At 46.3% G+C, this 66,161-nt stretch overlaps 2 protein-coding genes across 4 annotated transcripts in view; one reads left to right on the plus strand and one right to left on the minus strand.

The window, feature by feature from the left end:
- The window catches only part of DMBX1 (diencephalon/mesencephalon homeobox 1), a 52,385-nt gene extending 47,563 nt beyond the window's left edge, over positions 1-4,822 (plus strand). For 2 of the 3 annotated variants that reach the window (XM_072127933.1, XM_072127935.1), the window contains exons 2-5: positions 887-1,051; positions 2,289-2,483; positions 3,479-3,833; positions 4,095-4,822. In XM_072127933.1, coding sequence (XP_071984034.1) covers positions 887-1,051; positions 2,289-2,483; positions 3,479-3,833; positions 4,095-4,495 — 1,116 coding nt within the window. In that variant the 3' untranslated portion in view covers positions 4,496-4,822. Of the gene's footprint in view, positions 1-886; positions 1,053-2,288; positions 2,484-3,478; positions 3,834-4,094 lie in introns of all 3 variants that reach the window. The other variant, XM_072127934.1, reaches the window with a different exon arrangement.
- A 17,113-nt stretch (positions 4,823-21,935) lies between these two features.
- LOC140103551 (vitamin D3 hydroxylase-associated protein-like) lies at positions 21,936-44,959 on the minus strand. Its single transcript, XM_072126654.1, has 15 exons — positions 44,728-44,959; positions 38,704-38,817; positions 37,351-37,494; positions 37,089-37,222; positions 36,420-36,626; positions 35,893-35,933; positions 35,402-35,526; positions 35,116-35,241; positions 34,795-34,889; positions 34,537-34,636; positions 34,200-34,243; positions 23,142-23,181; positions 22,727-22,835; positions 22,367-22,512; positions 21,936-22,189 (listed from the first exon to the last, which is right to left on the minus strand). The coding sequence occupies exons 1-15, from the start codon at positions 44,935-44,937 to the stop codon at positions 22,064-22,066; spliced, it is 1,761 nt and encodes a 586-aa protein (XP_071982755.1). The 5' UTR covers positions 44,938-44,959; the 3' UTR covers positions 21,936-22,063.
- Between the last annotated feature and the right edge of the window lie 21,202 nt (positions 44,960-66,161).

The following is a 66,161-nucleotide window of genomic DNA, read 5'->3' on the forward strand; positions in this document are numbered from 1 at the left end:
CAGTATCCTATAATCTGACATCAGTACTATGGGGAGTATCCATCGGTACCCTATAAAATGACATCAGTACTATGGGGAGTATCCATCAGTACCCTATAATCTGACATCAGTACTATGGGGAGTATCCATCAGTACCCTATAATCTGACATCAGTACTATGGGGAGTATCCATCGGTACCCTATAATCTGACATCAGTACTATGGGGAGTATCCATCAGTACCCTATAAAATGACATCAGTACTATGGGGAGTATCCATCAGTACCCTACAATCTGACATCAGTACTATAGGGAGTATCCATCAGTACCCTATAAGCTGACATCCAGTACTATGGGGAGTATCCATCAGTATCCTCTAATCTGACATCAGTACTATGGGGAGTATCCATCAGTACCCTATAATCTGACATCAGTACTATGGGGAGTATCCATCAGTACCCTATAATCTGACATCAGTACTATGGGGAGTATCCATCGGTACCCTATAATCTGACATCAGTACTATGGGGAGTATCCATCAGTACCCTATAAAATGACATCAGTACTATGGGGAGTATCCATCAGTACCCTACAATCTGACATCAGTACTATAGGGAGTATCCATCAGTACCCTATAAGCTGACATCCAGTACTATGGGGAGTATCCATCAGTATCCTCTAATCTGACATCAGTACTATGGGGAGTATCCATCAGTACCCTATAATCTGACATCAGTACTATGGGGAGTATCCATCAGTACCCTATAATCTGACATCAGTACTATGGGGAGTATCCATCAGTACCCTATAAGCTGACATCAGTACTACCAGGACATGTGACAGACCATTAAGGACCAATGACTATTTGTCTTCTTCTTCCCGTGACTGTGTTGCTTTCCTCTCCGCAGGAGCCGCCAGACATGCAGCATTATGGGGTAAATGGATATTCCCTCCACGCCATGAACTCTCTCAGCGCCATGTACAACCTGCATCAACAGGCCGCCCAGCAGGCACAGCACACCCCCGACTACCGGCCCTCGGTGCACGCCCTGACCCTGGCAGAGAGACTGGCTGGTAAGATTATGGGATATACGATGTGGAGGGCGTTATATGGTCCCCCAATGTGTGTGTGGGGTTATGTGGGATTGTATGGCCTCCCAATGTGTGTGTGGGGTTATGTGGGATTGTATGGCCTCCCAATGTGTGTGTGGGGTTAGATGAGATTGTATGGCCTCCCAATGTGTGTGTGGGGTTAGGTGGGATTGCATGGCCTCCCGATGTGTGTCTTTGGATAGGTGGGGTTGTTTAGCCCCCCTGATGTTTGTGTGGGGTTAGGTGGGATGTATGCGCAACACAAGGGTTAACAGTTGTTGCGAAACTCCAAATCCTCCTCAATACTAAAGGGTTAATCTGTGAGAGTGATTACCTCAGGGCATCCAGTGTGGAATCATGGTAATGCAGCTCTAAGTCTCTGCCTGTGAAGAACTAATAGAATGATCTGTCTCATTTTAATGGGGAAAGCAAGCTGTTTGGAAAAAGGAGCTGCCAGCTCACAAGTGGAGGTTATAAAGCCCCTAGTGGATGGAAAGTTCCATGTCTTAATTCAGGGTTTTCCCAGAAGGTCAGCCCAAGAAGCAGAGGTGTCTGTGGCATGCTGCCCTGACACCTTTGCCAGGAGACAAGGCCCCAAAGCAGGGGTCCACCACCAGGACTCTGCCCCAACTCTGCTGCTAAAGCAGTCTACTCTCCTACCCCAGCGTGTAGCTGTTTACCCAGGCTGTGTACATCTTCCTGAGGACCTAAGATCCATAGACTGGATAGTAAGATTATGTGATATCCGATGTGGAGAGGGTTATATGGTCTCCCAATGTGTGTGTGGGCATAGGTGAGGATTTTATGGCTCCCTGGTGTGTGTGTGGGGGGTTAATTGTGTGTTGTATGGCGAGGGTAGTATAGCCCCAAAGATGTTTGTGTGTGGTGTGATGTGAGGGTTGTATGGCCCAATGTGTGTGGTCGTTGGTGGTGGGGGTTGGATGGCCCCTCGGTGTGTGCGTTTGGTCACTGGTGGGTGTTGTATGGCCTCCAAATGTGTGTGGGGTTAGGTGAGGGTTGTATGGCCCCAAAGATGTGTGTGTGGGGGGGGTTGTTAGGTGAGGGTTATATAGTAGAGGTTGTATGGTCTCTTAATGTGTGTGGTCATTGGTGGAAGTAGTATGGTCCCTCGGTGGGTGTTGGGGATTTGTATGGTCTTCCACTGTCTCTTCGCTTCCCTCTTCCTGTAATTAAATTGGCCATATTTTATCTTCCAACGGCTGTACATTTCAAGACATCATCCTGGAAGCCCGATATGGGTCCCAGCACCGCAAACAGAGAAGGAGCCGCACGGCCTTCACAGCCCAACAACTAGAGGCCCTGGAGAAGACCTTCCAGAAGACCCACTACCCTGATGTAGTGATGAGGGAAAGACTGGCCATGTGCACAAACCTTCCCGAGGCCAGAGTACAGGTATTACCCCAAACAATCCTTCAGCCCATGGCAGAGTTATGGGGACAGGGCACAGGACCAGCTCCAGATCTGCCAAACTAAACTTAACATAAAAGTCTCAGAGGGATAATCAGAGGGGGTCATCCAACAAGGTAGATCTAATGAAGACATTGGGCATGTATTAAGCAGTATTATTTAGCACAGTGGTTCTCAACCTTTCTAATGCTGTGACCCCGCAATACAGTTCCTCATGTTGCGGTGACCCCAAACCATGTACAAGAATATTGTATTTGTGCCAAAAAATGCAATAAAATCGTGGCTCCGATGACTTTAGGCGACCCCTGTGTTTGGGTCATTCGACCCCCACCGGGGTCGCGACCCACAGGTTGAGAACCACTGATTTAGCATATATCATATAGTGTAGTACTGTTTGTATACTTCTAGTGTGTAGTATTGTATGTATCCTAAAGCTTAGTATGGTCCATATAGTGTAGTACTGTATCCTATGGTGTAGTTACTCTATCAAATGTATTATAGAGTGTTGTATGTATTCTACAGTGGTTTCTATCCTTCAATCTACCATGGTTCCTATAGTGTAGTACTGTATGTATCCTATAGCCTAGTATTTATCTCATAGTGTAGTACTATATGTATCCTATTGTCCAGTACCATATGTATGCTAAACCATATGTATAACATACTCCTTAGATAGTGGTGAAGCAAAGATCTATTTTTGCAACGTTTGGACGTGTCTTTCTCGTGGCTTGCATGATTCCGTGAATAAGGAATACATCTTTGTTTCACCACCATCCAAGGAGTGCTGCTGCCTTTTCACATAATGGACTGCTACTGGTTCTGGCAGTAAGGACTAATAGCTGCAGGCGCCCTGATATGATTGTCTCCTTGAGACCCTAATGGGCCTCACAAAAAGTGTTGTCTAATTCTCTATTTTGGATACTGTTAAACCATATGTATTGTACGGGAGCCTAATTGGAATTTGTCTCGTTATATTAAAGGTTTGGTTTAAGAACAGAAGAGCCAAATTCCGCAAGAAGCAGAGAAGTCTCCAGAAAGAGCAACTACAGAAACACAAAGACTCAGACATAGGCAGCAGTGAAGCCAAGACTGACCCCGCCCCCGAGGATCCAGCAGCCCCCAGCCAAGACATCAAGACTCTGCACAGCTCCGTGAGTGATGCCAACCTAGAGCTGAATTCAGCACCATCCGATCAGTCTGCCAGTGAGTCCGCTACAGAAGAACACACTGACAAAGAGGATGAGCCCAAAACCCCACTCGAAGATCGCAAGATGGAGGAACCTTCTCCCACAGACACCAAAGGCTTAAACTACAAGAGAGCCAGTCCTAAAACAGGTGAGTCTAATGCTAAAGGTGAAGGACTGGAGTGCTCAGGGCTTCACTCAGATCATAGTAGCCATGGCAATATAAGAAAGCTGTCATATCCAGCATATGACATCCCCTCCACCATGAAGCATAGCCGGAATTTGAAGGGGGTATAGATGTATACAGTGCATGCCATTGTGTAGTGTTAGGGCACTATGAGACTTTGTCTCAATACTTCATAGCTTTGATTCCTTCAACATGTTGAGAACTGAGGATATATTTCTGTTGCAGAGTCCCCGGTCAGCAGCACAGTGACCCCGACTTCCAGTAATTGTCTTCCTCCAACTCATTCCTACTCTTCCTCGCCACTCAGCTTGTTCCGTCTGCAAGAACAGTTTCGGCAGCACATGGCCGCCACCAACAACCTGGTCCATTACTCCTCATTTGATTTGGCCAGCCCTCCAGCGGTGCCCTACTTGGGTATGAATGTTGGCATGACACCACTCAGCACCCTGCACTGTCAGTCCTACTACCAGTCCCTGTCCCATGCCCAGCAAGTTTGGTCCTCCCCCATCCTCCAAAGCTCTGGGGCTCTTCCAAGTCTTAACAGCAAAACAACAAGTATTGAAAACCTTCGGCTCCGTGCAAAACAACATGCAGCCTCCTTAGGACTGGACACATTACCCAACTGAGTGTGATCACTGCTGGACTGTGGTGTGCCAATGACTTCCCCTCATGGGACTGTGGCTACTGAGGGCACAGCAGGTGGGCCGCTGTGCCCCTGTCTAAGTCACCTTATCAATCTCATGTGATGTCAATGAATGTAAGTAGGAATTGCTCATTTAGACGGTGCCCATGCTCTGTCCCATTTCTGGATGAGAAGTCCCTTGTCATGTGAATGTATAATAAACCCCATCTCCGGGGCCACAGTGTGCGCTGTGGCCATTTGTCGGCTCCTTCTGGCTCCACCAATGTTGTATCTTGTGTCATACAGTGATGGCTTCTAAAGCATTAAATTCTTTTGTGAAAAATGCACTAAACCTCCGTTATATGAGACGTCTCCATCTCATCGCCTACAGTTCCATTTATCTCAATGAATAGGACATCAATTTGACATGAGGGGTGAAGGCTCTTGGTTCCGTTCTGTCCATTTATCTTTTCTGTTCCATCGTAGAATGTGAGGACTCATGACACAACTACGCTTCATTATGATGTCCATCATCTGGTTGAAAGTGTCCGTTATAGAATCTCTCCAAGATGTGAACATGACCTTAGACAGGAGTTTTTGGGAGAGGATCTGTTGTAGCCAGACACCTTGAAGCAGAAATTAAGTCCAAATAGAGGAAGTCTTCAGATTTTCTCGGATTCGTTGGTTTCATATAAGACGTAAGAAGAAGTAGTAGAAGGGCAGAATTGATGGAATCTTCTTGTATTTGACAAAATGAGCCATCATTAAGCTATCATTTATTTCTGCTCATGATGCTTCCAAGGCTTGTAGTTGTTCAGCTTCACCCTAGTCCCTCGGACATCCACTGCTGACATGAGTAAGTGGTCCATTCAGCAGCTTGAATGTCTAATCTGTACAAATGGTTAAAAGAGCCAGTTACTGCAGTGGGACTTTCTGCTGCTGAGTAGAGGGTTGTGTGTGACAGCAGCAGATTGGGGTGGGGGTAGTAAATGAGAAGAAGCTCCCACATGTATAGAGGTGAAATGGAAAGCAATGCCCTTCACATGTTTGGCAGCGTGGCTGTGTGTGTATTGGTCCCAGGTGGCAGGAACAGGAAAATTCTCTAGTAACATATCATATAGTTATGGCCTGAGGCTGTGGACGAGGTGGAGGAGGTGACAGCCGTGTAATATGTTACTAACCGCCCACTAGTGCCTGCTCGTACATCACTTGCTGAAGCCAGTGTGCTGCACGCTGTGTCCTATAAACAAAGTCCAGGCATCCAACCTCTGCACATATTATGGGAAGTCCAACCGCCATAGACCCCTGAACCTTCAAAGAGTTACCCCCAAGACTCTTGGCAATAAGGCAGATGTATAGGTATTCCACTAAATTTAACAATGACTGATGGTCGGCAGATGTCTCTCAGTTCCAGGGAAAAATCTCAGCATCTTGAGATTGATCCACAACATCTTAGACCCTCAAGACTGATCCTGAATATCTCAGACCCTTGAGAGTGCTCCAAAATATGTCAGGCCCTCGGGAGCTGTCCACAACATGTCAGGCCCTCAAGAGCGGTTCAAAATGAGGCACATTTACTTACCCGGTCCAGTCGCGATCCCGCGGTGCGTTGTCCGACGCTGATTCGGGTCTGCCAGGATTCACTAAGGTCTTGCGCCCAATATCATGCAGGTGTGGCTGCTGCGCCGAGGTCCGCCTGAGTTCACCTTCTTCTTCCTGGTGCATGTGAGTACTAGTCTTGCGACACAAATCGTTTTTTTAATCCCGCGTTTTTTCCAAATCAGTCGGGATTTCCGCCGGCCACGCCCCCGATTTATGTCAAGTGAAAGCCGGCGCCAATGTGCCACAATCCGATCGCGTGTGCCAAAATCCTGGGGTAATTTGGCGCAAATCAGAGATATTCGGGAAACCCGACGAAAGTGCGGCGTTCGGACCTTTAGTAAATGAGCCCCAATGTGTCAGACACTCATAAGAATTAGTTTCCCTAATATCCTGAGAGCGCTCCAGAGCATCTCAGACCGTTGAGAGCAGGCCTAATCATCTAAAATCCTGATGAGAACTCTACAACATATCAGCTAAAAGTGCTCCAAAACAGTTCAGACCCTTCTCAGACCGTGGTGAGACCTCAACAACTTCTCAGACCTTTAAAAGTGCTCCAAAATGCATCAGACCTTAGAGAATGCTCCACCAGCTTTTCAGACCCTCAAAAGGGCTCTACAACATATCAGACCCTGGTGAGTGCTCCACATCACAGCCCTTGAGCACACCACAACAACTGATACCCTTCAAAGTGCTCCAAAACAACTCAGACTCTCGAGAGTGATCCACAATATCTCAAATCCTCAAAAATGTTGCACCCACATCTCAGACACTCAAGAGGGCTCTACAACATCTCAGACCCTCTAGAGAGTACTTGAAAACATCTCAGTCCCTTTAGAGTGCTCCACAGCATCTAAGACCCTTGAGTGCACTTCACATAATCTCCAATCCTTAAGAGCACTTGTCAACATTTAAAATCATGATGAGAGCTCCACAACATTTTACATGGACATTCAAGAGTGCTTCTCCACAACATTTTAGCCCTTCAAGAGTCCTTCACAACAACTCAGACCCTCGAAAGTGCTTCAAAACGCCTTAGCACTCACCTTATCAAGAGCGCTTCACAACATATCAGATCCTTGAGAGAGCTCCACAACATATCAGACCCTTAAAAGTGCTCCAAAACAGCTCATACCCTTGAGACCGCTCCAGAATTTCTAACATCCTTGAGAATACTCCAAAACAACTCTGGCTCTGGAAAGCCCTCCGCAACATCTCAGATCCTCCAGGGTGCTCCACAACATCTCAGATCCTCCAGGGTGCTCCACAACATCTCAGATCCTCCAGGGTGCTCCACAACATCTCAAACAATCTGCCAATCTCTTACCAAGGAGATGAAAAATGAGGTACCCAAGGGGAGGAGTAGCAATTAACCACTGAGAATCTCAGCAGAATCTGAGTCTCCCTAACATCTCAGACCCTAGAAGAGTGCTCCAACTCACAAAAAGCTTCACATTGTTTCAGGCAATCAAGTGTGCTCTACATCTCAGACCTGGGTGAGAGTTCAACAACATTTCAGACCCTCAAAAGTATGCTCGAAAATGTCTCAGACCTTCCACAACATATGGACCAGGAGAAGTCCAAGATGTCTCAGACCCCCCAAAACACTTCAAAACGACTCTGGCTCATCTAAGCCCTTCACAACATCTCAGATCCTCCAGAGTGTTCCACAGCATCTCAGACACTCTGACAGACAGAGGCTTCAACCAGGAGATGAAAAATGGGGTACCCAAAGGGAAGAGTAGTAATTAAAGAGAAAATTAAAATTAAATTAACTAAGAATTTGAGCAGAATCTTGAGAATTACTGTAGTCTCCCCAGCATCTCAGACACTGTAGAGTGCTCCACAGCACCCCAGACCCTCTAGAGCACTTCGCAGCATCTCAGACACAGGAGAGAACTCCACAGCATCTCAGATTGGAGGACATTCAACACAACACCTTATGTAAACCACTCGTTGGGGCACTTTAATAAATTACCGTAACACAGAGACATCAATCTGGGTGGAAAATTAGGTCACATCTTTATTTTTCTTTTTATATATTAACCTCTAATATCAAAGAATTAGGCACTTGGGATAGAATCACACAATTTTGAGCCAGGAAGCTGGATAGCCAACTGGCAAGTCGGCCAACTGAGCAACCACCATTTCAATTCTTCCACCATTCCGCCTACTGTGGCTTGAAATAAACCAAAAAATACATAGGAAGAACATTAAAAAAATATAACATCTCAACAACATAAGGAGGGAGGAACCGGGGGGCATCTTGAGTGTTACCTCAAAGATGGAGAGCAAAATATGGATCAACCATTTAAACCCCCACATTCTGTAGGGGAGAACATCATGAGGTAAGCAGCAGGGGAGGGGTGAGACCCTGTCTTAAAGGCACAGCTAACCAACCCTATTAAATTGCATTAATACCCACATTTAATAACTTCAGCCCCCAGTCTAAGGGTCTTATCCCTTAGCAGCCAAGTATACCCTGCAGACCCTCTAGAGCACTCCACAGCATCTCAGACCCTTGAGAGCACTCCACAGCATCTCAGATAATCAAGGGCACTCCACAGTATTTTGGACTCTTGAGAGTGCTCCACAGCATAACAGACCCTCAAGAGTGTTCCACAACAATTCAGACCAATGAGAGCACTCCAAAGCACCTTAGACCCTTGCTTCAGATCCTTGAGAATGTTCCACCACATCTCAGAGTCTCCAGACAAGAGTGCTACAAAACATCTAAAACCTTGAAGAACATTTGACACCATTTCAGACCCTTGACAGCACTCCACCACAGACCCTCAAGATATCACCAAAACATTTCCAACCCTCAAGATCAGACCACAACATCTCCGACCTATGAGAGTGCCCCGAAATGCCTCAGAGCCTTGTGAATGCTCTGAAGTGCCTCAGTACCTTGAGAATACTCCAAAGTATCTCAGACCCTTGAGAATGCTCCACAACATTTCAGATCCTCAAGATTGCTACAAAACATCTGACTCTCAAGAATGCTCCAAAACATCTAAGATTTTGAAGAGAATTTCACAACATCTCAGACCTTAGAGAGCACCTCACAACATCTCAAACCCTTGAGTGCGCTCCACCACATCTTAGACCCTCAAGATATCGCCCAAACATTTCAGACCCTCAAGATTGTTCCACAAAATCTCGGAACTATGAGGGTCCTCCAAAATGCCTCAGACCCTTGAGAATGCTCCACAACGCAGATCCCCAAAAGTGCTCCAAAACATTGGAGTCTTTGAGAGCGTTTCATAACATGTTAAAGCCTTGACAGTGCACCACAACTTCTCAGACCATTAAGAGTGCTTGGCAGTATCACAGACCCTCAAGAGTACTTCACAACATCTTAGGCCCTCTAGAGTGCTTGACAATGTATCCGATCCTCAAGAGTGCTCCACAGCATCTCAGACCCCAAAGAGAGCTACAAAATATCTCAGACTCTCAAGAGTGCTCCAAAACATCTCAGACCGTGAAGAGCATTCTACAACATATATGACCCTCGAGAGTGCTCTACCACATCTCAGACCATGAAGAGTGTTCCACAACATATATGACCCTCAAGAGTGCTCCACCACATCTCAGACCATGAAGAGTGTTCCACAACATATATGACCCTCGAGAGTGCTCTACCACATCTCAGACCCTCCACATATCTCCAAAACATCTTAGGCCCTTGAGACTATTCTAAAATACCTCAAATCCTTGGGAAAACCCTTGAGAATGCACCACAACATCTCAGAAATGTACACCAAAACATGTGTTTTAGATGTGTCTAGATGTTTTTGGGGAGGGCTGTATTCTGATGAATTCTCTTGCACATGTGATTTGAAATGGACACTACCATTGGTGTGATGAACACAGATCACTTCCACTCCACAATCCTGGTGACAGGATTAGCACACTCACAATTGTGCCTCTGTTTTGTGATTAAAGACTGGAAGAATCTGATCTTTTCATGGCAGGAGAGGTCACAAAGCAAGAGGATTATGGAACAGAGAAATCGCAAATCTGATTATGGTTGAATCCAGGAATGGTGGCCTCTCCATTATAAGATTATTACACCTCAGAACAGACACTGTTTAGTAAGACTACAGGGATTTGCAAACTAGAGCCAAAGGAAAACTCTCTCTCCTTTCGCCCTCTGAGGATTTGGGCACCAATAGGCAAACCACAACCAAAATAAAAGAAAACTTGATAAGGGAAAAGTAGTTGGGCCACAGCTTTACGTACATAAATAACATTTTTGAAAGTGAAAATTTGCAAACAATAAAGTAGGAAAACAGAAATGAACTTGCCCTATTTTGGCCGTCCATCTTCACCCTGGCAACTTCACCCGAATGCCGCTGACAGGAGATAGCAGGTATGTGGGCCAACTTCGGCCAAGTTTTGGGCATGTATAACCCACCATAGCTGTGACATCTGCAAAAAAGCAAAAAAAAAAAAAGGACAGAGGAAAGAACAGCACGAAAAAAGTACAGAAAACCAAGGGCAGGGTGGGTGTACTTCTTGGCACGCTGATGGGGCAGAATGAAAAGAGACCTCATACACGTTTCCTCGACTGTTTATAACTTACGCCATACCGCCCCCTGCTGACCACCAACTTCACTAAGGTCGTGCGCCCGATATCCAGCAGGTGTTGCTGCTGCGCCGACTTCTGTCGCATGCAAGCCGGCACTGATGCGCCAAAATCCGATCTTGTGCGCCAAAATCCCAGGGCAATTGGGTGCAAATCGGAAATCGTTGGGTAACCCGACGAAAGTGCCCAATTCGGACCCTTAGTAAATGAGCCCCTGGATATAAGGTGTATGAATATGATTCTATGGGTATAATTTTGTGCAGTATATATGTGTATTCTCAAGTGTAGTGTATGAGACAGGGGTGGCAGTGAGAATTAAGGTATATGGGGGCCCCAATCCAAAGTTCGCACCAGGGCCCATTGTAGTCTTGTTACGCCAATGACACCATCTGTCTACCGTATGCTGTCTGTCCTGACCCATCACCTGTCTGCTGCCTGTCCTGACCCACCACCTCTCCACCATCGGCTGCCTGTCCTGACCCACCACCTGTCTGCTGCCTGTCCTGACCCACAACCTGTCTGCTGCCTGTCCTGACCCACCACCTCTCCAATGTCTGCTGCCTGTCCTGAGCCATTACATGTCAACCATCTGCTGCCTTCCCTGACCCTAAACTTGTCCACTGTCTGTTGCCTGTCCTGACCCACAACCACTCCACTGTCTGCTACCTGTCCTGACACATGACCTGTCTGTTGCCTGTCTTGAACCACAACCTGTCTTCTGCCTGTCCTTACCCACCATCGGTTGACTGTCTGCTGCCTGTCCTGACCCAAGACCTGTCCACCATCTTCTGACTGTCTGCTGCCTGCCCTGACCCACAACTTGTCCACGGTCTGCTACCTGTCCTGACCTACAAACTGTTCATTTTCTGCTACATGTCCTGACTCATGACCTGTCCACCTCTGTCTGACCTGACCCTCCACCTGTCCACTGTCGGTCTTGACCTATCTACTGGTGGCATTAAATTATATTTTAGTAGTGTGAGCCTACTACTTATGATATGATGCCATCAGTGATGGCAGCCTTCCCATGGTGTTCGGTGTCATCTTGGCCCCAGTGATGTCACCACTAGCCTTTTGGCTTCATCCACAGCTTTGCTGTGTGTGCCTGAAAAAAATGTGGTATCCATGTGCCCCCCGGTCATCACCTGGTTCTGACCTCTCCGCCTTCGGCTTAGTTTTCATATTTCTTCTCCTGCTGTCAATCACTCTACAGATTGTTATCATTGTGACAGGGCAGACCACAGAGATCCTCCTGACATCCACAACCCAGACAAAAGCTGCAATAATCCCTTCAAGTGTCAGCACGAGGCAGGAGCCCACAATCACACCCCATTATAGTATCATCTATCCAGAACAAAAAGCCAAGTAAAAGTATGTGAACCACAGCAGCGCCTCACACAGTCTACATAGTGTGTAATACTGTCACACAGAGCCTTGCAAAAGTATTCGGCCCCTTGAACTTTTCTACCTTTTGACACATTTCAGGCTTCAAACATAAAGATATAAAATTCTTTGGTGAAGAATAAACAAGTGGGACACAATTGTGAAATGGAAATTCAAACTTTTTTTTAAACTGAAAAGTGGGGCGTGCAACATAATTCAGCCCCTTAAGTTAATTCTTTGTAGCGCCCCCTATTGCTGTGATTACAGCTGCAGGCTCTTGGGGCATCAGGTCTCTATCAGTTTTGCACATGGAGAGACTGAGATTCTTCCTGTTCTTCCTTGGAGAAGAGCCGGAGCTCAGGGAGGTTGGATGAAGCGTTTGTGAGCAGCAGTTTTCAGCTCTTTCCACAGATTCTCCATTGGATTCGGGTCTGGATGTGACTCGGCCGTTCTATCACCTGGATACAGTTATTTGTGAACCTTCCATTGCAGATTTTGCTTTATGGTTGGGATCATTGTCTTGTTGGAAGAAAAATATCCGTCCCAGTCTCAGGTCTTTTGCAGACTCCAACAGGTTTTCTTCCTGTATTTGGCTCCATTATCTTCCAATCAATTTTAACCTTGGGGACAGAGGACAGTCCTTACTCTGTGCAGCTGTTGTCTGTAAGTACGGTTCATATATAAGGCGCACTGGACTATAAGGCGCATCTTTGATTTCTGAGAAAATATAGTCCAAAAAATATGGTAAACGAATTGTTGCTATTTTTCAGAAATATCTTCCCATACTTTTGCAGGATGATGTCTTGGCTCACATCCTTAAAACCAACCCCAGATACATCTCCAAAAAAAGCCCCTACATTAGGCACTATCCTCTCTCCCGGCTTATATACTGAAGCTGTTCCCAACCAAACTTGGCTTTACCATCCCGGATCACATAAATGTGGCCATAATATTTGCAGGTCTTGTAAATATATTGACATAACAGATTTTATTCATTCAATACACAAAAACATTACAGGATTTCCAAATATATCAATTGTAACAGCCCTTCCGTTGTACACCTGATTGTTCGTACTGTCTGTCAGCTCATTTACTAAGGCCCCTTTCACACTTGCGTTTTTCATGTGTTTGTGCTGCACATGCTTTTGATTTGGAGAACTTGCATTGCACTCTGACCCATTGTAATCAATGGGCTTTTTCAGACTTGCATTTTTTTTCACGCACACAAGTGCGTTTTTTTAAAAGTGCGTTTAAATGTCAGCATGTTCTACTTTTGCAAGTCAAGCACGTGAAAAATGCACCATACAAGTCTATGGAGACGCATCAAAAACGCATCACTTTCTGAGACACATGCAAGTCCAAAGCAAGTGCAATGAGTTTTTCACTGATCAATTGCCATAGAGAAGATAGAGCTCAGTCCTGAGTCGTTTACTTGCGCGTTATCTGCACGTGAAACACGCATTGAAAATGCTTTGAAAACGTCAAAAAACGCTGTGAAAAACGGAGAAACTGAAGAAACTCTGACTGAAAACTGATTGAACTCTGACGAAAAATGTCACTTTTTCACTGAGCAAACCCTAACTTTTATGGTCCAGTCACTCTATTCACTTAGAGGAGCACTTTTATGATCCACATATTAGTGGATGCTAAACAACACTTTTATGATTTACATTTTACTACACACTGTTCAATGACAATAACACTTTTATCATCCTTGTATTGCTATGAGCTTTTCACTGACAAGGACCCTTTTTTGGCCCATGTATTAATGCACATTATTCACTGACAACAACACTTTTATGATCCAGGTTGTCCCATTCAATGTTCAGAGCACTTTTATAATCCACATATTAGTGCGTGCTATTCACTGACATCAACACTTTTAGCATGGGTTCTTCACTGAGAAGAGAACTTCTATGATTTTATAATCTTATTATCTTATCTGAGATCTATTCACAGACAACAATTCTTTTATTATCCACATATTACTGTGCACTATTTATTAGCAATCACACTTTTATGAAACACATATTATTGTGCACTGTTTACTGATAAAACTTATATGATCCAGTGCATGCTGTTCAATGAGAAGAGCACTTTTATGATTCATTTATTTGTGCATGCTATTCAACAAAACCTTTATGATTCACATATTAGTGTGTGCAATTCACTGAGAAGCACACTTTTTAACATCCATGTAGAAATGCACGCTATTCACCACCAACAACATTTTTATCCTAATCACAGGAGCAACTTACATTCAAAGTATGATTGAAGATGATTTATGATTTTTCTGGAGCTGAATTCTCTAGAGAGACAGGACCTTCAATACCTTGCTGGTTGATTCAGTAAATGCTAATAGTCATGACTGGTCTTTCTAAGTATTTCTGTATAATCTTCTATAATCAGTAAGAATATCTCTGCACTTAAGCAGCCTATCAGTAGCTCATTCTTTAAAGTTTTTCAGAGTGCCCTCATAAGGGCAATTATTTAGATTTCCACCTGTTCATCCTACGTGCCCTGAAAAAGGCAATTGCTGGTTTTTGATAAGTCCCTGTCTTTACAACTGATGAGTAGTAAACTCTACCTCTGTCTCCTGTGTGTAATAGAGTTTGGACATATGACCCTGCTCTTATACTGCAGTCACATGCCTACAGAGACATGCCTGTGGTTGCTTGGGGGATGCAAGCTGCTTGATTGGCTGCTCAACAGTCAACTTAGCACCTTGGTGCTTTTTCCCGATCATGGACCCAGAACAGCAATGCCTGTTCAGTCTCCAGGTCCGTGGGTGCCAAACCTGTCGAATTCGGTATGGACCCAAACTTTGCAGTTCAGGTATGCTCATCAGAACTTATGGTATGGCCTTTCCTTGCCTGAACTGCTCAATCATCAACATACAGGGTAACCCTAAAAGATCAAAGAATTTTTCTTGTCTGTTCACTAACATGATTTATTTGAAAAGCCCATGTAAGTGTCTGCGCATTGTGGAGACCATGCAACATATCAGAGACTGGAGAAGTGAACAAAAATCCACCATGAAGGTATAAGGACACTCTATGGGACATTCTGGGGCTCATTTACTAAGGGTACAAACGCCGCACTTTCGTCGGGTTTCCCGAATATTTCCATTTTGCGCCAAGTTGCCCCGGGTTTTTGGCGTACGCGATAAGATTGAGGCGCATCGGCGTCGGCTTGCTAGTGACAGAAATCGGGGGGCGTGGCCGTCGGACAACCCAACGGATTTGGAAAAAACGCGGAATTTAAAAAACAAATTGTGTCGCAAGATCAAGCAGTCACATGCACCAGGAAGAACAAAGTAAACTCCGACGGACCTCAGCGCAGCAGTGACACCTGCAGGATATCAGGCGCACAACCTTAGTGAATACCGGCAGACCCGATTCCTGGTCGGACAACTCACCGCGGGATCGCGACTGGACCGGGTAAGTAAATCTGCCCCATTGTGTCACAACTGAATTATCAAATCACTGAGCACATTGAGCCACCATGTAGAGGAGGTAGCATCAAATCTATACTCTGATGCCACAAGGCTCGTTGGATTCACACATTGGACACATTGGACACATTTACTAAGGGCCCGAATTGCGTTTTTCCATTGTGTTACCTGAATATTTCCGATTTGCGCCAATTTTCCCTGAATTGCCCCGGGATTTTGGCACACGATCGGATTGTGCCGCATTGGCGCCGGCATACACGCGACGGAAATCCGGGGGGACGTGGCCGTAAGAAAACCCGACGGATTCTGAAAACCACCGTATTTTTTTTTAAAAAGTGTCACTTGACACGCACTTACCTGCACCCAAGGTAGGACGGTGAACTTCAGTGAACTCCGACGGAATTCAGCGCAGCAGCGACACCTGGTGGACATCGGGCGCACTACCCTAGTGAATCGCCGGAAGACCCAAATCCTCCGCAGAGAACGCGCTGGATCGCGACAGGACCGGGTAAGTAAATCTGCCCCATTGTAACCTATAGGGTTAAATTGCAAATAAATTGTCTATTCTTTCTTTCTTCTTTTCTCTTTCTCTGTTTATTATTATAGATGTTTTTTTAAGTGAATTCTCTGTACCTCACATGTTGAAGGCTACTCAACAGGAAAGGATCTTTCTGGAAAAAGTGTCTTCTTTTTGTCTGTACCAGTTGACAAAGGCTTGTCCGAAACGCGTCCTGCTGTATAGCAGTTCTCCAATAATAAAAATACGCTGACTAAGAAATTGAGTGTCTGGAGTTTTGTTTTTCACATGTAGATGATGACTGGCATAAAAGGAGGAGTATTGATGGAAGACCATCTAGCAGTAGTTCTCATCCTTCATGCCGTGACCCTTTAACACCTGTTCCCGAGTGATGATCTTCAGGTCTTCTCTATCGGATTCTTATACTGGGGAGGGGTAGGCCTATGGCAAAGTGCCGCACTCTGCTACAGAAGCAGGAGAAAGCGGTGAGATGGACCAGGAAGATTCGGAGAGGAACTTGGTACCTAAGATCATTAGAAAAATGTGTTTTTTCAAAGGTCAAATGTGACCCATGTAAAAGATTTGTTTGACTCCTAAAGAGGTCGCGACCCACAGGTTGAGAACTGCTGATGTAGAAAGAGAAGTTTAAATAGAGGACTATCCAAGGATAATTGATGATGGGTGAGCAGCCTTGAAGGAGTAGTATAGATGGTGGAGCCGCTTTGGAGGGGTAGTATGTTTTGATGCCTGTCAATGTCTGTCTGCAGGCTGTAAAGTTTGTTGTGTTACCATCCACCATCGGCTGGCACGTGCCTTACTGTACGGATGTTCCTCCTGAAGTGGCTACTGAATTTTTCATGACCAAGTAATAACATTGGTCTGTGTCTAGCTGGAGGCAGATCCTGGTAATAGGCGCCATAATATACACAGTGCTGGTACTAATTGTTTCACTAATTAGAAATGCAATAGCTCATTAACTATGTAAATTATCTCTGTGCTACATAGAGCTGACTGCAAGGTCCTGATAAGTCCTGTCAATGATTGATCTGCATATATTGTATTTGTATATTTGCAATCATGTTCTAGATTCGTTCAGTCTGTTGGGACTGGTCCTTCATGTGGACCGTCTGATTTGGTGGGTCCTTTTCCTGGCCAGTCTGCTGTGGCTGGTTCTACTTGTGGACGTTCTGCTTTGGTGGGTCCTCTACATGGTCAGTCTGTTGTGGCTGGTTCTACTTGTGGACGTTCTGATTTGGTGGGTCCTCTACATGGCCAGTCTGCTGTGGCTGTTCCTCCTTGTGGACCGTCTGATTTGGTGGGTCCTCTACATGGCCAGTCTGCTGTGGCTGGTTCTACTTGTGGACGGTCTGATTTGATGGGTCCTCTACATGGCCAGTCTGTTGTGGCTGGTTCTACTTATGGACGTTCTGCTTTGGTGGGTCCCTCTACATGGCCAGTCTGCTGTAGCTGTTCCTCCTTGTGGACCGTCTGATTTGGTGGGTCCTCTTCTTGGCCAGTGCTGTGGCTGTTCCTCCTTGTGGACCATCTGATTTGGTGGGTCCTCTTCTTGGCCAGTGCTGTGGCTCATCTTCTATGTGGCCTCTCTGCTATAGTGGGCCCTCTACATGGATGATCTGCTGTGGCTGGTCTTTCTTGTGTCCTGTCTGCTATTATGGGTCTTCTACATGGCCAGTCTGCTGTGATGAGTCCTCTGCATGGCCTCCCCTCTGTCGTGGGTCTTCTACAAGGAATGTTTTTGCTTTGATGGTTCCTCTGCATGGCCTGTCTGCTGTGATGAGTCCTCTACATGGCCTCTCCTCTATCATGGATCTTGTCAAGACTTGAACAAGCGGACTCCGCTGTCCCAGGCTGCAGCTCTACCAACTGAGCTATGCAGCTCTCTGGACAGCTCCAGTGCTGATCCTTGGTCTAGTTCTTGATCTTTGACTTCCACCCAGCCTTGCTTATACATGTTCATCAAGTTCAACCAAGGAAGGGATGGGATTGGATGAGGAAGGGATTTAGGGGAAACAATTCTATGTAACATAATTATTTAGGTGTAAAAAGGCTTCTACACCCTTCTTGAAGCTCTCTGCTGTCCCTGCTGTGACCAGCGCCTGAGCTCGGCTATTCCACAGATTGACAGTTCTCATAGTAAAGAAGCCCTGTCACCTCTGGTGATTAAACCTTGCTTCCTCCTTGCGGAGACAGTGTCCCCTCGTCTTTTGATGTGATTTAACCTAGAACATCTGTCCACCATATTTTTTATATGGACCATTCATAAAATTATACAAATTAATCATGTCCCCTCGTAGTCGTCTCTTTTCCAGACTAAATAAATCTGGTTGTTTTAATCTTTTCTCATTACTGAGACCCTCCATACCCCTTGTCATTGTCGTGGCTCTTCGTTGTCCCCTCTCCAGCTCCAGGGCTTCCTTTTTATGGACCGGTGCCCAGAACTGGACAGCGTATTCCAGGTGAGGTGGAACCAATGCCTCGTACAGTGGTGATATTACATCCCTATCACGAGAGTCCAGACCACTTCTCATTCATGACAAGATCCTACTGGCTTTAGAAGCAGCCAATTCCTTCTCAACAAGGGACTCTCCCAGATTTATTCCCCCAAGGACATATTTTGCCTTTGGATTATTAGCCCCCAGGTGCATAACCTTACATTTATCCACATTGAACCTCATTTGCCAAGTGGATGGCCAAACACTTAGTTTGTCCAAGTCACCTGCAGCTACTACTCCCATCCTATACAGACTGTATTACACTACACAGGTTCTACTACTCCTATCCCCCATAGACTGTATTACACTACACAAGCCAAGCCACTAAACCTTATTTTATCTCATCAGAGAAGCAGATCAGGATAGTCTGACAACTTCTATCCTTAGTAACCCCTCGCTGGCTGTCACTTTGGATACAGCTTTGGATATATTAAAACCTAAAGTTGTAGGGGGGGGGGCACAATATGATAGAGAGGAGGAGAGGTGACACAATGTGAAGGGGAAGAGAAGAGGGGCCTCAATATGATGAGGAGAGGGGCCACAATGTGAAGGGGAAGAGAAGAGGGGCCACTATGTGAGGAGGAGAGGGGCCACAATGTGAGCAGAAAAAGAGAGGTACCACAACTAAATTGGGAGGAGGAGGAGAAGGGCCACAATAAAATGAGGGCGATGGGCCACAATGTGATGAGGAAGAATGGTTACACTGTATATTGTGGGATTTATCTTTATGGTAGTCATGAGGAGTAAGTATATAGGTTTTACCTCTGTTCCCTGCTGCAGGAGGCACATTATATGGGATACATGGAGCCGGCAGCGCTGCCGGAGAGGTGTGGGGGGGTCTGACCAGGGTTAATGTGCCCCGCTCATCTGTGACCTATTACCTGATGTGGGATCCGATATTCCACAATCATGTAAATGTTCTCCTAGATGGCGCTGATAATGACCTGGGGTCAGAGGTGCGGAACCGAGTGCTGATTGTCTTCTGCCAGGGACAATCATTATAGAAACCTCTCAGAGATCTCATCTCCCTCTCACCCCACTATCTGCTGGAAGACGAGGCACAAGGCACCAGGATCATTTACTACACATCCTAGGACCAGACATGGGGGGACGTGATGACAAAGACGCAACTACAGTGCCATCCTCATCCCGACACATCTGACCTCCACCACTCAGAAACCAGACAGTCTCTGGATAGTCTCATCTCCTTACATACAGTCTCTGGATAGTCTCATCTCCTTACATACAGTCTATGGATAGTCTCATCTCCTTACATACAGTCTATGGATAGTCTCATCTCCTCTGGACAGTCTCTGGATAGTCTCATCTCCTCTGGACAGTCTCTGGATAGTCTCATCTCCTTACATACAGTCTATGGATAGTCTAATCTCCTTACAGACAGTCACTGGATAGTCGTCTGATATGTTTCCAGGCTTTTTTGGTGTCTCAGACCATGTCCCAAGCAGCAGGGCCAATCCGGGCTTCTACTAGCCATCCCCTAACCACTGGACCAGGGTTCGAGTACGCTCTGAGGAACGTTTACAGTCTGTTCCCTTCTACTTTATTGGACTTTCTGCCATTAAAGAGACTGAGTTACTGTTCAAGATTTCTGTCTCCAGTGTGATCCCTGGCCTCCGCTAACATCACAGGCCTCCCCTTTACCACCTGCCCGGGGATCCATTACCAAACACCAGGACTGCCCCAGGGAGATCCCTTCTCTATACTGTGGACTCGCCCTCTTCTTGCATCTCCCCACTGGCCTTAATGGGCGTTGATGAGACCTGTTCTCCAGGACCAAACCACCATGACATATATCCTGGCACTAGGCTGCAACTACAGCCAGTCACTCAGGTCCCTGGAAATCCAGCTTATCCCATACTGCTGTTAGGCCTTGGTGCGTGAACATTGCAATTACACTGCTATTATGGGGGTCGGGAGGAAATCCTTCAAATCGCTCCATCCATGAAGCTTCCGCAGGTGTATTACAGATCTGCAGGCGGTTATAGCAGTTCACGAGAGGGTTATAATTAGTGTTGAACAAACCAAAGTCAAAGTTTGGTTCAGGTCCCTAAACTTCACTCATAACCAAACCCCATTGAAAAGAATTGGGACCTAAACTTCGTGAACCCAAAAATTGCTGTAAAATGAGGGAAGTAAGGGGTAGAGGGATATGGTTAGGGTTTTTTGCCCTGCAAAAAGGAAAGGTGAGGGTAAGGAAAGTAACAATAAATTAACAAGATGAAATAAATAAAATAAAGAAATAAATAATAATTTTGAAACAGGTGTCATAGCGCGCTGGTGCACCTCGGGACTAGCTGGTCACATCTGATCCTGTCCACAACCTGTTGGTTTTGGGGCATTCATTACTTACGTTTTTTGGTGCACAAATTGTGCGGTTTATTACATGAGGTGAAGGTGAGATAGAACTGAATAGACCTGCTTTTGGTTGTTCTAAGTCTGTGCCCAAAATTGCTTCCTGTACTTAGAAGTACATGAAAGTGTCTGGATTCCAAAGCTGCGCCAAAATTGAGGGACAAAAATAAGTTATGATTGTTGTAAAAGAACCTAAATTGTGGTGCCAACATATAATAAATATGGCGCACAAGGCGCAGCAATAAAATAAAAAGTCAGACAAAAAACAGAAAGTCAATAATAAATGCCCCCCCCCCCATTCCGAACGTGATGTTTACACAACATTTACATAAACGCTCTGTGAATACAATGGGGCAGATTTACTTACCTGGTCCTGTCGCGATCCTGCGGTGCGTTGTCCGACGAAGATTCGGGTCCGGCGCGATTCACTAAGATCGTGCGCCCAAGTTCCTGCATCCGTCGCTTCTGCCCCGAGGTCCGCTGGAGTTCACCTTCTTCTTCCCGGTGCATATAAGTGCATGTCTTGCGACACAATTTTAAGTGTTAAATCCCGCGTGTTGTCCGAATCTGTCGGGTTGTCCAACGGCCCGCCCCTCTGTTTTCTGTCGCGTGCAAGCCGGTGCTATTGGATAGGATAAATGCAATGTTTATGCCACATTTACATAAACGGTCGTATCCAAGGACAGCTATTTTTCCTGGTCATACATGTGGGGTCTGTGAGGGGTTATAGAGGTCTGTGGGTCTATTGAGGTTATCGAGGTTTGCAAGAGGGATATAGTGGTCTGCAGGGGTATAGAAGTCTGCGGGGAGGGGGGTTATAAAGATCCCGCGGGGGATATAGAGATCTCCGCGGGGATATAGAGGTCTCCGGGAGATTATCGAGGTTTGTGAGTGCGGTCATAGAGATCTGCGGGTAGGTTATTGGGGTCATCATCATCAGACGGTTCTTCATCATCAAGTATCCATTATACAGATGGTGGGAATTATTTGATGCCAGAATGAATCAGTCGCTGCTTTTCCAGCGTTTTATTTACACCTCCAAAGAGCAGACTGGAAAGAGTTAACCATGTGTCCTCATTAGAGCCCAGTTCAGACATGAATCCTCCGCGCTCTGACCCTCCAGCTGCAGGTGAAGACGCGGCTCATCTCTTCAAGTGGCGGCTATGGAGGGTCTCAATCTCCTTCATGAGGCGCAGACAGATCTCATCCTGATAGGGCAGCGCCGCACACTGGACCGACAGGGGCATCCCCAGTCCATCCTCCACAGCCTGCAGAGACAGAATGGGGGGGCGAAGGAGAGTCACCAGAGGGGTGGGGGTGGCAGAGAGTCTCCAGAGAGGGGGGCAGCAGAGAGTCACCATGAAAGGGAGGGGCAGAAGAGTCACCAGGGGGGAGCGGCAGAGTCACCATGGGGGGGGGGGGGGGGAGGGGCAGCAGAGAATCACCTTTTTGAAGAGCTTGTCCCATGGGTCGTTGTTGTAGCCTCTGTGACGCTTCAATTCCTCCTCGTCTTCTGCTGTGACTCGACCAAAAGGGACAACTCCAGCCGGAAAGCGTAGAATGTTGTAGATCATGGTGTAAGAGAGGGGGGCTGGGGACAAGACACAGGTCAGTGCCCATCTCCTACTACACTGACAGCTTGTCTAGGGGGGGGTCATGGTTATAATCTATTCCCGGCCCCCACTAGAATGTATTGTTCATTGTGACTGCAACCCCTCAAATTACACCCCTGGTGGAAGTACAGGGGAAATCAAAAGGGGATCATAGACAAACCCCCCGTCCTCCTACTGAGGGCCATATATTACCGAGCATTTTTCCTGGATATCCAATATTAAAGGCCGGACTCAGCATGGGGCAGAGGACCACGTCCAGACTCAGTCTCCTCCATTCCCTGATGAATTCATCCCGATAATCCTGGAAAGAAGGGAAACCACAAGAGCTGACACTTAATCTGAAACCTTACAGAAGTAAGAGTCAGGACATAGGGGGAGGGGGCGACATGTATATACAGTGTATACAGCAAGGAGAACTTCTAGAGATGATGCCGAGAGGACATCTAATCCCTTGGTAGATCCTGTGTCTCCTGCTAATGTCTCTATGGTTCAGTACTCAAGGATTTGAGGCCATTGCTCTAGAAAATTGGGCAATGGGTAACTCTGCTCCTAAGGGGAACATTACAAAAGTCATCAATGCAGTGACAAACCCCCCAGCATTGTGTACCTCCAGCTCTATACGCTCAGCCCAGTGATCTTTCAAAGACCTAAATGGGAAAGAAAGTATAGACATGAGATCTTCCCATCATATATGACCAACTTGTGGATGAGGGCAGGACTACAAGGACATGTAGATTGAAGGTCACAATCTATATGGAGGGTAGATGGAAACACGAGGTGAGGACACAATCTATATGGAGGGTAGATGGAGACACGGGGTGAGGACACAATCTATATGGAGGGTAGATGGAAACACGAGGTGAGGACACAATCTATATGGAGGGTAGATGGAGACACGGGGTGAGGTCACAATCTATATGGAGGGTAGATGGAGACACGGGGTGAGGACACAATCTATATGGAGGGTAGATGGAGACACGAGGTGAGGTTACAATCTATATGGAGGGTAGATGGAGACACGGGGGGGGGTCACAATCTATATGGAGGGTAGATGGAGACACGGGGGGAGGTCACAATCTATATGGAGGGGAGATGGAGACACGAGGTGAGGTCACAATCTATATGGAGGGTAGATGGAGACACGGGGGGGGGTCACAATCTATATGGAGGGTAGATGGAGACACGAGGTGAGGACACAATCTATATGGAGGGTAGATGGAGACACGAGGTGAGGTCACAATCTATATGGAGGGTAGATGGAGACACGAGGTGAGGTCACAATCTATATGGAGGGTAGATGGAGACACGAGGTGAGGTCACAATCTATATGGAGGGTAGATGGAGACACGAGGTGAGGACACAATCTATATGGAGGGTAGATGGAGACATGAGGTGAGGACACAATCTATATGGAGGGTAGATGGAGACACGAGGTGAGGACACAATCTATATGGAGGGTAGATGGAGACACGGGGTGAGGTCACAATCTATATGGAGGGTAGATGGAGACATGAGGTGAGGTCACAATCTATATGGGAGGTAGATGGAGACACGAGGTGAGGACACAATCTATATGGAGGGTAGATGGAGACACGAGGTGAGGACACAATCTATATGGAGGGTAGATGGAGACATGAGGTGAGGTCACAATCTATATGGAGGGTAGATGGAGACGCGAGGTGAGGTCACAATCTATATGGAGGGTAGATGGAGACATGAGGTGAGGTCACAATCTATATGGAGGGTAGATGGAGACGCGAGGTGAGGTCACAATCTATATGGAGGGTAGATGGAGACACGAGGTGAGGTCACAATCTATATGGAGGGTAGATGGAGACATGAGGTGAGGTCACAATCTATACGGAGGGTAGATGGAGACACAGGGTGAGGTCACATGTGATGTTGGAGGAGGAGTTTTCTGGGATCAACGGCAATCTCAGTCTGCAAACAAGTGACTGCTGAGTATATTAATAGGATTATATGCAGGGCCGGCTCCAGGTTTCAGTAGGCCACTGGGTGACAGAGCCTCAAAATTCAGAAACTCAAACAGTCTTCTGTTCCCTAAAATGTTCACTAGTTTATCATCCCAAACAGCCCCCTCATGGTTATTCTATGTTCACACCCTATGAATTCATTATATACAACCCTCCTCACTCCCATGGGTTCCTTATGTGGGCCCCCCTAGCAGCTATGGGTCCTGGCACTACTCTATATAGTGACCATGTACAAAAATAGAGAAATCACCATAAATCTTATTGTTTAGTCCATTTTATTCAAAATACAGACGGTCCCCTACTTAAGAAGACTCGACTTACATACGACCCCTAGTTACAAATGGACCTCTGGATGTTGGTAATTTATTGTACTTTAGTCCTAGGCTACAATGATCAGCTGTAACAGTTATCACAGGTGTCTGTAATGAAGCTTTAGTGTTAATACTGATTCTTATGACAACCCAACATCTTTAAAATCCAATTGTCACAGAGACCAAAAAAGTTCTGGCTGGGATTACAATGATAAAATATACAGTTCCGACCTACATACAAATTCAACTTAAGAACAAACCTACAGACCCCATCTTGTACGTAACCCGGCGACTGCCTGTACTCACATGGTGTACAAAAACACCAAGGGAGGACAGGACATCAGATGCTTACAAGCTTACAGATGTGCTGCTTTATGGTGAATATATCTGTGTATGAGTGGGCTGTATACAATGAAAGTGGGGAGCAGTATATAATGAACAGGGGACACAAGAAATGGGGGTATATATAATGAAATGGGGGTACATATAATGAAATGGGGGGAGCTATATATAATGAAATGGGGGGAGCTATATATAATGAAATGGGGGGAGCTATATATAATGAAATGGGGGGAGCTATATATAATGAAATTGGGGGAGCTGTTTGAGTTGAGTTGGTGAGTTATTTGTTCTGATGTTACTGACTTTATAGCATGTGAAGCGAAGAAGACAGGGATTGAAGTGATCAATATAAGCGGTGGCAGAGCCTGGGGGTAGGTAAATGACACCCACCTGGAGGATAGGGGGAATATAGATGGAGTGAACTTGGAAAGATAAGAGAGGGGATGGTGGGATTGGGCTGAAGGAGAAGTTATCTGACATGTGGATGCCAACACCTCCACCAGGTTTATTGCAGGGCTGGCGTGTGTGTGTAAAGCGGAGACCGCCATAACGAGTGCAGCAGGGGAGGCAGGTGCGCTCCATAGTGCTCCAGAGAGAAAATGGAGGAGGTGGTGGAGAGGTCAGATGGGTAGGTTGTAGATGAGAGTGGTTATAAGAGTTGCAGGAGATAGATCTGGGAAGGCAGAATTAATGGTGGGGATTTGGAGGCCCTGGATTATTAGAAATATCACCAGCGGCAGGTGGAAGAAGGATAATGAATCAGCTGTAAATGTGGCACTCAGGAAAGCGTCAGCAGAGGTCATTAGATGAGAGGGCAGAAGAGATGGTGGTAGCCAAAATTCATTAGCAGGTGGTGGAATTGGTATAATGCTGGAGATGTGAGAATCAGGGAAAGATGATCGTTATTGCCACAAATAACATTATTCATGGCCAAGATTATTGATGGGTTAGCACTTCTGGAATAACGTAGATGTGCACTTAAGAGACTATACGAAAAAAGACATTTCAAGCAATGTGCAGAAGACAAAACAAGTCCCTGAAGAATGCAAAAACCTGAGGACCACGTGTATGACCAGGCCCCAGCAAACAACATGAACTGCAGTGGGTGATACTCCAAGAAAATACATGGGGAACACCTGAGGCCCCCTGCTACTTCGGATGTCTAAGACTCCATCACTGCCTCCCCAAGGTCACCTGTCTCACCGCAAAGGAGAATGTGACACCATCGCCACCACCAAGTCAGTCCTCACCATCCCAGGGAAGGGTTCAGCTTTTCCATCCCACAAACAATGGAGAGATAGCGGAAGATTGACCCATCTCACCCACGAGCCCTGGCTTGGGAGCATTGCAAGAGGCTACCATTCCGGATCCACAATATGTCATTCCCAGGCGCCACTACTTATCTTGGCATCTTATCTTTCTCTCCAGAACCAACAGGTTGTGGAGAAAACCATGTGTGTACAATGCAATGCCAATAGTCACAACTGACATACAGAGAATTAAGCACGGGCCGGGATGTCTTTATCCGGCCACTTGGTTATCTAGACCCAAGGCAGGAGGCGCATATGCAGGACATCACTACTTGCATCCTGTTGCCTCTATCTCCCCCTCATCTGAACCACCCATGAAATTCATTAATCGTGAAATAGACCACACAAAGTAGGGATAGATTCCTTCCTGATCCCTGGAGGAATTCCCTGGATCAACTTAAACTGTTTACAAAAAAAAAAATGATTTACAAAAGGTTTTACTCCCATGTCAATGACGTTTAGACAAGGGTATGCGATCACCTAGGGCAGTGATGGCGAACCTTTTAGAGACCGAGTGCCCAAAATGCAAACCAGACCCACTTATTTACTGCAAAGTGCCAACACAGAAATTCTTGCATTAAATTATTAAAATCTTCTTGCTCCATGCTATACAGCTTTCAACGGTCCAGAGGACACCAATATCGTTGACAAAAGGTTGGAAAATTCAGATTGCTATTGGAACTTCCCTTGACAACCCAATGAACAGGAAGAATTGTGGGGCCAAGAGCAGGAGCTTCAGTGGCTCCAATGATAATCTGACCATGTCCACACCTTCTCTTCCTGCAGTCTCAGATAGACCCAGGGTGGTTCACGTCCTGGGCTACCTGGGTCTGCAGGAGGATCCCTCAAGTCCTGTTTGGTCAATTCTGTGCTGGGGCAACAGCCTGAGTGCCCACTGAGAGGGCTCAGAGTGCCACTTCTGGCACCCGTGCCATAGATTCGCCAACACTGACCTAGGGCACCACCCTCGCCATCTGCCATGGGAGGGGGGCACCATCCCAGCTATCAATAACAATGGACAGTATGTATGTCTTTAAGTTGTTACCGCTGCCTGCACCCACTGTTTGACCCAGGTGGCACTTCCATGTAAGCAATGATGCCGCCTGGGTCCAGGAAAGAATGCAAGCAGATTTCTGCGCTCTGGGAGAGAAGTGCAGGAGCAAGGCAGAGGCTACAGGGAGCACCAAATTTTTCATTTTTTGGTGTGCTACATATATACTGGGGGGAGTGTGCTGGATTCATATATACTGGGGGAGAGAGCTGGATGCATATATATTGGGGGGAGAGAGCTGGATACATATATACCTGGGGCAGTGTGCTGGATACATATATACCTGGGGCAGTGTGCTGGATAGATATGTATCCAGCACACTGCCCCCGGTACATATGTATCCAGCACACTGCCCCCGGTACATATGTATCCAGTACACTGCCCCCGGTATATATGTATCCAGTACACTGCCCCCAGTATATATGTATCCGGTACACTGCCCCCAGTATATATGTATCCGGTACACTGCCCCAAGTATATATGTATCCAGCACACTGCCCCCAGTATATATGTATCCAGCACACTGCCCCCAGTATATATGTATCCAGCACACTGCCCCCAGTATATATGTATCCAGTACACTGCCCCCAGTATATATGTATCCAGTACATTGCCCCCGGTATATATGTATCCAGTACATTGCCCCCGGTATATATGTATCCAGCACACTGCCCCAGGTATATATGTATCCAGCACACTGCCCCCAGTACATATGTATCCAGCACACTGCCCCCGGTACATATGTATCCAGTACACTGCCCCCAGTATATATGTATCCAGTACACTGCCCCAAGTATATATGTATCCAGCACACTGCCCCCAGTATATATGTATCCAGCACACTGCCCCCAGTATATATGTATCCAGCACACTGCCCCCAGTATATATGTATCCAGCACCCTGCCCCCAGTATATATGTATCCAGTACACTGCCCCCAGTATATATGTATCCAGTACACTGCCCCCAGTATATATGTATCCAGTACATTGCCCCCAGTATATATGTATCCAGCACACTGCCCCAGGTATATATGTATCCAGCACACTGCCCCCGGTACATATGTATCCAGCACACTGCCCCCGGTACATATGTATCCAGTACACTGCCCCCAGTATATATGTATCCAGTACACTGCCCCCGGTATATATGTATCCAGCACACTGCCCCCGGTATATATGTATCCAGCACACTGCCCCCAGTATATATGTATCCAGCACACTGCCCCCAGTATATATGTATCAAGCACACTGCCCCCAGTATATATGTATCCAGTACACTGCCCCCAGTATATATGTATCCAGCACACTGCCCCCAGTATATATGTATCCAGCACACTGCCCCCAGTATATATGTATCCAGCACACTGCCCCCAGTATATATGTATCCAGCACACTGCCCCCGGTACATATGTATCCAGCACACTGCCCCCAGTATATATGTATCCAGTACACTGCCCCCAGTATATATGTATCCAGCACAATGCCCCCAGTATATACTGGGGGAGTGTGCTGGATACATATATACTAGGGGCAGTGTGCTGGATAGATATATACTGGGGGCAGGGTGCTGGATAGATATATACTGGGGGCAGTGTGCTGGATAGATATATACTAGGGACAGTGTGCTGGATACATATATACTGGGGCAGTGTGCTGGATACATATATACTAGGGACAGTGTGCTGGATACATTTATATTGGGGGAAGTATGCTGAATACATATATACTAGGGACAGTGTGCTGGATACATATATACTGGGGTCAGTGTGTTACATACATATATACTGGGGTCAGTGTGCTGGATACATATATACTAGAGGCAGTGTGCTGGATACATATATACTAGGGGCAGTGTGCTGGACACATATATACTGGGGGGAGTGTGCTAGATACATATATACTGGGGGAGTGTGCTGGATACATATATACTGGGGGAGTGTGCTGGATACATATATACTAGGGGCAGTGTGCTGGATAGATATATACTAGGGGCAGTGTGCTGGATAGATATATACTAGGGGCAGTGTGCTGGATAGATATATACTAGGGGCAGTGTGCTGGATAGATATATACTAGAGGCAGTGTGCTGGATAGATATATACTGGGGGCAGGGTGCTGGATAGATATATACTGGGGACAGTGTGCTGGATACATATATTCTGGGGGCAGTGTGCTGAATACATATATACTAGGGACAGTGTGCTGGATACATATATACTGGGGGCAGTGTGCTGGATACATATATACTGGGGCAGTGTGCTGGATACATATAAACTAGGGACAGTGTGCTGGATACATTTATATTGGGGGAAGTATGCTGAATACATATATACTAGGGACAGTGTGCTGGATACATATATACTGGGGTCAGTGTGCTGGAAACATATATACTGGGGTCAGTGTGCTGGATACATATATACTAGAGGCAGTGTGCTGGATACATATATACTAAAGGCAGTGTGCTGGATACATATATACTAGGGGCAGTGTGCTGGATACATATATACTGGGGGGAGTGTGCTAGATACATATATACTGGGGGGAGTGTGCTGGATACATATGTACCGGGGGCAGTGTGCTGGATACATATGTACCGGGGGCAGTGTGCTGGATACATATGTACCGGGGGCAGTGTGCTGGATACATATATACCTGGGGCAGTGTGCTGGATACATATATACTGGGGGCAATGTGCTGGAAACATATATACTGGGGGCAATGTACTGGATACATATATACTGGGGGCAGTGTACTGGATACATATATACTGGGGGCAGTGTACTGGATACATATATACTGGGGGCAGTGTGCTGGATACATATATACTGGGGGCAGTGTGCTGGATACATATATACTGGGGTCAGTGTGCTACAATCATATATACTGGGTCAGTGTGCTGGATACATATATACTAGAGGCAGTGTGCTGGATACATATATACTAGGGGCAGTGTGCTGGATACATATATACTGGGGGGAGTGTGCTAGATACATATATACTGGGGGGCAGTGTGCTGGATACATATATACTGGGGGCAGTGTGCTGGATACATATATACTGGGGGCAGTGTGCTGGATACATATATACTGGGGGCAGTGTGCTGGATACATATACTCTGGGGGCAGTGTGCTGAATACATATACTCTGGGGGCAGTGTGCTGAATACATATATACTAGGGACAGTGTGCTGGATACATATATACTAGGGGCAGTGTGCTGGATACATATATACTAGGGACAGTGTGCTGGATACATATATACTAGGGACAGTGTGCTGGATACATTTATATTGGGGGAAGTATGCTGAATAAATATATACTAGGGACAGTGTGCTGGATACATATATACTGGGGTCAGTGTGCTACATACATATATACTGGGTCAGTGTGCTGGATACATATATACTGGGGGGCAGTGTGCTAGATACATATATACTGGGGGCAGTGTGCTGGATACATATATACTGGGGGCAGTGTGCTGGATACATATATACTGGGGGCAGTGTGCTGGATACATATATACTGGGGGCAGTGTGCTGGATACATATATACTGGGGGCATTCTGCTGGATACATATATACTAGGGGCAGTGTGGATACATATATACTAGGGGCAGTGTGCTGGATACATATATACTAGGGGCAGTGTGCTGGATACATATATACTTGGGGAAGTGTGCTGGATACATATGTACATATAATGTGCTGTGTGCAGGATTCTTCTGCAGTCTGGATGCACATTGCGGGCACCACCACTGCGCAGTTAGTTCTCCAGCCTCAGGCATCACTTCCTTCTGCTATTGGCCGATAGAAATTGTGTGCAGTATAGTTACTGACTGGTGGAGGCCCCTTTAATGATTAGAATGGTGGGGGCAGTATGCTGAATACATATATGCTAGGGACAGTGTGCTGGATACATATATACTGGGGTCAGTGTGCTACATACATATATACTGGGTCAGTGTGCTGGATACATATATACTAGGGGCAGTGTGCTGGATACATATATACTGGGGGGCAGTGTGCTAGATACATATATACTGGGGGCAGTGTGCTGGATACATATATACTGGGGGGAGTGTGCTAGATACATATATACTGGGGGGCAGTGTGCTGGATACATATATACTGGGGGCAGTGTGCTGGATACATATATACTGGGGGCAGTGTGCTGGATACATATATACTGGGGGCAGTGTGCTGGATACATATATACTGGGGGCAGTGTGCTGGATACATATATACTGGGGGCAGTGTGCTGGATACATATACTCTGGGGGCAGTGTGCTGAATACATATACTCTGGGGGCAGTGTGCTGAATACATATACTCTGGGGGCAGTGTGCTGAATACATATATACTAGGGACAGTGTGCTGGATACATATATACTGGGGGCAGTGTGCTGGATACATATATACTAGGGACAGTGTGCTGGATACATATATACTGGGGGCAGTGTGCTGGATACATATATACTGGGGCAGTGTGCTGAATACATATATACTAGGGACAGTGTGCTGGATACATATATACTGGGGTCAGTGTGCTACATACATATATACTGGGTCAGTGTGCTGGATACATATATACTGGGGGGCAGTGTGCTAGATACATATATACTGGGGGCAGTGTGCTGGATACATATATACTGGGGGCAGTGTGCTGGATACATATATACTGGGGGCAGTGTGCTGGATACATATATACTGGGGGCAGTGTGCTGGATACATATATACTAGGGGCAGTGTGGATACATATATACTAGGGGCAGTGTGCTGGATACATATATACTAGGGGCAGTGTGCTGGATACATATATACTGGGGGGCAGTGTGGTAGATACATATATACTGGGGGGCAGTGTGCTAGATACATATATACTGGGGGCAGTGTGCTGGATACATATATACTGGGGGGAGTGTGCTAGATACATATATACTGGGGGGCAGTGTGCTGGATACATATATACTGGGGGCAGTGTGCTGGATACATATATACTGGGGGCAGTGTGCTGGATACATATATACTGGGGGCAGTGTGCTGGATACATATATACTGGGGGCAGTGTGCTGGATACATATATACTGGGGGCAGTGTGCTGGATACATATATACTGGGGGCAGTGTGCTGGATACATATATACTAGGGGCAGTGTGCTGGATACATATATACTTGGGGAAGTGTGCTGGATACATATGTACATATAATGTGCTGTGTGCAGGATTCTTCTGCAGTCTGGATGCACATTGCGGCACCACCACTGCGCAGTTAGTTCTCCAGCCTCAGGCATCACTTCCTTCTGCTATTGGCCGATAGAAATTGTGTGCAGTATAGTTACTGACTGGTGGAGGCCCCTTTAATGATTACAATGGTGGGGGCAGTATGCTGAATACATATATGCTAGGGACAGTGTGCTGGATACATATATACTGGGGTCAGTGTGCTACATACATATATACTGGGTCAGTGTGCTGGATACATATATACTAGGGGCAGTGTGCTGGATACATATATACTGGGGGGCAGTGTGCTAGATACATATATACTGGGGGCAGTGTGCTGGATACATATATACTGGGGGCAGTGTGCTGGATACATATATACTGGGGGCAGTGTGCTGGATACATATATACTGGGGGCAGTGTGCTGGATACATATATACTGGGGGCAGTGTGCTGGATACATATATACTGGGGGCAGTGTGGATACATATATACTAGGGGCAGTGTGCTGGATACATATATACTAGGGGCAGTGTGCTGGATACATATATACTTGGGGAATTGTGCTGGATACATATGTACATATAATGTGCTGTGTGCAGGATTCTTCTGCAGTCTGGATGCACATGCGGGCACCACCACTGCGCAGTTAGTTCTCCAGCCTCAGGCATCACTTCCTTCTGCTATTGGCCGATAGAAATTGTGTGCAGTATAGTTACTGACTGGTGGAGGCCCCTTTAATGATTAGAATGGTGGGGGCAGTATGCTGAATACATATATACTAGGGACAGTGTGCTGGATACATATATACTGGGGTCAGTGTGCTACATACATATATACTGGGTCAGTGTGCTGGATACATATATACTGGGGGGCAGTGTGCTAGATACATATATACTGGGGGCAGTGTGCTGGATACTTATATACTGGGGGCAGTGTGCTGGACACATATATACTGGGGGCAGTGTGCTGGATACATATATACTGGGGGTAGTGTGCTGGATACATATATACTGGGGGCAGTGTGCTGGATACATATATACTAGGGGCAGTGTGCTGGATACATATATACTAGGGGCAGTGTGCTGGATACATATATACTAGGGGCAGTGTGCTGGATACATATATACTTGGGGAAGTGTGCTGGATACATATGTACATATAATGTGCTGTGTGCAGGATTCTTCTGCAGTCTGGATGCACATGCGGGCACCACCACTGCGCAGTTAGTTCTCCAGCCTCAGGCATCACTTCCTTCTGCTATTGGCCGATAGAAATTGTGTGCAATATAGTTACTGACTGGTGGAGGCCCCTTTAATTATTAGAATGGTGGGGGCCCTAGGGCACTCGCTCCAGATGCCCAACCTATGTTCCCAGTGCCCGCAGTCTGGTGTATAGGAACAGATGTACATGGCTTTGGATATAATGGGATCTCACCTTGGGCCACATGCTGAATATATGTGACTAGAAATCCTGGGAAACTGGAAAAAAAACAGAAATAAATGAATTATTTTATGCAGCGGGAGCCCAGGGCCCTGAACTGCAGCTCTTTTCCTGGTCATGCCGATCCATCTAGCTTCATGTAGGGCAATTCAACCACATCCTATTCAAGTAAAACTAGGAGGAGGTGACCAGCTGATCCGCAGGGACTTAGAGACAGACGCTAGTGATCTCCAGCCACCTCTACGGGCCAAAGGCAGGGAAAATAATGGTGGTGGAAACATGTGAAATCACAGTGCGGGGGGGAGTGCTCCAAGGGTCCTGCGGTACTTACAATGGGGCGTAGCAAAAAGCCGAGCAGTCTCTTCAAGACTCGGGGCATTGTGTACATTAAGTAGGAGTCTGCCAGGTTGGGATCCACAACATTGTTGTTACTGACAAGAAGAGACAAATCGGAGATGAGCATCAGCAATCCATACATGGGGTCCCCAGATGTTCCCCACCACAGTATGGACCTCCCAGGATGAAAACCCCACCTAATTACAATTGTTCCCCCTCTTAGGTGAGCACCTGGTGTGTACAGTATACATACAATTTATCTGCCAGAGTCCTCCCTCCATCTCCAACCATGGCTTTAATGAACATCTCATAGATAGTGTTGACCCGTGGGGGCCTAAAGGGGACAAGCTGGGAACAAGAAGAAGTAAGAGCTCAGCATGGGATGAATGTAAAGAAGGTCAATCAGTCTGTGCCTCCCACATGCAAGTTTCATACAGGTAGCATGTATGTATGTGACATGGAGCCGAGAACTCCAGAGCTTCAGGACCATCTATCATGTATGGTGAATTAATACATGAATAATAGTGGTCTTTTATGCAATGTGATGTGAATGACCCAAGTGCGCTCTACTCACTTGGTGCCCGGCTGCCTCCAGAAGCTGCTTGGCCTCCAGCAGAACCCGCCTCATACCAGGGTTAGGCTGGAAATATCCATCTTCTTCATAGTACCCAATGCGGAGAGAAGAGATGGAGGAGAATGTCTGCAGGAGACAGTAGGATCAAGAAGGGAGGTCAAGAGGAAAGATAATGGATAAATTACTCCTATCCACCTCAAAAACACCCATTCTGTTCCTACCAAGGATGCCCCAGTGCTCTACAACTTCTTTGTGGAGCCTTTATAACATTTTTAGATGTTATTACCTCTTCATTGAAACAAATTGGAGGAATACTAGGGTCAAGATGGAACATTTTATCGCACCAAAAGGCCTTCATGCTGAGCACCAGACTGTCCACATCTCTGGCCATCGGCCCGATACACAACGGTACTGGAATAAAGAGCAAAAAACATGGTAAGGTAAGGTTTCCTTCTAAGTGATGGATACAAAGCTAATATATGGTCCCCCTATCGTGATAACCCCTGTTCCCCATTGCTCACAGATCAATCATATCCTAGATGATGGACAAGAATCTGTGGCTACCATAAGGTTAGACAGTGTCCGCACTCCTGTGGTCAATGGATTAAACATGAAGGATGAGACTTCTTCCCAATCTCGGTGGAGGATGAGACTTCTTCCCAATCTCGGTGGAGGATGAGACTTCTTCCCAATCTCCATAAAGGATGAGACATCTGCTAGTGGTGCCAGGTTCAGTATTATGAGATATACAGGGGCCCCAAAGTAAAAGCCTCTTACCTGCAGTCATTCCGTCAATACAAGAGCGGACACCACCAAGGCTGTGAAGGAGAGAGAGAAGCAGGATGAGAGGAGTCGCCATATACTCCTCAAAACGCAATTGTTAACCCTTCAGAGCCTAGGGCACAAATAAAGCAGGAAAACCAGGTGTAAAAGGCAGCACAGTATGAACAGCGGCAAAGAGGAACACCAATCCACCAGAGACAACATGCAGCACATCACAAAGGGTGACTAGTGTATAATCATTATCCCCCATTACTGGGCATCATGTACTGGGGCACATCTACTAAGGATGTGGGAAACTGCACTAAAAGTGCTCTGCCCGTGTATAATGATTGGTGCGCTAGATTCATTAAGATCGTGTGCCAGAAATCATGAATTTGGCGCTTCCCTTCACTGGCCCAATGGAGTTCAGCAATTGGGATGCTCCTTTAACATAGAGCATGCAACAGACTTTGCATGTTAAATGACACAAAGCCCTTAGTAAATGTGCCCCCTGTGCCATATAATGTGTATGTGGTCTTCACCTCATTCTCTCTGGAGTCGGCTTAAATCCAGGGATCCCACAGAAGCTGGATGGGAGACGGATGCTACCACCAAGGTCAGTCCCGATGCCAAGAATAGAACCTCCAGCGACAATCAAGGCCCCTTCGCCTCCTGAAGATCCTCCGGCCCCCTTGGCTCTGTTATGGGGGTTTACTGTCAGTCCATATATTGGGTTACTGGTCTCATAGCTGGAAGGAAAGTGTTATAATAAGATCTGTACATAACTTCCTCCATCACCTGCCAATTATATTCAGAGCTTGGGGTCATTCTGTATGTTAGGAGTTAATGGTGCAGAAGCTTTGTCCCTAATAGGTAGACCAAAGGATTGGTCCATGTAGAGGAACAGAAGGCCACTGTGGAGCTAAGACCTGATAGAGGCCTCTTTATGTAAGGAGGCAAAGAAGCCCCCAGCCCTTACATCCTCAAATCCCTTTGACTACTTGGAGAGCTGCATTTTCTCTTACATTTTATGGCAGAAAAAGGAGGCAGAAAGATGGAGACCACATGACCAGACTCCTGGATTTAGGACTATGGAGGATACACATGAAGTTCTGCAGTGTAAGGATCAGGGTGCAGGAACGTATGGAGGATGATGGGATTTGGAGATGGTTTCCTGAACCATCTACTTATTTCCTGACTTATCTACTCACCACAATAGGGTCTGGGGAACGTTCGTCTTGGCAAACACAATGGCCCCCTGCTTCTTCAGGACACTGACCATGACACTGTCCTCCTTGTCCAGAACATCAAGATATTGCACAAGGCCACAGGTAGAGGGGTGACCCTGAAGAGACAGCCAAATACCTGGTGAGAGACTCCTGCTCCAATACTTCTATACCAGATCTCAGTCCCCAGACCACTATTAAACCTCTGCCTCATGTGAAGAAGTATGGACATAGTGTAGACCATTACCTGATAACCAACATGTTCCTTTATAGTAACCGGGACTCCATACAGAGGACCCCTCACCCTCTCCGCTCTCAGATTCTTCAGCTGCTCCTTACAGTCAGTCAGGAAAACTGTCACACAATTCAGGTCATCATTCACCTCCAGAGCCTAAGAAGTAAGGAGGAACATATAGAACCAGATATCTGGAGCATGTGAAATAGAGAGGAACATATATAACCAGATATCTGAAGCATGTGAAAGAGAGGAACATATAGAACCAGATATCTGGAGCCTTGGGCAGAGAGGAACATATAGAACCAGATATCTGGAGCCTGTGACACTGAGAAGAACGCATAGAACCAGATATCTGGAGCCTTGGGCAGAAAGGAACATATAGAACCAGATATCTGGAGCCTTGGGCAGAAAGGAACATATAGAACCAGATATCTGGAGCATGTGACACTGAGAAGAACACATAGAACCAGATATATAGAGCCTTGGGAAGAGACGAACATATAGAACCAGATATATAGAGCCTTGGGCAGGGAGGAACATATAGAACCAGATATATAGGGCCTTGGGCAGAGAGGAACATATAGAACCAGATATATAGATAGCCTTATTATGTTTCACTTTCTTCGGTTCATATCAAAACTATGGTGAATGATGTGAACAAACCCTAACATGTCCTATATGTACCTCTTTCAGAAGCAGCAAAAAGTCCCCCACATCTAATATTTTGGTATAATCTGTGGTTATCCATCTGCTTGAAGGGAGCAAATGAAACATCTTGAGCGTCACACAGGTTCCTTCCTACTGCAACCATCAAACATGTTGGGCTGACGTTATTAAAATGTGAAGGAGTTAAAAATTTGGGTACTTTTGCAATTTAATAGGGTTGTGATCTGTGCCTTTAAGATGTGTTCTCACCCCTCCCCTGTTAGTTCATGACGTCCTCCCCTCATACAGGATATGGGGGTTCATATGGCTAATCCTCCTTTCCCCTCCCTCTTTGAGGCAACGCTCAAGCTGTCGCTCCCTTCCTACGTTTTTGAGATGATATGTTTTGGTTATGTTTTTGCTAGGCAGAATGGTGAAAGAAGTGAGATGGTGGTTGCTCAGTTGGCCGACTTGCCAGCTGGGAATTCAGCTTCCATTGCTCAAAAATGTGTAATTCTATGGCAAGTGCCTGATTTTGGATATTACAGATTAATATATATAGAAAAAAGCTGTGTCATTTAGGATGTTCTGGGTAATTTATTACAGTGCCCTATGGGTGGTTTACATGAGGTGTTGTGTTGCCCTTCAGTCTTGTGAGGAAACCTGTCAGCCACCAGGGCTCATGTGACCCATCCAGCCCTATAGGAAGCAGCTCACCTTCTCTACATATGAGTAGAGGACGGTCTCTGGGGTCAGGGAGTCGTCCTTCAGCTTCTCGATCAGTTCCAGTAACGGCAGCTCCAGAATTTTCTTGCTGTCCACTGCAGGGTTCTAGAAGAGAAGCTGATGGTCAGGATGGGAGAGGAGATCAGTGATTCCGCATCTATTCATCACATTTTATGATCACGGTTTACACAAAAGTATCTAAATTTGCTTTCTGTATTGTTTGTTTCTCTTCTGGTCTTACAAGCAGCACAAAAAGGGTTAACACAATGAAAGAAGGAATCACATCCATTTATCTGTGGTCAACGAGCTCACCCAAAACCCCCGACCTGTGGTCGCCGAAACACCCGGCCGACCCCAGCCTCATTCTCTGTATATCCCCTATAAGTGTAAAGTAGATATACAGAGCCAGGACCTGCAGCGGCCGCTGTTTTTGTTATCTGCTCAGTAGCTTAGGATTTGTGGGGTAGCTGTAGTTGGCTTAGCGCGCACACTTAGGTTCCCGGTGGTTACGGTCACACGCTGCATTTGAATTATATTTAGGAACACAGTTCATGAACAGTGCGGAGGATTGTGTGCGCTCCCTCTGCTTTTGTTCATAAAGTTTTTCTAAGTGGGTGTGTTTTTGGAGCCCTGTTACTTCCTGTGGTAGCCATTTTAGGCTAACAGTGACTGGGAACACACAAGCTTTTGGGCTACTGAAGCATCGACTTCTGACCAGCAGCAACTACAGCATAAACAATTACAGAGCCGACCACAATAATATATCAGTGACTTTTGCTGTATCAGAGGCGCATAAATCAAGTCTTGCTTCACATCTCTGGTCCTGTCTGCTCCACATTCTGGAAATGAAGGTAGGACAGTCTACCAGTCAGTTACACCTTCAATCGCTTCATGTGGGGCCCTGGTGGGGGATTTTGCAAATGCAAAATTAATTGACAGCTTGACTGCACCAATAGGGGGCGCAAGCCCTGAGACTGTCTGGGGCAACATCCACACTAAATACGGTTCTAAATGGGGTGGATCTCTCCCATGTCAACCATAGAGAGCAAAAGAACAGTGAAGAAATCAGGCAACACCTTTCCGGAGGTAACCGAGTATATTTGGTGGATGAGATTTGGAGTTCTCTCCGTCAGACATAATGTTATACATGAAACAGAAAATTCACAGCATTTTACACACCAGGCAGTGATTATAACAAAAAGAAACAACAGAATGAGGAATACAGAGACCTCATATTTCCAACAGGATGGTAATAAACAGACTAAAAACCTGTAGGGCGGAGGAGAGGATCTCGCTCTTATCTGCTTGTGGCCTCCAGGTCAGAGGTTGGGGTCGTGAAACTCTAAATCTAAATTTAGACCACTGTTACCTGACCTGGAGAAACCCCTCCTGGAGCTCAGGTCTGAATTTCTCCAGTACTGATCAAAAGTGACCGATAACCAAAGCAGAGAAGGGTCACTCATAAATAAGGATACCCCACAGGAGTCCCGGGTGCCCCTAGTAGTCACCTACAGCCACAACTGGAGATCCTATGTCATATTTACAGGGATCTCCAACCTGTTCTTCATAAGGACTGAAATAAATATTCCCAGTCCCTCCTCTTCCTTCTGACAACCACCGGAGCCCTGAGACCCCATCACAAAATGCCCCTCACCTGCCTGCAAAACGTGTCGCACATCCACATGGGTGATCATGTACCCAGGGGCCGGTTTTAGACCCAAGAGGGCCCTGGACAAAATTAAAAGTCGGACCCCAAATCAGTGTCGGACTGGCATGTGTTGGGCCTACCAGAGGTGGTGATCTTGAGGGCCCACCCTCCAACCACATAATACCATTAAAAAAATCATTTCACATAGGATGTATCATCAAAAAGATCTAATAATCTATAATATCGAAATCATCCTATATGAAATAGATCATAATTTTCAATGATTACTCCATTAACTTCCGAATGAAGATCTTTTGGGCTTATTATAAAGTGTTAGAACCTGGGGCCCACCGGAGGATTCTCTGATGCTCTGGTGGGCCAGTCCGACACTGCCCGAAATGCAGAAATATTACATTTCCAGTTAGAATCTTAACAGATCCGTGATACATGTCTATCCACTCACAGACCAGTGGGTTAAATAACAGCTATTACTATAGTCGTGTTATCCACAAATCTGCCCTTACTGGAAGAAGCCCAGGGTGCAAACACCGGAGCTCAGACCCAGAGGGGTCACAGCAAAAAAAATCTCCACAACAGCTTTCAGATGTAGTTTCCCGTGAGTGACGACAACAATAGGAGTAACGTGTCACATATTCAGAATCCACAGAATTTTTCTAGTTTTATTATGCGGCATGTAACTAAGATTTGTATCTGTAACTTTGTTGCAGTCAAACCCAAAAAAAAAGATTATTCCATAAAGGAAAAGAACGCCAAAGCAAAACGTTTATACCATAGGAATAAAATGTGATCAAAAGATCGGAAGTCCCCATAAAGATAACAATCAAACGTCAATGACTCCTCACACTGCTCCGTACACAGAAGAAAAATTATTGGCGTCAGAAGATGGAATTTAAAAGAGGGCGGTGTGTAGGAACGATCAGACCACCTAGGGTTAAAGTATCCTAGAGGGTATAAAAAAATAAATAGAAAAAACTTTAAAAAGTTCAAATCCTTTATACCTAGAACTGATATAAAACGAAATAAACTGTAAAAATCCCCAAATGCCTGATCTATCCAAATGTAAAAACAGTTTATTCCAGGCAGTGAGACCCATATGGAAAATAGCCCCCAAATGTCCGAAACGACACTTTTCTACTTCGTTCCTCCTCTGCCCCGGGCTCCGAGGTGCCGAAGAGAAGGGAACGGGCCATCCGAGGGGAGGTAACACCACCAGTTGACCCCGACCCCTCCTCCTTGTCATCTTGGAGCCCTGGGGAGAGTAGGAAGCAGGACTGCGGGGGAACCATGGAAAGGCAAGTATGGGGTTCTTTTTTTAATTCCCAGGAGGGGAGAGAGGCCACAATATTCAGAGGATGGAGAAGGACAGGGGCCATAATATGGTAGAGGCCACTGGAGGACTGGGGGGGGGGGGCAATTACTGTTGCAACTAATAAGATGTCCCTGTACATATCATTCTAACATAATCCCCAAAATAGTGATCATAAACCTCTAAAAGATTAGACAAGAACCGAACTGCATAAAAATTATCTGTTTATTATAGCAAAATTCTAAGAAATATCACTTTCAAGACAAGAATGTGAAAAACAGCAGAATGTAAATGTAACAAGGGCAACACCACAATGTGCCGCTAGATGTCACCAATCATCCAAAGAAACCAGGCAAATCAGTAGAAGCCTAAAGTAATGCACAACGTATAGTAATAGTAATGCACAACGTATAGTAATAGTAATGCACAACGTATAGTCAAGGACAATGTATATACACAAGGGAAGGACATACAACATGAAAGATGAATAGCAGAAATGGTGAAGTAGCCCGGTCCCCTCTCACCCTTGGCTTGTGGCAATCAGTGGGATCGCCTTAGGACACCTAGTGGCACATTGGGGCTCATTTACTAAGGGTCGCAGATCACACTTTCATCGGACTATGCGCCGTTTTCGGGGATTACGCGGCTTGGACAGGTATTTAGCAAGTGTCTGGCACAAGGATTTTGGCACATTAAATAGATTTTTGGCACAGTTGCTCTGGCTTCCATGTGACAGAAATCGGGGGGGCGTGCCGTCAGACGATCCGAATGATCCGGACTGAGCGCAGGATTTAACTTTCCTATTGTTTAGCAAGACAATGCACTTACATGCATCAGGAAGAAGAAGGTGAACTCCGGGGACCTGAGCGGGGAAGCGACACATGCAGGATATCGGGCGCACGATCTTGGTGAATCGCGGTACAGTGCATGAGCGTCGGAGAATGCACTTTCTGTGAACTCCGCGGACCGGGTAAGTGAATGAGCCCCATGGTGCTGTTACCATTAGATACATTTGCTCTTATATTCTTCTGTTTAGTCTTAAAAGTAACATTTTTTAGAATTTTCCTATAATAAGTAGATAATGTTTATGCAGTTTTGTTCTTCTATGATCTTTTTGAGGATCATGCCTGCTATTTTGGGGATTATTGTGTAGTGATTTGGAAAACCTACACATAGGTAGGTTAATTTTGGATCACTTTGGATAACGGTGATGAATGCTGTGAGTTTTCATGTGTAACATCAGGTCGGACTGAGAGAACTCGTATTCTACAGATCTCAACCATCCAATGTACTGAGCAATGGAGGGACGGGGCAGCAGTTAGTAAGTGACCGGCACCGCTACACACAGGAGCACCCAGGGGCTCAGCCCGAGGGGTTTGGGTCGGTGCGTCCTCTCAGTGCAGGCCCACGTGCTGCTGGTCCTCATTAGCTAGACTGACCGTAACGTGTGGTGAGCCAGGTAGAAGAACAGCGAGGGTTAATGTTAGAGGCGCAGGATAAGATCTCTGCATGTAGGGAACACAGAAGAGAAATAACAAAGAAACTTCTACGGCATATTGTGCAGTCACTGATCCGTTTCTACAATCCCCGGAGACTGAACAGAACTTCTGTCCCTCCTGTTAGGGACAAACATTTCCACGGCCGTCACCGCCCTCATCCTGACCTAAATGACCCCATTTATACAGACAGGAGGAATTACTGAACAGCCGAAATATCCGTGTGTATTCAGTAACATCACATCCCTCTCATCTCACACTCACTCAGCTCTCTCATCACTTTCTCTCTCACTCATCGCTCTCTCTTGTTCTCTTATCACTCTCATCACTCTCTCATCACTCTTGTCACTCTCTTATCTCTTTCATTGCTCTTATTGCTTTCTCTTATCACTCTCATCTCTCTCTTTCTCTCATCACTCTTTTATCGCTCTCTTATCAGTCTCTCATCACTCTCTCACCACTCTTATCACTCTCTTGTCGTTCTTTTATCACTCTCTCAATCTTTTATTGCTCTCTTATCTCTCTCATCGCCCCCTCCCTTATCACTCTCATCGCTCTCACTCATCACTCTCTCCCTTATCACTCTCACATCGCTCTTACTCTCAACGATCTCTCTCTTATAGCTCTCCCATCGCTCTCTCTCTCTTATAGCTCTCCCATCACTCTCTCTCTTATCGCCCTGTCATCGCTCTCTCTTTCTTATCGCTCTCTCATTGCTCTTACTCTCGTCGCTCTCTCTCTTATAGCTCTCCCATCACTCTCTCTCTCTTATCACTCTCTTATCACTCTCTCTTATCACTCTCTCATTGCTCTTACTCTCATCGCTCTCTCTCTTATAGCTCTCCCATCACTCTCATCGCCCTGTCATCGCTCTCTCTCTTATCGCTCTCCCATCGCTCTCTCTCTTATCACTCTCTTATCGCTCTCCCATCACTCTCTCTCTCTTATCACTCTCTTATCACTCTCTCTTATCACTCTCTCATTGCTCTTACTCTCATCGCTCTCTCTCTTATAGCTCTCCCATCACTCTCATCGCCCTGTCATCGCTCTCTCTCTTATCGCTCTCCCATCGCTCTCTCTCTTATCACTCTCTCATTGCTCTTACTCTCATCGATCTCCCATCACTCTCTCTTATCGCGCTCTCATCGCTCTCTCTCTTATAGCTCTCCCATCACTCTCTCTCATCACTCTCTCATTGCTCTTACTCTCATCGCTCTCTCTCTTATAGCTCTCCCATCACTCTCTCTCTCTTATCACTCTATCATTCCTCTTACTCTCATCGCTCTCTCTCTTATAGTTCTCCCATCACTCTCTCTCTTATCGCCCTGTCATCGCTCTCTCTCTTATCACTCTTATCACTCTCTCTTATCACTCTCCCATCACTCTCTCTCTCTTATCACTCTCTCATTGCTCTTACTCTCATCGCTCTCTCTCTTAAAGCTCTCCCATCACTCTCTCTCTCTCTTATCGCGCTCTCATCGCTCTCTTATCTCTCTCTCATCGCCCTGTCATCGCTCTCGCTCGGGCGTGCTGCCTGCAGTGACCTGTTTGTGGAAGTCTCGCAGCTCCCTCCTCATGTGGCGCTCGCTCTCCGCTCTCCTCTTCCTCTCCTCCTCCATTCTCTTCTGGATTTGTCTTCTCTTCCTCCATCTGAGACCAAAAAAGGAGGCAGCCAAAACACAGCCGGCCGAAGCCACGAGCCTCCACTCCGGGGGGCGCTGCTCCAGGAACTCCAGCACCTTCTCCTGCATCATGGAGAGAATCAAGTGGTTGGGAGACAGGAGGCGGCTTATATCCCCCGAGCCCGGCCCCGCCCAGCACAAGCACTTAAAGGGGAGGATCACTCCAGCACAAGCACTTAAAGGGGAGGATCACTCCGGCACAAGCACTTAAAGGGGAGGATCACTCCTGGACAAGCACTTAAAGGGGAGGATCACTCCACCACAAGCACTTAAAGGGGAGGATCACACCAGCACCAGCACTTAAAGGGGAGGATCACTCCAGCACAAGCACTTAAAGGGGAAGGTCATTCCAGCACCAGCACTTAAAGGGGAAGATCACTCCAGTTGACTGGAGTATAAGACCTGATGTAACCACTACAGCTGCTGCTCTGGAAGTGACTAGAGTATAAGACCTGATGTAACCACTGCAGCTGCTGCTCTGGAGGTGATTGGAGTATAAGACCTGATTTAACCACTGCAGCTGCTGCTCTGGAGGTGATTGGAGTTTAAGACCTGATGTAACCACTGCAGCTGCTGCTCTGGAAGTGACTAGAGTATAAGACCTGATGTAACCACTGCGGCTGCTGCTCTGGGGGTGATTGGAGTATAAGACCTGATGTAACCACTGCAGCTGCTGCTCTGGAGGTGATTGGAGTTTAAGACCTGATGTAACCACTGCAGCTGCTGCTCTGGAGGTGATTGGAGTATAAGACGTGATGTAACCACTGCAGCTTCTGCTCTTGAAGTGACTAGAGTATAAGACCTGATGTAACCACTGCAGCTGCTGCTCTGGAGGTGACTAGAGTAGGACAGATTATTTAGCAACAGAAAATCAACTGCAGAACGTAAACATGAAAAAATAAAGGACTGCAGCTTTGGCAGTGACTGGAGTGATATTGCGCAAGGAGGCAGCTCTGGATGTAACTCAATAATGAGATAAGTGACAGGAGACAACAGGTCACCCTGGAGACATCAGAAAACACAAGACTGGGTGCAGCCCCAGAAGCGACGCAGGATTATACAAAGAGAATATTGTGAAATGTTGTTCTACTTAAATCTGTTTATAATATATTGGGTGATGTGTATAATATACAGGGGGGTGTATAGTATATGGGGGGTGATGTGTATAGTATACGGGGGGTGATGTATATAGTATACGGGGGGGGTATGTGTATAGTATACAGGGGGGTGTATAGTATACAGGGGGGGTGATATATATAGTGTATAGGGGGTGATGTGTATAGTATACGGGGGGTGATGTGTATAGTATACGGGGGGGGGGGTATGTGTATAGTATCACTAGCCCCAAATAAAATAGAGAAGGGGCGGGGGACTGTAGGGGGATTTTATTTAATTTTAATGGTTGCAGAAGGAGGCGATTGGCCCCTCTTTTTTGGGCAGTAACTAAAGGAGGTGGGGGGCCGGCTTGCAGAGCCCGCCCCATGGTTTTAAAAGCATTGGGGGCACGTGGGGGGGGTCCTCTTTCCTTCTGCCTGGACTAAGCGGCGAGAAGTCAGGACCCTCCTATCAGTGCGCTCTTTTTGCCTACCCTCAAGATGGCATCTTTGGAGGCCCAGGTGCTGGAAAGAGTGGATTCGGAGGGATATGCATGGCTTGATGCCCTGCTTCAGAAACGCGCGGCTGCATCAGCCCCTCTCCTGCAGCGCGCCCCAGAAGACCACGCATCCGTTATGCCGGCCGCTACCCTGTCCATCCAGCCCACCCAGTGCTCCTCACCTCACACCATAGAAGAATCTCCGGCTGAAGATGAAGAAGTGATCCCCTGCAGTGTTCCAGCCCCTGGAGAAGAAGAGGAGCAGCTGGATGCCGAGCACGGGAGGCCCGTGCGAAGAATCCGAGCACCAGACCGTCTCAGCCCAGGATCTCCTCCATCCAGCAGGTGGCGCGGCCAGGCACAGAAGAAGAATACTGCAACCCCGGCGCTGAGCCCAGCAACAAGGCCGAAGACCACAAGGGAACAGCGTGGGACGGACCCTGACGCTTCCCCAGGCCCCCCCCCCTCCCCCCCTACCTATAGTAATTCTCCTGCCCCGACCAAGCCCACAGCTCCGTCCAGGCCTCCGGCCTCCAACAGGCCCCCAGCTTCCCCCCCCCTCCCCCAAGGGCAGGCCACAAGCTTGCACCATCCATCCCCCCCCCCCCCTCCCTCAGCAGGTCCCGGTCTCACACCCCCCCTCCCCCAATCCAAGAGGCATCCTTGGCCCTCATCCAGAGCAGGCAACATGGTCCTCAACCTGAACCTCCCCTACTCCAGGCCCAACGGCCTACCCACCCGCACGGTTCTCCATCCCTAAGCAGGTCCCCCTCCCCCCAGCTCCCTAACTCATTTCATGCCACCCACCATTATGTTGATGCTACACCTCTCCCGGCTGCAGTTCACAGGGATTCCAGGCGTACATCCCCTAGGGACCGTCACAGCAGCTCCTTTACCCCTCAGAGGCCATACCACAGTCATAGGGTCGATACTGGCTCTGAGCTATCCTCCGCAGGTCACAGCCGCAGAAGACGTCACAGTTACCGCTATGACGGGTACCAGAGCTCCTCCTTGTCAGGTTCAAGCAGCCGCTATGCGGCGCGCTTTCACGAGCAGACTCATTATTCCCGGGATGCACATCGCCGGCATGGATCGTCTCGCTACCAGCCCAAGCGTTCCAGAAGAGCTTCTAGCCACCGATCTCCAAGAGCATCTATGAACAGACCATCGCCTCCAGCTTCTCTCCAGTCCAACACCCACGACCAGATACCTTCAGCAACGGCCTCACTGAAGACAACGGAAGGAGAACGAAGGTCTTCACCTGCTGCCTCAGCCACTCACAGCCATCGATCACCGCAGGCGCAACCAGCGCAAACGACAGCATCCGGTGAGTTCAGTGGTCTTCCTTCATGGTCGGCCATTACCTCTCACAAAGACACAGCAAACATGATCACTTCTGTCAAGTCCTTCCTAGCACAGTTAGAGGGTAGCCAGGCTAACCTGGGGGGAGGAGACGCAGGTCAGGTTGGCGCCAATTCAGGGGGAGGGGATGCACCTCAGGTTAGCGCTAATCCTGGGTCAGGGATCACTTTTAAGGACACTATGTTCTGCGCAGTGTCCCCCTTAGGTACCTATGTACCGGAGGAGTTAAAAGAAAAAATTAGGAAGGGCGATTATGTGGACATATGGTCCCTGTTAAATGTCGATCATATCACGGTCGACAAAGAACGTTCATTTGAAAAGGGGTCTGACAAAAAGCTCAAAGCGTCTAGAACCCTAAACAATTGGCTCCAGGCGTTTTCAATCTTAGCTTACATCATAACCCAAAAATCCCCAGCCACCGCACCTGACACAATAATCAGCGGTTTTAGACTTCACGGTGGATCGGCCTGGTGGCGCTACGACGAAGAATTTCGTCGTAGCCTCCCACTCAACCCTAGCATAGGATGGGCTTCCAGAGCCACTGACGTGTGGCTTCAGCTCATACTAGCGCAGCGCACGCAACGCCCCTTTCTCGGGCCCTCCGCAGGGTCATCGCAACAGCCTACCGGTGCATGCTGGCTCTACAATGAGGGCCACTGCAGATACTACTCCTCGCGCAAATTTAGGCACGAATGTTCTATCTGTGGGGGAAATCATTCAGCCATGCGTTGCTTCAGACGTAACAGAGGTAATACCGCCCCCTCCCAACCCGAGAACGCCGGTGAACGCCCTGTTGCTAGGCCCCTGGCTAAAGCTCTACCCAAAGAGACAGGAAGCAAAGCTTCTTGAGGATGGTTTTCTCTACGGGTTTTACATCCCCCATCAGCCTTCTTCAGCGGTCTTCAAATGCGGCAATTTAATTTCAGTTCGTGAAAATCCCGAGTTAGCATTGGAAAAAGTTCACAAGGAAGTTAATTTAGGTAGGATGGCAGGCCCTTTTTCAGAACCCCCATATCACAATTTACGTATTTCACCCCTTGGCCTCGTACCCAAAAAGGAACCTGGCAAATTTAGACTGATCCATCACCTTTCATTTCCCAAGGGATCATCAGTTAACGACGCTATATCAAAGGAGGATGCGGCGGTCTCGTATGTTTCCTTTGATAGGGCGGTTAGCTTGGTTAGACAGGCTGGCCCAGGAGCCTTACTGGCAAAATCGGATATCGAGTCCGCATTTAGATTGCTCCCAGTACACCCCGATTGTTTCCATCTGCTGGGCTGCTGCCTAGAAGCAAAATTCTATTACGATATGTGCCTCCCCATGGGCTGCTCCATTTCGTGCTATTATTTCGAACTTTTTAGCACGTTTTTGGAATGGCTCTTGGGATATGAAACAGGAATTTACTCCACAACGCACTACCTGGACGATTTTTTGTTTGTTGGTCAACGGGACTCCAATACTTGCTCTCTTTTACTCGAGACTTTTACATCCCTGACTAAGTTTATTGGTGTCCCCTTGTCACCTGACAAAACAGTCGGCCCAGTAACCACTTTGTCTTTCTTGGGTATTGAATTAAATACCTTAGAAATGACTTTCAAATTACCTGAGGAGAAAGTATCCCGTCTCCGTCTGGAGATTGAATCAATTGTACGTAAAAAGAAAGCAACCTTGCACCAGTTTCAGGTCCTCCTGGGCCTGCTGAACTTTGCTTGAAAAGTCATACCCATGGGCCGCGCCTTCTCCCGGAGGCTGTCCCTAGCTACAAAAGGCACCCAAAACCCTAATCATTTTATTAGAGTTACCAAACCCCTGAAGGAGGATCTCTCAGTTTGGCAGGTGTTCCTCCAGGATTTTAACGGTTTTGGCATCCTTCAAGAAATAGAGGTCGATAGCCCTTCCCTAAGCCTTTTTGTCTCTTCTTGCCCCTCCCACGGTTTTGCTGCCATCTATGGTAAAAAATGGTGCAGGGGTTCTTGGCCCACAGAATGGTTACAATTAGGAGGTACGAATAACTTAACTCTCCTGCAGCTTTTCCCAGTATTGGTAGCCTTAGATCTTTGGGCCCCTCTCTTGGCAAACAATCGGATTCGTCTGTGGTCTGGTAATAAGGCGGTAGTACAGGCCCTTAACAGCCTTTCCTCACCCTCTTATCCGGTGCTTGCGTTGCTCCGTCACTTAGTCCTTAGATGCCTACAAACGAATATTTTGCTCAGAGCAAGGCATGTCTCTGATGCGGCGAACGACATGGCTAATGCCCTGTCTTGTTCCCAATTGCAGCTATTCAGGGAGCTCCACGGGTCACCAGACGAGGTAGGGACGGATTGCCCGCAGCACTTATGGAAGCTGGTCGGGAACAGCTTGTACAACTGATGAGGAAGTCTTTATCCGAAGCAACGTGGCAAAAATATTCAGCAGCTTGGAACCAGTGGTTAATCTTCTCTGGCGGTACCATACCCGCGGAGAAATCCCTCCTCCTCAATTACACTCTTGATTGGCTAGCCTCTTTAAAAAATCAAGGTGCTTCATTTCACAAGGCAAAAGTTAGTTTAGCGGGGTTAGCGTTCATGTTAAATTTGCATGACTGCCCAGATATTACAAAATCATTCCTGTTAAAACAATTGTTAAAAGGATGGAAACGGATGGGGTCAACACAAGATTCCCGTAGACCGGTTATTCCCTCCCCATCCTCCGTTAAAATACGCATTCGCTACTCCAAAACAGACATATTTGGCAGAGGCACTTGGTTGTACATCTTGCCTTTGGGTTCTGACCCCTGCCCCGTCTTCCATTTTTGGAATTTTGCGCAGCTTCGCCCAGCGGGTTCCAAAAATTTCCTAGTACACAAATCGGGTGCCCCTCTTACGCGTTTTCAATTCTATTCTGTTTTCAAAAAAACTCTCACCCTTTTAGGCCTGGACCCAAAAGAATTTGGAACCCACTCTTGTGGAATGAGTGCCGATGCTGTTTTCTCTATCTTTTCAGATGTCACAGCATTGGCGGAGTTTCACATGCCCGTAGGCAAAAGGAAGGCCCCCACATGACGTCTGCCGTCCAGCAGCCGACATTTCGGGCGAAGGTTTTTCTACGAAGAATTGTTTTTCAACTTTTTGCACTTTAAATGTTTTGTTACTTATTAACTAAGGTTTTTTCCAAAAATAAATGCTGTGGCCTACCCACATACCCACAACAATTTAATGGTCCCTGTCGTTCAATAAAGATTTGTTTTGGAGGTTGGCAAATCCCCGGGTCAAGAGCATCGGTTTTGATGGTGCTGGTCTACAGATCCCTACAGTCTACAGGGGGGTGTATAGTATACAGGGGGGGTGATATGTATAGTATATGGGGGGTGATGTGTATAGTATATGGGGGGATGATGTATATACTATATGGGGGGATGATGTGTATAGTATACAGGGGGGGTGATGTGTATAGTATACGGGGGATGATGTGTATAGTATACTGGGGGGATGATGTGTATAGTATACAGGGGGGTGATGTGTATAGTATACGGGGGGGGTATGTGTATAGTATATGGGGGGATGATGTGTATAGTATACAGGGGGGATGATGTGTATAGTATACAGGGGGGGTGATGTGTATAGTATACGGGGGATGATGTGTATAGTATACTGGGGGGATGATGTGTATAGTATACGGGGGATGATGTGTATAGTATACTGGGGGGATGATGTGTATAGTATACAGGGGGGTGATGTGTATAGTATACGGGGGGGGGTATGTGTATAGTATATGGGGGGATGATGTGTATAGTATACAGGGGGGATGATGTGTATAGTATACAGGGGGGGTGATGTGTATAGTATACAGGGGGGGTTAAGTGTATAGTATATGGGGGGGGTGATGTGTAAAGTATACAGGGGGGGTTAAGTGTATAGTATATAGGGGGGATGATGTGTATAGTATACAGGGGGGGAAGATGTGTATAGTATACAGGGGGGTGATGTGTATAGTATACAGGGGGGGAGGATGTGTATAGTATACAGGAGGGGTGATGTGTATAGTATACAGGGGGGGAGGATGTGTATAGTATTCAGGAGGGGTGATGTGTATAGTATACAGGGGGGGAGGATGTGTATAGTATTCAGGAGGGGTGATGTGTATAGTATATGTGTATCCTTGTTTCAACTCCTTAATTCCTTATATAGCTGGGTGCATCTTAGGTGGAGTTATCTAGTGCATATACCCCTCACCCCACAACTAACTACACAGTGCTTCTACATATATCATATATACCCTTCACACCTCTACTGACTACAATGTACCCCCAAATATCACATTTAACCCTCACACCACAACTGACCACACTGTGCCCCCAAATATCACATTTAACCCTCACACCACAACTGACCACACTGTACGCACACATATATCATATATAGCAGGTCTCCTGTGTAATAACATCTTCACTGCATGGCAGCCTGTGTAGCAGAGGCCAACATAGACACAGACACAGAAGCTGTGCAGCATACAATTGATTATGGACTGTATAAAGGAGTGTGGAAGGCCAGCCCCAAGTCGGCCCACCCGGAGTACTCCCAGTGGATAGTACAAGGTTGTGGGTCTTGTCTGTTCAGGGGCTTTCATCACAATATGCAGGAACCACGACCGGGAACACTGCCAGCCTTGACTCCTATTACACTATGTGTGAATGCGGGACATCAATGAACCTCATATTAATTATAATCCTAATAATCCTCAATGCTGGAGGCAACTACAAATGATACTGATCTTTAGCACACACCCAGCAGCCACCCATTTCCCAGCCTCAATAACATGTCCCACCAGCACACACCCAGAAGGCAGAGCACACTGAGGACCACAAGCTCCTTCACCCAGCCTCCCCACGGGGCAAAGGACACTGTGGCCCCACAGCTTATTCATGGGACGAAGGACACTGTGGTCCTCCAGCTCCTCCTCTGGACTAAGGACACTGTGGTCCTCCAGCTCCTCTTCTGGACGAAGGACACTGTGGTGCTCCAGCTCCTCCTCTGGACGAAGGACACTGTGGTCCTCCAGCTCCTCCTCTGGACAAAGGACACTGTGGTCCTCCAACTCCTCCTCTGGACGAAGGACACTGTGGTCCTCCAGCTCCTCCTCTGGACGAAGGACACTGTGGTCTACAAGCTGCTTCTCAGGATGAAGGACACTGTGGTCCTCCAGCTCCTCCTCTGGACGAAGGACACTGTGGTCTACAAGCTGCTTCTCAGGATGAAGGACACTGTGGTCCTCCAGCTCCTCCTCTGGACGAAGGACACTGTGGTCTACAAGCTGCTTCTCAGGATGAAGGACACTGTGGACTCCCAGCTCTTTCACAGGATAAAGGACACTGTGCTCCCCAAGCTCCTTCACTGGACACAAAACACAGTGGTGCCCCAGCTCCTCCTCAGGATGATAGACACTGTGGTCCTGAGCTCTTCTTGGAGACACTGTACATCATCCAATTCTTCATTTGAACTGTCCAGGGTTATCCTACTACTATCTGCAAGAGCCCATCAGCTGTGATGAGGCAACCAGACTGTGATTATCAACGTGGAGAGAGTAATGCCTATAACCCTGCACAACTTTCCAAGGTGATCCTCTCTTCATTGGGGGAGTTGTGCTTTTTAAGGTACCACACAAAGGAGAGCTTTTCTCCTTTCCTTTCTTCTGTGGATAAGAAACACTGTGGTCCACCAGCTGCTTCTGGGAACGAAGGACACTGTCGAACTCCAACTCCTCATATGGATGATATGGATGAAGAAAACTCTGGTCCACCGCCCCTCCTTAGAATGAAGGACACTATGGAAACCCAGCTCCTTCTATAGATAAAGGACACTGTGGTCCCCCAGCTCTACCTCTGGGCAAAGGACTCTGTGGACCCTTCAGCTCCTCCATGGGATGAAGGACACCGTGGACCCCCATCTCCTCCCATACATAAAGAACACTATGTAACCCCAGCTCCTCCTATAGATAAAGGACACAGTCGACCCCGAGCTTCTCATTGGGATAAAGGACACTGTGGTCGACCCACCCCACCTCAGAACGAAGGACACTGTGGACCCCTAGCTCCTCCTATAGATAAAGGACACTGTATACCCCCAACTCCTCCTGAGGACCAAAGACATTGTGAACCCCTAGCTCCTCCTCAGAATGAAGGACACTGTGGTCTACCAGCTCCTCCTTGGGACAAAGGACACTGTGGACATCCAGTTCCTTCTTGGGACAAAGGACACCGTGAACCCCCGGCTCCTCCTGAGGATCCTTCAATTATTTGACTGAAGGACACTGTTCTCTCTTGGATTTCTTCCTATCTCTTTTTTGTTCTACTTTTTATATCTACAACTTACAATCACAGGGTAAGTAATCTTTTCCACAATCCAACTCAAAAATATAAATATAGAAAAAAATCTTTTTAAATACATAAACTTACAATTAATGAAATCATTTCTGGCCATGGTCTCAGCACAATTACACATATCTGTATGTCTATCAACCATTTGATGGACTATTTACTACCCCAATCCACCCTAAACAACCATTCCCTAATCCAACTATCCAAAAAAAATAATAAAAATTTAGGGTCCTCTCTAGCCCCTCCAAAAACAACAAGGCAAAAAATGATCATTAATCCAAAAAAGTAAATCCTTTGTAAATAATGTAGTGTAAATGTCCATTATTTCACTATACAAAACCAAAAAAACAAAAGCTTTTTTACCACATTGCACCTGCACTCCAATTGGAAATTCTCTTGCGTTTGGCCTAAAATACAGAGTTATTAAATTTACCATATGTTTCAATTTCCTGCACTCTATTGGATTGGTTCCAGAGATTTTTGAAAGGATTTGGGGTGAATAATAGATTCTATGTAATATAAATAGTTGGGTCATTCTGTGCACCAGGTTCTATAATATCTGATTTACCAGAGTCTTATCCCATGTCCTTTCCTCTGGCACCCACTTTCCTATCATTCTTTTCCCAAAGAACCCCATTTCTATGAACGGACAGACCCTTTGAGATTTTTTATTTACAACTTATTTTAGAACCCAAAGAATCATTAATGATTTCAAAATATGTGATATTATATTCAATGCAACCACAGATGTCTCCACTGATGCCCAACAATATGACAATTGAAGGTATGAAAAATAACATCCAGCCAAATTCCTCCTGTAACATCGGAAAGACATATTGGGGCTCATTTACTAAGGGTCTGCGGAGCGGATTTTCGTAGTGTTTCCCGACGATTTCCGTTTTGCGCCAAAAAAACGGGAAGAAGAAGCTGAACTCCGGTGGACCTCGGCGGGGAAGCGACGGATGCACGATCTTCATGAATTGCGCCGGACTTCATCCTCGACGGACCGTACGAATCGGGGATTGCGACTGGACCAGGTAAGTAAATTTGCCCCAATTTGTCAGTTATTCACTAACTGGTTTATATATTTAATGTTCTTTTCCATCCAAGGTTTAAAATTAATTTCCGTTGTTTTTAAGATTTTACTCCCCCGGATTGGAGTCAATGGAAGAAATCCATTTCGATACAATTTCACGCCAAATACAAGCCATAAGCTCAAGTGTTTTGTTTTTACCCTTTTCCAAATGCCACTTTCCAGATTTTCCAATAAATTTTACCCATTTCTACTCATAGAGTTTAATAAGGTGTAATATTAGATATTTAATTAGAGATGTTATATAATTTGTCTTCATATTGGGGACTTCAAAACCCCTTTTGTCAAATGGCAACATTCCCTCTGTTTCTCCCGTCAAACCAATTCAGCATAAAGGCTTTCTATAAATTTCAACATTTTGCGGTTAGTCTGATAAGTGAAGCTGATAAATTTTGGTAGTAAATGCGTTTTAATGGACACATCTGCCCATCATATTTGGTGGAAATTTTTTTCCAGGGTTGGCCTTTTCTCCTTGTATTTACTTACAAAGGAATATTGTTGAGCCCAGGGAACAACAGCAAGTCATCGACGCACAGGGAAATATTCTCATGTATAGCTCCTTACATAAATCCTGAAATGGTCACTTCTTCCCTGATTTTACATGCCAGGAGTTCCATAAAGGGCAACTGTGCCAGGATCTTCTTCAACTAAATGATCTCGAAACTCTTGGATAGTAATGTTATCCACAAGCTAAGTCCACACACAAAACCCACACATGCAAGTGTTTTCCCTGGGGCCCAGAGTATTGAAGCTCTTGATGCATCCGTGTATATATCATGGAATGCAATGGAATTCTGTCTAATCCTGGGTTACTCCCCCCAGATGTTCATGATAATACTTCAAATATTTCTGTGTCATATCCACATCAGAAGCTGAACCCAGAGCCCCAGTAAGTTTTGGAATATCTATGATACCAAGATAAACGCATTGTAAACTAAATAAATAATCAACTTTTTAACAAACGAAGTTGTGATCCTGGTAACATATACAAGAATTCCTATTTGTGTGACACTTTATACCATATACAGGAGCCATTGTCTTCTGCTGTGGCAGTTAGAAGCTGAGCTGTGATTGGTTGCTATTTTGCCAAAGGTCATTAATATGAGCTCTGAGCTTTGATGGTTTACTATAGGCAATGAGTATAAGTCCGTTTATATGTGAGGTAATGTGGAGAGAGGTCGAGAGGGAGACGGGCAGGGAGATTGAGTGACAGAGACAGGCAGGGAAAGTGAGTGAGGGACGGAGAGACAGGGAGGGAGAGTGAGTGACAGAGAGACAGGCAGGGAGAGTGAGTGACAGGGAGACAGGCAGAGAGAGATAGACAGGCAAGAGAGTAAGTGAGTGACAGAGAGACAGGCAGGGAGAGTGAGTGACAGAGAGACAGGCAAGAGAGTGAGTGAGTGACAGAGAGACAGGCAAGAGAGTGAGTGAGTGACAGAGAGACAGGCAGGGAGAGTGAGTAACAGAGAGACAGGCAGGGAGAGTGAGTGACAAAGAGACAGGCAGGGAGAGAGATAGACAGGCAGGGAGAGTGAGTGACAGACAGGGAGAGAGATAGACAGGCAAGAGAGTGAGTGACAGAGAGACAGGCAAGAGAGTGAGTGACAGAGAGACAGGCAGGGAAAGTGAGTGACAGAGAGACAGGCAGGGAGAGAGATAGACAGGCAGGGAGAGTGAGTGACAGGCAGGAGGCCTCATGCACATAACATTGACTGGGCCACACAATCATAGCCCCCCTTGGGGACCATGACAGCCGCCGGGCAGGTCCCATTTCTGGACCAATTTGCTGTGCGGTAAAAAGTCTAAACAGTTACAGAAATTTCATAAAATTTCACAATATTTATAGTGCAAAATTATATCAAAAGCTGCTCACACCCGGTCGCAGTCTCAAAACTTATAACCATATTCCAACAAGGAGACAGAAAGGAGGAAAAGAAGGAGACTCCCCTCTTATCCAAGTATCTCCTCAGGAGATGTTGTGTTCTTTCCAGCCTTTCCACATATCATTTAATCCTTTTATTATTCCTCCTTTCTGATTGACAGTGAATCATGTAATTCGTTCTCCTAATCCACATTTATCCCCATGGAGACTCTTCCATTACTTTGCGCAAAATAAGTTTCTTGGCGAGCAGTAATGCATTGCCCTCCCATCTATTAGACATAGAAGATCTGATCTGATATCACAAAGCCCTTCGTCTTGTTCCAATTTTCTTCCACCTGTGGGCAATAGCAAAGCAAGTGCAGATCTGCCCCGTCCCCTCCGCGCCTATTACATTGCCAAATCCTATGCTGAAAAATCTAATGGAGAGTCTTCCAGTCTGTACACTGTGGATATGTGTGTCCTCCTGGAATATATCCTCATTAGTATCTTCATGGCCATGAATCTCCCCTATATCCAAACTCCATTTATTATAACTCAATTTCTAGATTTGACAAGTGACTTTTAAAATATAGAAACCTTTGATCGTATTGGCAATGAACTTCCCTCACTGGGTACCGATCAGAGCTTAGGACAACACTCCGGAGACTCTGTATCTATTCCTGTTTATAATTTGGGCTAAAGATCAGACATATCAATCAACCCAACATCTATAGTTGACTTTGTTCCCATTGTTTCCGTCGCTGCGGAAGATCTCGAAAAAGATTTTCAATCATTTTGAAAACATGCACATACTATAAAGTGGCTCCGATCTCTTACTCTATTCTTCCCATCATATTTAGTGATCGGCTCTCCACGTTTATATTTCCCCAAAATTTTAACAATACCGGTAATTGGAATAATGTTTTATAAAATTCATAATTTTTTCATGGATATTTGGTAGATTTCCCTCTTTCTATTACTTTGAAAAGTTTTGGGGGTTATTTATCATTAGACAGCTCCTTGGGACAGTTCTATGTTTTCGCAGAAGTCATGAATGTAGCTCTGCACAATGTTGCATTCGCAGCAGTTCTAAGTTTTACACCAGGTTAATGAAGAGGTGGAAATAGTCCTGTGAGACGTTTTAGCAGTGAAAAGTCTGAAAAAATCTCATTGTGACTACTTTTTAAAACTTTTTTACGGCAAAAAAGCCCAGGAAAACCAATGATTAACCCCCTTTAGGTTTCTTTTGTTACTTGTCCATATAAGTACAAGCTAATTTTTCCAGTTAATGGTCAATCCTGAATCGTGTCCATATTCCTTGAACTACTTAATACTGAATAGACTCAGTGGGGGTCATTTACACGTTTTCCCGACGTGTTACCCGAATGTTTTCGATTTGCGCCGATTTCCCCTGAATTGCCCTAGGATTTTGGTGCACGCGATCGGATTGTGGCGTATCGGTGCTGGCATGCACGCGACAGAAATCGGGGGGCGTGGCCGAACTAAAACCCGACGGATTCGGAAAAACCGCCGCATTAAAAAAAAATGTGTCGCGGAGCTTGCACTTACCTTCACTAGAAATAGGCCGGTGAACTTGAGTGCGTTCCAATGCTCTTCAGCGCAGCAGCGCCACCTGGTGGACGTCAGAGGAACTGCCTTAATGAATCCCGGACGGACCCGAATCCAATGCAGAGAACGCGCCGCTGGATCGCGAATGGACCGGGTAAGTAAATCTGCCCCAATGACTTTATAAATAACGTAATAGATTATCAGCAGATAATGACATCTTTCCACTGCATCAGCAATGGAGGCCATTGGATATATCTCTATTGCTTCTCATTGGGGCTCATTTACTAAGGGTCCGCGGACCATGATTCCGTCGGCTTTCCCGAATATTTCCATTTTGTGCCGAATTGCCCCAGGTTTGCGCCGGCTTGCTTGCAACAGAAATCGGGGGGCGGGCCGTCGGACAAGCCGATGGATTCGGACAAACCGCGGAATTTAAAAACGAAATTGTGTCGCAAGATCAAGCACTCACATGCACCAGGAAGAAGAAGGTGAACTCCGGCGAATCTCCGCGCGGAAGCAGCACATGCAGGAAATTGGATGCACGACCTTAGTGAATCGGGGCAGACCCGAATCCTCATCGGTCACCGCACCTCTGGGATTGCGACAGGACCGGGTAAGTAAATCTGCCCCATTATGTTTGCTACGGGGTAATGATATAACAATTTAACCCATGGCTTCCCCTGGATTAGATAAAGCCCAGGAATGTTATCTGAGGTGGAGCCATTGACCTGGCTGAACAAGGACATGTGTACATTTCTTTAATCTCTACCAATATTTATCTTGGGAATTAGGATAATAACAGATTGCAGGTCAGTTTTGATATTCCAAACCCTGATTGTTGTATCAAAATCTTCTTTAATTGCCCATATATCTTAATCTGAATGGCGCCCAATCTTTGACCATCTGACTCCTCACCTCCTCCTCTTTATTTAGTGTAACGGGGCGTCCTATAAAGTTTTGTCTTTATCTGTTGGTCTTGGCAGCCGAATGTAACTCAAATACTCCTGAATCTGGCACTCTTCCCTAATATAGGATTCTCGCCTATCATAGATGTAGCTGTAGAAACATTATTAAGGGAAAAAATTAATTCAATTATCAATTCAATATACTCCTGGCCAAAAGTTTTCATAATCTCTTCTTGTGTGTGGATTATGATGGCATTATCCTTCTACACCCTCAGGGAAGCCACAGGGAACACACCTGATATTTGCACGTCTGGTTCTGTTCTCCAGATCAAGTCTTTTTTTCTCATTATTTGTAGTCAGATTATTTGTAGTTTTTACTTCCTCTTTGAGGCTTTGCATTTGGTTGTCCAAATCTTAAATCCCAGTGTCTGCCTGTTCAGTCTGATTGGATCCTTATGCATATCTGCTCCAACTGGACATTTCCAATAAGAAATTCTCCTAATCTGAAAAGAAGTATCAGCCACCGCATCCCTGCCATAATTTCATTTAAATTCCTCTTCTCATCCTCACCTCTGGTCCCCTCCTCTCCTCATCTTCTCGTCCTCGCCTCCTCTCCTGACCTTCTCGTCCTCTCCTCGTCATCTCCTCGCCTCCTCTCTTACCCTGATCTCGTCCTCTCCTCATCCTTGTCCTCTGCTCTCCTCGCCTCCTCATCCTCTTTTCATCTTCTCATCCTCTCCTTATCTTCTCGTCCTCTCCTCATCTTCTTGCCCTCGCCTCCTCTCGTCATCCTCAGCTTGCCTCCTTTCCTCATCTTCTCGTCCTCTCCTCATCTTCCCATCCTCACCTCCTCTCCTCCTCATCTTCTCATCCTCTCCTTACATTCTTGCCCTCTCCTCTCCTCCTTTTTTCCCCTATTCCTGTCCTGTCCTCATCTTCTCGTCCTCTCCTCTCCTCATCTTTTTGTCCTCTCCTCATCTTCTCGTCCACTCCTCATCTTCATGTCCTCGCCCTCTCCTAGCCTCCTCTTTTAATCTTCTCGTACTCTCCACTCTTTCTTGCATCCTCTCATTATGGCCTTGTCTACTCCTCATCGTCTTAGCCTCTCTTAATTTTCTCCTCGTGTCCTCTCTTATCCTCTTCTCGTCTACTCATCTTTTTGTCCTCTCCTTGTTCTCCCCTCATCTTCTCGTCCTCTCCTTGCCACCTCTCCTCACTTTCTCTCTTCTCATCTTCTCGTCCTCTCCTCATCTTCTCATCCTCTCCTCGCTTCCTTTCATCTCCTTGTCCTCTCCTCATCTGCTCGTCCTCGCTCTCTCATTGCCTCCTCCTCATATCCTCACCCTCTCCTCACCTCATCTTCATTCTCTCCTGCATCCTTACGTCTTCTCTACTCCTCTTGTCCTCTACTAATTTTCTCCTTGCCTCCTCTCCTCATCTGCTAGTCCTCTCTTTGCCCTCGCCTTCTCCTCATCTTTTTTCCTCTCACCTCCTCTACAAGTCCCCTTCCCTCCTCATCTTCTCTTTCTCTCCTCGCCTCTTCTCTCATCCTCTCCCCTCCTCATTATCTTGTGCTTTTCTCATCCTCTTATTCTCTCCTCGCCTCTTTTACTCGTGCTCTCCTCACCTCCTCTACTCATCCTTGTCCTCTCCTTGCATCCTCTTCTCATCCTTGCCCTCTCTGCTCCTCCTCTACTTGTCTTTCTCTCCTTATCCTCTCCTCTACTTGCCTCCTCCTCGTCTTCTCTTTCTCTCCTCTTCTTCTCGTCCTCTCCTCATCTTCTCTTTCTCTCCTCTTCTTCTCGTCCTCTCCTCATCTTCTCTTTCTCTCCTTACCTCTCTGGCCTCGCCTCTTCTCCTCATCTTCTCCTCGCCTTGGTTTGTCTGTTTTTTCCACTTACTGACAGCATTCTTTTTATGTATCTTAGGGGAATGCACATATTTATCCAGCAGTAGCCTCAATTTATAGTATTTATTGTTGTTTTTTATGTGATATAACTGGGGAGGGGTTGGGAGTCACCTCAACACTGTAACATTTTATTTCATATTTAAAATTCAAAAAAAAATATTTCCTTTAAAAGTTGTTGTTTAGACAACCTGTTTTGCATTCAAAAACCGATGCTGCACTGGGTTTATGTTTCTGGATCCAACTAATTTATGACCTCCAGCAAGGAGAACTCTCCCGTTGGCAAGATGTCACTAGCAGGTCACACCCACCAGATGTCACGAGGAGGCTACGCTATCTGCTGATTGTCACAATGCAGTGAAATTATCAAACAAATATTAACAAAAACAAACTTTTATGAAAAAAAACTTAGATGTTCGGATCAGCTCATGTTCATTCCATATCAGATTAATAGATCCAGGTGTTCCCTCTACCTGGATTAATCCTATTCGTAGTCATAGGATATGGAAGCTGAAAGGGACACAATGGGGCTCATTTACTAAGGGTTGCGTGCTGCACTTTCATCGGACTTTGCACATTTTTCAGGGATTGCACGGCTTGGACAGGTATTTAACAGGTGTCTGCGCTGGGACTGGGATTTTTGGCTCAACTGCACTGCTTTCATTCAACACAAATCGGGTAGCGTGGCCGTCGGACGAGCGCGGGATTTAACTTTCAAATTGGGGCAGATTTACTTACCCGGTCCATTCGCGATGCAGCGGTGCGTTCTCTGCGCTGGATTCGGGTCCGGCCGGGATTCATTAAGGTAGTTCCTCCGCCGTCCACCAGGTGGCGCTGCTGCGCTGAAAAGCATCGGAACGCACTGGAGTTCACCGAGGCGGGCTGAGTGAAGGTAAGTGCAAGCTCCACAAGATATTTTTTTTTTAAATGCGGCGGTTTTTCCGAATCCATCGGGTTTTTGTTCGGCCACGACCTCCGATTTCCGTCGCTTGCATGCCAGCGCCGATGCGCCACAATCCGATTGTGTGCGCCAAAATCCCGGGGCAATTCAGGGGAAATCGATGCAAATCGGAAATATTCGGGTAACACGTCGGGAAAACCCTTAGTAAATGACCCCCATTGTGTCGCAATACAAAGCACTTACATGCACCAGGAAGAAGAAGGTGAACTCTGTCGGATATGAGCGGGGAAGCGACACATGCAAGATATCGGGCGCACAATCTCAGTGAATCGCTTCAGAGTGCATTATCGTTGGACAATGCACTTTTGGCGAACTCCATCGGACAGGTAAGTAAATGTGCCCTAAATTTATTAAGGCTTTTTCTGGTGACTTTGCAATGGATAGAACATATTTGGATCTTGTACATGTATTTGTGCCGTGGCTGTTCTGTGTCCGACAAGACAGAAAAAATTCTGCTTATAAAGGGGCGTTCGGGGCAAAGTCAGACCTTACCCCACATTTATTACTGCAGATCAATAGAAATGGTGCATTCTGCTGGGGAAGTGTAGGGGGCGCCAGATTCATGAAGAAGTGTGATTCCTGAATCTGGCGCCCCCTGCACACTACACAGGACACTGCACATAGTACACACCGCACTATTCTTAGTAAGGGGGCCTCATTAGGGAACATTTACTAAGGGCTTCGCCCCACACTTTTGTCGGACTTTTCTTGTTCTTCTAGGCTAAAACGGCTTGCACAGGTATTTAAGAAGTGTCTGCACTGCCATTGTCTTTTGCGCCACAGCTCCACTGGCCGTCATGTGACGTGCCGTCGGGCGGTCCGATTTGGACCGAGTGCCGTATTTAATTTGCAAATTGTGTTGCACATGCTATGTTAAAGGTGGTGAACTCCAGGAAGCAACAGATTCATGATTTCTGGAGCACGTTTTTAGTGAATCTGCCGCGCGCTGCATTATACAGGGAATAAAGCACTTTTTGTGCAGTTTCTGACTTTCTAAGTAAATGTGCCCCATAGCGCAGGTGAATCACATTTAAAGCAGTTTTATGCCCCAGAATGTTTCCTCATTTTATCTACTCTGTTCACATTGCTCTCAGGACACTATGGGATTAATGCTCTGCCGTACAATGACCCAAAGTTAAAGATTAATAGCGACAAAATAGAACACTTACAATAACCAAAAAAATCACAAGAAAAGCTAACAAATATACAAACTATAGGAGCACACATCCAGTGGTCAGTGATATGTACAAGCTATAGGTAGAATCTCTTCTCCTCTAGGTGTAGATGATGCCCCGTCTGTGGTGGTATTAGAACCCCCTCTCCTCTCCGATGCTGGGTTATAAGGTTATGTACAGCGATACTCCAGGATAGTATCTCTAACAAACCCCCACAACAGAAGTTAGACTCACAGGTCTGTAGTTTCCAGGGTCGCTTTTTGATACTTTTTTGTATATTGGCACCACATTTGCTATGCGCCAGTCCTGTGGAACAGAATCAGTCCTCTAAATATTAGAAACTGTCTATCATAGTACATAATTCATGAAGTACCCAGGGTGTATACATACTGGGCCTGGTGATTTGCCTATTTTAGTAGTGTTGATGCGATGCTGTACCACTACTTGGGTTAAGCAGCTGACATTTATTTGTTGTGGGGTTTACGTTATTCATCGTCATGTCATTTCCTATGGGACTTTCCTAGGTAAAGACAGTGGACAAAGCAACATTCAATAGATTGGCCCTTTCCTCATCACTTTTCACCAAAACCCAGAGTTATTATTCATCCTTCGACCATGACCCCCAGTTTATTAGTGCCCCCCCCCCCCCCCACCATGACCCTCCCCCGGGATATTGCTCATCTCTCTACACCATAACCCCGAGGTTATTCTTCATCTCCCTCCACCACGACCCCAGGTTAATATTCATTTCCATCCACCATGACACCATGTTATTCCTCATCCCACTCCACCACGATCCCAGGTTTTTCCTCATCTCCATCCACCATGACCCCCCAGTTATTCTTAATCACTCTCCACCATGAACTCCAGGTTATTCTTCTTCTCCTTCCACCATGACGCCCAGGTTCCTTCTCATCTCCCTCCACCCTGACCCCCAGGTATCTCCTCTTCTCCCTCCATGACCCCCATATTGGTTTCTCACCCCCCTCCACCACCATAACCCCCAGGATAATCTTCATCCCCATCCACCATGAGTCCCAGGAAATTCCTCAGAACCCTCCACCATGGCCCCCAGGTTATTCCTCATGCCTCTCCACCGTTACCCCCAGGATTTTCTACCATGACACCCAGGTTATTCCTGATCTCCTCCAACATGAACCCCAGGTTATTCCTCCTCTCCCTCCACCATGACCCATAGGTTATTCTCCCTTTTCCTCCACCATGACCCCCAGGTTATTCCTGATCCCTCTCCCCTCATGACCCCCGGGATAATCTTCATCTCCCTCCACCATTACCCCCAGATTAATCTTCATCCCCATCCACCATGAGTCCCAGGTAATTCCTCAGCTTTCTTCACCATGGCCCCCCAAGTTATTCCTCATCTTCTTCCACCATGACCCCAAGGTTATTCCTCATCTTACTCCACCATGACCCCCAGGTTATTCTACCTCTTCCTCCACCTCGATCCCCAGGTTATTCCTCATCTTCCTCCACCATAACCCCTGGGTAATTCCTCATTTCCATCCACCATGACCCCGAGGTTATTCCTCATCTTCCTTCACCACGATCCTCAGGGTATTCCTCATTTACCTCCATCATGAACCCAGGTTGTTCCTCACCTCCTGTACCTCCTCCTGCACCATTACCCCCGGTTATTCTTCATCTCCCGACACTATGACCCCCGGGTAATTCCTCATTTCCCTCCACCATGACTCCAGGTTATTCCTCTTCTCCATCTCCCATGACCCCCAGGTTATCCCACATCCTCCTCCACCATGACCCCCAAGTTATTCCTCATCTCCTTCCACAATGTCCACCAGGTAATTCTTCAGAAGGTCCATCCCAAATTATTTCAACTTTTCTTGGTAATATTTCTTTCAGTCTCTATTTTTGCTGCCTTAACCTGTATTTTACAGAATTTATTTTCTCTCTATAATCCAGTAACGCCTCATCGCTACCTTCATTTTTTAGTAACTTAAATGCCTTATACTTATTTATTGCTCGCCTTACAACACTAGTTACTACTTGTTTCTAATGTGCTTATTCCCATGTGTGATACCCCCATCACATCTAACATTATTGCACTAAGCACTTTAAATCCAGGACCTACACGAGTGGAGCCATGCGCTACACTTTAAGTTATGTGCATTAACAGCTAATGTAATTGGGCAGCCCACCAATATGTGAAATTTTGTGTAACATGTATGTCCCTTGCCCCCGATCTTAATGAATTGTCGCACGCAGCATTATAGACGGGCAATGCACTTTTAGTGAACTGTCCGAATCTGTAAGTAAATGCCCGGTTGAGCACCAAAACCATACATTATACCCCCCTACCAGCCAATACCCAGCACACAACCTATGGCCTACACCAACCTACCAGCGCACACCCAGGACCTAAACTATGTGCTACACCACCCTAAAAGCCAACACACAGCACCCGATGTATGCCCTACACCAACCTACCAGTCAATACCCAGCATCCAAACTATGCCCTACACCACCCTAGCAGCCAAC

This window comes from Engystomops pustulosus, chromosome 10 (genome assembly GCF_040894005.1).
Source record: "Engystomops pustulosus chromosome 10, aEngPut4.maternal, whole genome shotgun sequence".
NCBI lineage: Eukaryota > Metazoa > Chordata > Amphibia > Anura > Leptodactylidae > Engystomops > Engystomops pustulosus.

What these genes read in the sequence shown, in the direction of transcription:
- LOC140103551 (XM_072126654.1), bottom strand. Translation starts at nt 44,937, where the DNA reads ATGATGCAGGAGAAGGTGCTGGAGTTCCTGGAGCAGCGCCCCCCGGAG. An exon ending in TGGAGGCAGCCGGGCACCAA is followed by an intron (nt 34,890 to 35,115) that starts GTGAGTAGAGCG and finishes TCTTGTTCCCAG; the next exon opens with CTTGTCCCCTTTAGGCCCCC. An exon ending in AGGACTCTGGCAGATAAATT is followed by an intron (nt 34,637 to 34,794) that starts GTATGTATACTG and finishes TCTTCTTGTCAG; the next exon opens with TAACAACAATGTTGTGGATC.